This window comes from Takifugu rubripes, chromosome 18, assembly GCF_901000725.2.
Source record: "Takifugu rubripes chromosome 18, fTakRub1.2, whole genome shotgun sequence".
Classification (NCBI taxonomy): Eukaryota; Metazoa; Chordata; class Actinopteri; order Tetraodontiformes; family Tetraodontidae; genus Takifugu; species Takifugu rubripes.
Genome location: NC_042302.1, coordinates 5,145,707 through 5,198,151, shown reverse-complemented (window position 1 = coordinate 5,198,151; position 52,445 = coordinate 5,145,707). Strand labels below are relative to the sequence as shown.

Here is a 52,445-nt window from a genome sequence, read left to right as displayed (position 1 = left end):
TTCCATTCTGTTGAAGAAACGACCAAAAACGGAGACAAACGGAGGCTCTCGTTTCTGTCCCACGTGCTCGTGTGCGTCATCCTGTCAGATCCACGCATGTCGGTGATAACGATCTCTTATTTTACGTGTTGAAACACACCCGGACGCCATGTCTCTATTTCCAACCGTGTACATATGTGGCTTTTTTATACTGGGTTTTTGGGAGCAATAGCGGGCGAATAAAGCTGTGAGATTGGGAAAAAAAAGAGGCCGTTTTTCCCTCCATCAGCTGGTAGACCGAGACCCAGATTCACCTTCGACCTTTATGGGTTTACACCGAAGCGTATCTCGCCAACTGAAGCGGTCGCGGTACATCTTCAATGTGCTCACTCTGGATGTTGCATGTTTCTTTGGTGGTTCATAATATTTTTGTGTCCGGATATTATTAAAGAAAGAAAATGTACAAAAAAAAACCTAATAATAATTACAACAATTAAAGGTAGAGGGAAAGAACAAAACCGAACAAAATGTTATCGATGGCGACATTATTAAGAGAACCTATTAATTACTGCTGATGTATGCTGACTGTACAAAGAAACTGCTTGTAAAACTTGTCTGTTTTTTCACTTGTAAGTAAAGTTTAAAAAAGAAGAAGAATTAATCTAACGTGGTTTTGTGGTTGTATACAGGAGGTATTGATAAATTATGCAAAATTGTGCTGTAAAAATGGCTGTTGCCCCATGTCTGAATATTAAATATGAGTACAACGACCTGTTGCGTCGCTCCGTGATTTCTGCTGCGTGTTACGTCACCAGGTTACCAGAAGGTGTAGTGTCGGAATCTGGCCACTAGACGGAGCGCGCGTCAACACTCACAACGCCACAAGGTTTCTGTGTTTTTGCTAATTGGTTTCTACAGCTTGGTGGGCTTTCCTCCTCTGCTCTGGGAGAAGAGCTCTCTTCTTTTGCCATCAACTTCGTCTGCACACTTGAGGTACCCAGTTTTGATGTTGTCCTAACAGTCCACTTTGTAAGAGTTGGAGCAGGAGGCCTCCAGGTCAACCGTGTGGAGTCGATCGCTTGCTCAGGGCCAAAAAAGCAGGAATATATTTTTGATTTCATGATTTTCTATAAAGGTGTAAATGCGGTCGGTGGTTCTATGATTCTGTAGGAATCCAATTTGCCTCTGATCTGCTGCTGACCCATATCCTCCCATAGGGTCTAATTGATCCCAATTTTGAAGATGGGTTCTCTCTCTCTCTCTCTCTCTCTCACACACACTCACTCACACACACTGACACACACACACTGAGACACACACACACACACACAAACACATGTTGCTCCTAATTTGGCAGTTTTAGTTCCATCGTATTTGGGTTTGAGTGACATCTTTGCCTCCATCCAGCTTTAAGGTAAGTGAAGGTCTCATTAGTACCTGTGTGTGTGTGTGTGTGTGCGTGTGTGTGTGTGTGTCTCAGTGTGTGTGTGTCTCAGTGTGTGTGTGTCTCAGTGTGTGTACATGGCCTGATGTCTGTGGGGGATGACCTTTCTTGTTTTCTTTTACTGATTTCATGCTAAGTGACTTGAGTCCAACTTGGCATGATCGCGATGCTTACTGCTAAATCATGTTAGCATTGGTGATTTCCAAATCTGCTTTAGATATGTTAAACCTCTCATAAAGGTCAGAAAAAGAAAATGGACATGCTGCAAAGATGCTACACTTGCCTAACTGAGAGGCTAATCAAACTGGTCTTAATGGGACAAACTGGCTGAAAGGGTTGTTTATATTAAGACAGAAGCTAATGAACTTGTTCTGCATCCAAAAAACCCCAAAATGGGCTGCTTGATACTGATAAAGGCTAAAACAAGAGGCTGCTAAATAGAGCCTGAATAGACAAGTTGCAGTGCTAAAAAGAAGTTAAATGAAAAGGTTACAATGCTAAAAGGCCAAATACACAGGTTATAATGATTATACAGGTTATAATATGAGCAAGTTAAAGTGTTAAAGAGAGGCTAAATTAACAAAGAAAAGCTGAATGAACTGGTGGAAAAGAGGCTAAATAAACCGATTATAAGAAGATCCTCATCAGTCTGGCTCAGAGAGTCCAGTTTCCCTGCAGTCCGACTTCTTTTCATGTGGCTTTTTCAACAAATTATAATGTGTGAAATGAATCGAGTTCTTTGCCATGAACGCTCCTCTGATCTGGTTCTCATTGAACGTATACGCGCTCACGCACCGCGCAGACATAAATACGCGGCTGACGCCAGGTCTCTCACAATCCGGGTCGTAAATAACCCGATTCCCTTCCTTCAGAGCTGATCCGATGGCATATTTCACCGGACAAAAATGGTGCATGAAAACAATATCGTGCACAGGGAACGTTTTCAATTTCAACCAGATGATTGTGAAAGATTGAGTGTTTTGTTAAGGGCAGATCATATGTGTGGCCGTAAATCCCAAATTGAGAGTTTTCGTAAATGTGAACTAACGCACAATTGAACCTCGACGCACATCTGGTCTTTAACATGCGTGAAAATAGGAGCGCGTGCTGCTCCAGACGTCCGCCGGCAGGGGGCGACGGCTCACTGTTCTGCGTGTTTAATAAAAATGTTGAATAAAATGTGTAAAATAGGACAAAAAAATGTGAAGATCGGATCCGAGGGGTTAACCTGTGACCTTAAATAGCAACTATACAGTTGAATGAGTCAAAATAAAGAATAAAAAACATACATTCAGCTAGTTTGTATGACACTTACTTTTACAGGCAGCTTTTAATACCGTCTGTCCACCTGTTGCACAAACCACAGCTAGCTGTGAATAGCCGCAAAGGGCTAAAGATGCACTTTTTTCTAAATGGAGAAAAAGTTTCAGATGATGTTTCAGACTAAATGTGGAAGCCTCATCACTCCGAGCGCCCACTGCACAAGGCTGAAGAGTGATGGAGGAGTTTGGCTTTAGCTTAGCATTAAAATTGGCCACACACCAATGTCCATCCAGAGACCTCTATTTACAGCTCTGGATCGGGACGGGCCGTTGGAGACGCTAATAATATCACATTAGGCCCATCTAGAATTGTTACCACAGCTGGCATCTCTCACATCAGTCAGTCATCAAATATCAGCAGTCGTTCATCAAGATTCACTCCAGAAACCTGCGTCCATGCTGGGACCTTTGCCTTTGACCGCTAGGCTAGCCCGTGGCTAACTGGAGCTTCACATTTATCTGCTTGAAATGGCACCTCTTCCCTCTCCAGCTCTCTCCAAATGATCCTTCAGATCCTCCTGTCCACATGTTTCTTTCCCTCTTTTGCCTTCAAAGCGGTCAATTCCCCCCCCCCCCCCCGGCATCTTTTATCAAGGGGGTTTGAAGTACCATCAAACAGTTCCTGATGTCTGAAGAGGGGTAGATTAACATTTCCATCAATACTGTCATATTCAGTAATATTCGTCTCCTAAAACCAGCTAATTTGGGGGCGGGGCTAAAGGTTTTTAAGGGTTTCAGAGCCCGACCTCAGTGATATTGAAGATGAAGGAGCGGTTACCTCATCGGAGCTCACGGAACAACGTCCATAAATCAGGGAACGATGAGAACTTTCCCTCGTTTGGTACGGCTGAACACGACCAGAAACCAAATCCGGTGGAACAATGAAGAGAGCGCTCAGTAATTTCAGACATGACGACATCTGAAGAGGGAAAACGTTCCCTTTCGGACGGAGAACGGCAGATGTTGTAGATCATTTTGGGGTTGGGGGATTCACATGGATCAAACGTGTCAGAGGATCTCAGGAGGGAACCTTATGGAATCCATCGGATGTTCCTTTGCTAGCTTAAGGTGCTGAGGGTTAGCGATCCTCGTTGGGGACCGAGGATGTTCTGTCTCTTCTCGTTTCCAGAACTGACTCAGCAGAAAACAGGAACATTCAGAAGGTAAAAAGGTTTTATTACTCAAAGAAAAGGAGCTGGATAGAAAAGCAAAGACCCTTCACGTCCAATCACCTCGGATTCATCCCCCGAGCCGACTCCCTGTCACCGGACGCCCGTTCCGACCCGAGGTCCCTTTTTGCCGGGCCATAACTCCCCTCGCTGACAGAAGAGCTTCGGCTAATATTAATGTGATCAGTCAGCTCGCAGAGAGGACGGAGGCCGCCCCGTCCCGAGCCCGACGACATATCGCACACGTTCCGCCATCGTGTCCCTGTCACGGAGCCAACGAGGGGCCTGCGGTTCTGGAGTTTGGTTCCTCTTTTTGTCTGAGATGACCTAAAAAAAAAAAAAAGTATGCTCGCTAAATCAGGAAGTTGTGCTTCAAAAACAGGGAGGCTATAAATTGAAAGCAATTTTATATGATGCTACAACCATGGTGCTCCTCTGGCAAAGGGTTAGCCTACCTTAGCTTAGCTTTGTGTTGGCATAGCTTAGTGTTGCAGGAAAACATGTTAGCTGGATTATCTTGGAACCACTTTCAACCAAAAATGTCAGCTAGCTTGAAAGTACTTTTTTTGATTAATTGACTAAAGGGTTGGGGTTCACCCTCCCAAAGAAGGAGGGGCCTAATGGCTTCCGCAACTGTCTCAACCAGTTAGCTTAACTTGTCTTCTTAACCAATTTATCCCTTTCGGGGCCACGGGTCAAGGCAGGTCCACCCCTGGATGGGTCAGCAGCATTTGTGGTTTTGGTAGCTTGCTCAAGGGTACCTGGGTAGTGCTCTGGCGCCTCTCCGTACCGGAACACCTTCCATGTTTTGTCAGTTCTGGGGCTGGAACAGGGAACCCTCCAGTCCTCAGCCCCAACAGGCTGAGCTCCCGCCGCCCTATTTAGGAGGCTAGTTCCCTAAAATAGTTCCCTGAGTCTCTCTAAAATCACGTGCTCAGCCCGGAGCGTCAGTCGCTCCTGGCGGAACGATCCAAAACGTGCTGCTTGATGTTTCTGTTGGCTCAGCAGAGCCGCGACATGGACAAATATGACAGCGGGACGTTTGACAGACGGCTTTTCGCTCCGATTTCCCTTTTTTTTTCCCGCTGACGTCGGCGGATTCAAAGGTAATCGCAAGTAACAGAAACTCCAAAGTGCAGGTTGAATGGGGACAAAGCAAAGGGAGCACTTCAGATCCGATCAGGAGAGAAGGCCGGAGCCGAGTCGGCGGCTGCTGAGGAGGTTTGATGGAAGTTGAGCGGCTCTTGATGCTAAAAGGGGCAGTTTGGGAAGTTTCTCTGCTCGTTTCCTTCTCCCGGATCTTCTCCTCCCCCTTTACCTCCACCCTGCTGCTCCCCTCACGGGCAGAACTGCCTCAGAGGCAGAAGGAAAAAAGCTCTTGGGGTTGGGAAAACAACAGCCCGGCTGTTAGGAGTCATCACGGGGGGTTGCTAGGCGACCGCAGCTGGGCAATTCCCCGGGCAGGTGGGTGGGGTCGAAGGCTGGTACAGGCCACACCTGCTGCCTTTCTCTCTCTCTCTCTCTCTCTCTCTCACACACACACACACACACACACACACTTGCCCAAAGCTAAACCCTGGCTAATCTCAACCCTAAGACCGAGTCTTAGCCCCCCAACAACCCTTTGGAAGGTTGGAGCACAGGCCAAGATGTCCCCACTTTGCTAGTATTCCATTTCTGGCAATTGAATCTTAGCAACTGAACTGTTGGAGTTTCTTGGAGACGTTTCACCTCTCATCCACGAGGCTTCTTCAGTTTTCACTGACTGTTCCGGAGTACTAGTTTCTAGATAATAATATGCTCATATTCAACTACCAGAATTACCATGACCTGGATGACTGAGAACCTTCACAGACTTATAGGATTCATGTTTTGCTCCTCAGTACATGTAGCTTGTACAAGAACCCACAGAGGTCTTTGTTCTTCTATCTTTGCGAGGACTTTCATCATTACGATGCATCCTGTATCCTCCCCTACAATCTAGCATAGTTCCTTACCCTGAAACTTTTGTGTTTCATGTCCTTACTTTGCTGGTGACGTGCATACTGCGGTCCCCACGTAACATGTACAAACACACACACACACACACGCTCCATAAAAAGCCACCTCTGCCTCCATCCCTGCTGTTGCACGCAGGGTCGCGCTCGTGGCTTCACCTCTCTTCGGTCCTGCTCTTTTCCGCAGACGCGGCCTAGAGCCAAACACACCTCGCCGTTCAACAGGTTCGAGCAACAGAGCGGCGAACCACGCCAAACGCGCGACCTTTACAGGACACTGAACGCACCACGAGCCCCCACGTAAGCACGTGATGACAGGTGGATCCATTCTCAGGGACTCACGTCAAGTTGACGTAAAGCTAAACAGAAACCAAAATGCCCATTTATGTGTGTGTGTGTGTGTGTGTGTGTGTGAGGGAGTGGGGGGCAGACCTGACCTCCATTCTGACCCCTTTCAGCCATTTTATCTCTTATTTTATTACGTGTCAGAGGGTCCTGAAAGCTTTCCGAATATTCCTAAATCCTGGCAGCGCCTCTAATGGGATCATTTATCACGGCCTCATTTGCTCCTTCTGAGCATCTTTTGTTCAACACATTAATCCAGTGATAATCCCACATAATCCTGTTGGAGAGTGTTGCTTTAGCTCCAAACAGTAGCAGCCGAGGGATCAGGGTTGGATTAGCACATGTGGCTCCACTTAAATCTGTCGTCGGACTTGAAGATAGCCGAAAATAGCATTTGTTTATTTATTTGTTTATTTATCCATGCACTACATCAGCGTTTATTGAGCCCTTCTGTGCTGTGACGTGAATGATGGAGCCGCCGTTGAAGGAGGAAATGCAAGAAATCTGTGATTTTCACCCCCTGCTGGTGCAGACGCCACAAACGGCGCCTCAATTTAGCCCAAATGCTAATTAATGCTAACAAGAGTAACGTGCTGAATGGTTTTAAAGTTCATATCCGTGATTTTTATGGTGCAACTGGGAAAATTCCAGATTCATTTCATTTTCACATCGTTCGTTTAGATTTGTAAAATATGATCCGAATTGTAATAAAAAAAAAAAAAAAGGAAACAGTCCATTTTTTTGCTAAATGTGTTTGATTTGAAATAAATTAGAGTTCTATTTTTTAAAGAGAAGTTCGGAATTTTGCCAAATATTTTGTTCCTCTTAGATCTGAATTAATAAAAGTAAATAAACGATTATTATGGGATTCCTTTGACGTCTCTAAATTCACTTAAACCTTTACATTTACGTTCTTCGGGTTCTGAAGCCAGCCGGACCCGTTTACAAGCCCCGTCAGAACCATTTGGACCAGCGCCACTAAAGCCACACTGTAAAAAATGACATGAAGGTTCCCTCTCGGCTCCAGAGTTCCTCTTAATTTCCCTTCATCTCAGTAAATAGACGATAAACAATCTGATTCGAATCGAATTTAAATCGGTTAACGGATCAGAACCCGCACTTCGGCGCACTTTCTCGGCCAGGCCGTTGCGGGAGTGGCGCGTTTTCTTGCAGCGATCCTCGGAACGCGAACACACACTCACACACGCACACGCGCCGCGGCTCCACAGCTTCACACGCGCGCGTCCACAAATACAACCGGACCAAAAAAAGCACACACTCCTCGCGCACGGAGGGGTGGGTGGAGGGAGGGGGGGGGCGCACGGTTGAGATTTGTTTCCAAACGCGCACCGATGGCGGCGTGAGGCGTTTCTGCCCCTCGACAACTGTGGATTTCCGAACCTTTTCCTCCTTCTCGTCCCCCCTCCCGCATCCTCCCGCAGCCTGAGGGGACCCGCACGGAGCTATGGATTATCCCGCGTTCCTACTTTTGCTGCTGTCGAGCGTCTCCTCGGTGTCGGTCGGACAATTCCCGACCACGCAGACGTGAGTAGGAACCAAACACAAAGTCCCGGTTCCGGCTGTTCCCCCCAGCCAGAACCGACTTTCTGCTTCTTTAATCTCGCTCATTTCCCGTTTTGGACCGATTCGAACCCGATCTCTGACTCCGGGTCCAACTTTACCTCCTGACAGCAGCTATTTAAAGCCTGGTTCCGTGTGTTGCCAGCTTGTGTCACACGTGGTTCTGGCTGTCAAACCAGGCAGGGAGGCGAACCGCGGGTCTCAGACCCAACTTTGTGGATTATTAGTCGTCTTTAGGATTTAAGGGAGCCGGACCCGATGGACGGGGACCGTTTGGGTCATGTGGATGATGATTGTAGTTCCTGTTCTGGCTCTCTTTGATTGGCAGCCAATCAAAACACTGGAGATCAAAGCATCAAAGGAGAGCCAGCCTCCCTTTAGTCAGCCATCAACAGGTTTGCATGTTCTCCGCATGGTTCTGCTGCTGTCTGGCTCAGAAAGTGGCCCAGACGGTCCCGGAGAGCCGTTGAGCCACGATGGCACTCAGCCTAATGGTCGAGTACGATGATGTCAGACTAGCGGAGCAGGCGGCCCACTCCCTGGCTTTCATGGGCACTAAGTGGATTGATCCGTGGGTTGTGTACCAGATAGTCGCACAGGCTCGGGTCCACTTTCACTCTCAGAACCGGCTGCAAAAACAACCAGATCTAGAGGCCAAACGTTTCGATTTTAACCTAAAAAAAAAAAACAACCCCAAAACTTTAAAACCAAACAAATGAAACCATATTTAATAGACATTGACCTTTTAGAAATGTAGCGTGCTCGCTATTTTTTGAAGTAAATATTTTTTAAATTAAAAAAAAGTCAATGGTGCTGCCCCCTTGTGGTCGTTGCTTTTGAGTAGAATAGCTGATGTTTTAGTGTAATTCCTGAACCGTCCTGTTGGAGGCAGCAATGCAAACAGAAGAAGAAGAGTTTAGTAGCAAGTGTTAGCAACACTGAACTCAGTCAATCATTAGCCGCCTTTAGGAAGCTAATCTAAATGATGTTAGCATCAGCCATAAATTCAGGTAATGCTGAAAGGCTAGCCGCTGCAGGGAGCCGTAGCGACGATGCTAGCAACTGCAGCGTGCCTGGTTTTATGTATGATTAGCATCATAGCACGTTTTCCATGAATGTGGGCGAAATGAATGGCTCAGATTGTGGCTCCACCTCTGGGGTCCACATGCCAGCATCTGTCCGCTTCACCGACCCCCCCCCCACTCACACACACACACACACACACACACACACACACACACACACACACACACACACACACTCACACACTCTGTCACTCTCCCTTTCAGTCACACTCTCTTCCTGTCCGTCTCTGTTTCTGTCCACATCCCGGCCTCCTCTCGTCCTCGCTCTGCCCGGGGGCAGATGATTAGCATCATCGAATCGGAAACGCAAAGTCCGCTGTCACAGACGGCGCCCCGGCGGTCGCGGCGCCCATTCGCACGGCGAAGAAACTGAGACACGTAAACACGAGGACGCAGAGACAGTGAGAAACTCCAGACCGCTTCTGGTTGTTTACAGCTTGAATTCCGATTGGCGGATTTCCTATCTCTTTAGCATTAGCAGGCTTGGTGCCCCCTTCCCCCCCCGAAAAAACCCAAATGAGACTGCTCGGACTGCTGTGTTTCCCCCCTGACAGAACTCAGAGGACATTTGTCCCACTCCAGCTTCCGTTTGTTTGTCCTCTCATCTTTTCTCACACTTTTAAACGACTCGCTAGGCTAGAGAGCATCGGTTCCTGGCTTTGTGACCTTGTGTCCGGGTGTCAGTAACTTGATCCAGGTGGGAATATCATCAGGAAAAAGACTTCAAACACATTTAGCAGCATTTTAAGGTTCAAAAAACCACCAAGTTAGCTGAAATCAATCTCTGAAGGCTAATTTCTGCTCATCTAGATGCTAACGGAATCGAGTTTAGCGGTGATGATATGTTCATATTCTCTATTTTAGTGCTTTCCTCGATCCTACACGGAATCCAGTTTTAATGCTAAGCTAACTGCTGGCTCCCTATAAGTTTATGTGCATCTTGCTAACACGGTTTTAGCATTTTGGTCCGTTCTGTAGTTGCTAAAGGAGCCAGACTGGTTTAGTGCACTGGTGCATCCGTCTGACTCTAGACCACACCTCCCAAAGGTCAAGCGGTACCAGAACAAACACTTTTGTCTGATAGCGAGCGGCTAAACGGTGACATATTAAAGCAGTAAAACCCGTATCGATGTAAACACAGTAGCAGAACTGCGGCTTTAAAGAGTTTAAAATGGTTTAACATGAACCCCCCTGAACTAAATTTAGTAGAGCCCCCGTCCTTGAGGAGGGGGCACAGCCCGCACGCGATGTATTTAAAGATACAGGAAGTGTGCGTATGGGCTGGGGTGGGGTGGGGGGGGTGGGGGCTTCTCTTTAACCCGCTGAAATCGTGTCCCTGGTTTAAGTCTGAACCTCGGCGCTCTGGCACACGCAGGTTTCCCAAGAATTTTCCATTGCAGCGTTTCCCGGGCAACCTTGGGAATAGCTAACAGCTGCCCGGGACAGGAAGCACATCTGTGCACAGAGAATAAAAGCACCGGGAGCATGTTTTTATTTTGTTGCCTTCAGGAAAGTGGAAGATCTGGGGACGTTTCTGTTTAGCTTTAGCAACAGCTAGCATTACCAGTATAACTATATGCTAGCTACATGTATAACTTATACAGGGCTGTCCTACCTTAGACTAAGCTAACTCGTGTCTTTTGCAGTAGGCTAACATCAACTCACTCAGCACTTCAAAGGTAGAAAATGTAATAAAAATGTGTCTCCTTTTATCCATAATCTGAAAGATTAATAAAGGAACTCACACGCTGAATTTTACCACCCATCAAACCGCACTAATGTTAGCGATGTGTGCAGCTAATTCTAACCAACATAAATAGATTTGCCATTTAAAAGACTCAATAAGCTAACTGATTGTAACCAAACACTCGAGGCCGTATAAGCATTTAAAAATATCCGGAGTCACCACGCGAGCGCCTGGCGCGACATATATGGAGGAGAGTGTAGCGATGCTAGTGCGCGATGGCCTCTCGTAGGTGTAATAATGCTGCCTTACAGCTGTAGAGGAGCTTAATGGCTCACTATGCTATGCTGCGCTACCCAACTCTGGACAGGAAGTGCAGCCATCAGGGAGAACCGGTACTTAGTACAGCGTTAACAGCAGTCGGCTAGTGTCGGCGTCTGGACTGACAGTAATTGGACATTTTGGCTAGGAGCAATTCTTAGCCTCTTTCTCTCTCGTGGTAAACGGAAGCGTGGAACGCCGCGCGTCAGCTCGGAAGAGTGCGATGTTGGGGTTTAGTCATTTGACCGCAACCCGAAATCACACGGGGCCGAGAGGACGACAGCTGGAGGCAGGAAGAGAAGCAGGAGGGGGAAGAAGAGTCTAAAAAAGGCGAAAAGACGCGACGTTAAGTGCTAAAACGCAGGTTGCGCTTGCAGGTGTCGCGGCAGGTTAGCATCCTCTGATGTAATGGGTTGTGGCGCCTGCTGTCGAAGGCGGCGACTTGCGCGGCTGGTAAGCTCTGTCAGGACGCGTATCGCACCTTCCGGACGCGGGGGGGCGCGGAGGAGGCGGAGTGGCGCGTGGTAAAGGCGAGTCAGCCGTGGCGGGTGGGGGGGAGGTCAGCAGCGGGAAGAGAGTCCGACCCGGCGGCGCTCTGCGGCACCAGCAGACAGACGGAGGTTAAACTGACAAACCGAAACGTCGGAATGACTCACAGGAAATGATGCTTCTCTCACAGTACTATCGAGGAGATAAGGATTTTTTGTTAGCTCCGCCCCCTCTTTGCCTCACTATTAGCGTTGCCTTCGTAACTTTGATCGTATTGTTTTTTCCGCTAAACCAGTCGTAATTGAGCTAGCTTGCTAGGTGATAGCGATATCTGCCGTTCTGAACCCGCACCTGCTCCGTCTGTCTATCACCCTGTCGTCAAGGCTTCACCCAAGCTCCGCCCCCAAGTTCAGAGGGGGGGCGCTACATCGGAGCGCTGAGAGGTGTAAGAGGGGCAGGAAGAGCCGAGACGCTTCCAGAGCCAGCGATTACGTTGTTATTAACCCCGATAAAGGGGGCGTCGTTAGAACGATTTCTGCCTTCACTTGGCGAGGAAACGGCTCGCTAATGCGGCCTCGCTTGGTTGCGCTCCTGCTCTGAGTCACGGCCGCTGTCCAGGCTCACGTTCAGACTGGACGTTCCGTCCCTGAAGGAGAACGTGGACGTTCGTCCTGTTCCGTGGGAGTCGGATTAAAGCGGCAGCCTGGGACAGATTAGCCCTCCCGCGGTGGGACACAGCCGACTGTTAATCACGTTAAGAGCGTCGGTACAATAGAGACGCCTCTGGTGCTGACCTTTGACCCCAGGCACCGGCCTTCTCCCTCCTCTCCGATTACCTGGATCCACACGTCTGACAGCTGGCCTGATGTGGGCGGCTCCTTTTCCCGTCATTAGGAGGATGGAGGCTAAAGTACAGTGGGGATGTCGGCCGGAGAGTCGCTAACATGAGACACCTTTTTTTCCCCTCAGGGAGGTGTGTTACACCTGACCCTCCTCTAATTTCACACCTTTTAACCCGCTTCTACGCTGCGAAACACAAACAGCTACATTTTAATTTGCATCCCAAAGCACCAGTCTAGTCATATTTTACCAATATTTACGGGGCTTGTTGAGGACTTAGCTTCCGCTACCGTTAGCGTGACATCTTGAAACCATAAACAATAGTGTGCTAGGCTGAGTGGCCATACGCCACTAACTTGTTTGGAATAATTTAAATGTAGCGGCTAGCTTCTGCTTAGCGTTGTGTTCAGCGACAGTTAGCTAAAATGTTAAACTGATTTACCTTTTGTTTCCTCCTTTTGAGTAGACAGCCAGAATATCTCGCTGTCGCCTCTGAAAGCACGTTTGACACGAGCAGACCAGATTAGCATGATAATTTCATTGGCTAACATGCTAATTCCAGTTTATATCATAGCCTATTGGTCTGTGGTTGCAGATTGTTGCTAATGTGTACATATTATTTTAAAGAAAGGCATCCTGCAACATTGTCACAACTTCTTCAGAAGCACATAGCAATGCTAATGCTACCATAAACCTGTAGTGATTTGACCTTTTAGATTCACGCTACTCTAAAATAACTTTATCATTATTATCGGAGTGCTAGAACAAGGTATTTGCTGACTGCTCTATTTCAGCTCTCAGCTGTCTCTTCCTTGGCTAAACATACCCCCCCGATGCTACGTTATGAACCCCCAGCGAGCGCTAGCCACGCTCGCGTTACACTGTAGTTTTTTTAAAATAAGATATCAAAGACGGGCCTCGTGTGTCATCGGCGCCTCAGCCGCGCCGGAGGTGAAGAGTTCACCTCCCGCTGGGGGGGAGTGAGGCTAATTTTCTTTATGGATGATGTCATGTATTTTTTATTGGGTTCTGTAAAAGAGCTGCCTAAGAGTTCGTTAGCATATTGTTTCCAGCGGAGGAGGCCCCCAAGTGTGTGTGGGGGGGGGGTGTGTTCAGGTGGGGATGATTTCATGCTACACAACCCTGCTTGGACGTGCCGAGGATTCCACAAAATCAGGCGTTGACCTTAAAGTTGGAATAAGAGTCGGACTCTAAGAATTCCCAGTATTTCTTAGCCACTGTGATGCTAACTAATGCGCTCACGAACCGGAAAAGCTTGAGTTCTAACAAAGATGATTCAATTTTAAATAAGTCAAAATCTTTGCGTTTCTTCCTTCGTTAGCCAGCGTCTTGCCCGCGAGCGTCCGATGCTAGCTATGAATAGCTCCTGCCTTAGCGCACAGCTCAGTGGTGGCAGTGATGCCCCTGCACTTGACTAAACATCATCATTTCATGCACGCTCCTTCTTTCCCTTGAATCCACAGATACGCTCTATTCCGCTGTGCTGTAGCGCTAGCGCTAAATTGCAGCTTGTGAAGGGGCTCAACTGCGATGATGGTGTCAGAAGCTACTCATTAGCACACGAGAGAGCTGATTGTCTGTCGTGTGTGTTTTCAGGATAAAGGACTGGGCGGAGCAGATGCAGAAAGAGCTGATCACGCTAATCGACGAGGCCAGCGGCATGCAGCACCTGGTACAGGTAAGGCTAATCACGCTAAGAGAGAGCTCAGGATGATGATGATGAGCTCTGACGAAAGGTCCGGAGGGCGAGGAGAGTTTCGGAATATTGGCCCTTAAAGTGGTGACATCACAGTGAATTAGCGACCAGGAAGTGGAGATTAGATCAGGCTCCGCCTTCCCATTTTGCGCGGTCATCAAACCGTACGACGCTAACGCTTAAATCCGACGTGATGAGGTGGGATCGTCACTTCTTGGCTCTCGTAACTGTTTAACTTTTGCCTAACTTTATTGGATCGGCGAGCTGGTCTTGGGTCGGCGCTCCTGGCACGCCGCCGTCTACACGCTGCGTCCTCTCACGGGACGTTCTGCCAGGCTAATGTACTCGCTCTGTCCGCGGCGCTCTCGCGTTGGGGAGCCGAGGCTCTTTAGACGCACGTTGATGGATGCGATGCGTCTGCTAATGGCGCTCTAATGCGCGCAAGTCCGCCCACGTGCTTTGCAGTAACAAAACGCCACATTTAAAACAAAACAAACCGACGGGAGGAAGTCCGATCTCCGCCGGCGCCACGGCGGGACGGTCAGATCCCTGGAAGCTGCTGCGTAATTGGCGTTTGTCTTTGTTATTTCTTCCACTGGAGCGTATTCGGCGGCGGCGTTGCGTAACCTGACACAGCGGTTTAGCCCCGTCCTCTTTCAAGCAATAACACGTGTGTTTTGGCGAGAGGTGCATTCTGGGAAACGGCCTCGCTTCAGCCACGCTGACCTCTGACCCCTCTCTCTGCCTCAGATGTATCATAAACACAGTCCTCACTTCACCGTGGAGACCAACGACGCGCAGCAGCTGGTGGCGGCGGCAGCGGGGAACATCGAGAAGCTGCTGGCGAAACGCTCCGAAGCCTTGAAGGTGAGTGGTTCCTCCCGAAAATCATCTTTTCCTTATTTTTGTAAAAAGTTTGAAATTCAGATGGAGATCAGAAGCAGCGAGCGCATGGGGGCGGAGCTAGCCTCGGGCCGCTGGCTGATGGGATCCGAGCCGACATCCTCCAGCCAGCTGACTTAATGTGACGCAACCAGTCTGGGTTTGGAGCGGGAAGAGACGCTCCGCTCTCGTGCTGTGTGGGCTTGACGATCCGGTTCGGAATTTCAGGACTCATCTCTGCCAGCTGGGCCCTCCTGCCTCGTCTTTCCCTCCTCCGAACACGGAGTCCTTCCGTGTTTGCCAGGAGACCTTTTCTTCACTTTTTTGCCAGTATGAAACGGTAGCTGACGCTAGCATTAGCCATCAGTGACCAACGGACCCTGGTGTGGAGGGCAAATACAGGCGGCCAGAGGTCATCAGACTTTAGCCAGGAGCTTCGCACCATGTTCCACCGCCGAGGTAGTGTTAGCCTCAAGCTAGCAGCGTTTAGCAGCGGAGCAAAAGAAGCCTGGAACGGGATCATTGGCAAACTTCGCTTTCCATGGGATGAAACTGTAGATTCGATTTATTAAACATTACTGTCAGGATGAAGGACGGCCCTTTCGCCGTTATGCTAAGCTAACAGCAACTTCCCAAACACCAGCGGACTGCTCTGAACAGACGGCTCCGTTGATCTATGAGACCTTTCACTCCTCCGTGGTTTGGACACAGCAGCGTCGGGACAACTGAATTAGGATCTCCAGGCAGTCCTGGTCCCGATCAATCCGGCTCCCGGAGCCAGAAATATCCAATTAAGTACAGACGGTCCGTTTCCATAGCTACGCTCCCATCGATTACCCCATCAATGCGGCCGGGGGAGGCGAGACGACTTGTTTCTGGTGTTGAGAAGGAAGCAGCAGCACCACCTGCTGTCGGTCTCACCTGCGGACACAGACGAGGTCCGCCCCATCCGGACGGAGTACCCTCTGGAGTCCGGCCAGCTTTGTGGCGGTCCATTAATGCAGGATGTGGGGGGGAGGGGGGGCTGTAAATCCAGCGGCCCGTCCACTTAGCTGAATCATGGATGGAGATGAGTGCAGGGGGAGGATAACGGCAGCCATGTTCTTGAAGTGACCTCATATTTCTCCCTCCCCTGACACCCCCCCACCCCCCCACCAGCCCAGTATGGACCCCGTCAGAACCTCCGCTTTTTTCCCAGCTTCACACACTTTCCTTTTGGTCCGTCTCTGTCGTACACGCTTGATGACATCGCCGCCGTTGCCCCCCCCCCATCCGCCGCCGCCCTGGGAGAGGGTGCGACAGCAGGAAATTGGCCAACAATGAAACGATTCCCCCTTTCAGGATGAAAGCAGAGTCGGAATCTGATTTTGCTTTGATCCCCCTGCTCCTGTTAGCCTGAAACGATGCAGATTTATTTATTCATCAGAACCAGAACCAGAGCGACGGCTGCTGTCATTAACTCAATCAGGGCTCCGCCCGGATTCGTCCCTCAGATATCTGCCAATCCCGGCCCCTCGGCTCGGAGCGTCCCCGACGTGCCGTCTGTCAAACGCCGGCAGCCGCGGCCACTTAGACGGACGCGTCCATTTATCGCGGCCTCGCCGGCTCGGCTGCGTGAGACGGAGTAGCGGAGGTCGTGCTAGCGACAGCATGACTCACGCGTGTCCATCAAAGATGTCCCCCAAACATAGATTTGTATCTGAGTTGGCTAATCTTTATCATCTCTGCTTCCTTCCCTCTTTATTTTAATAAAAGTGACATTCAAGCGCCCCCCCACCCCCTGTTTCATAACATCCCTCCTCTCCCTCTGTCATCCTCCCCAAAGTCTCTGTGGCCGGCTGGGGAACCAATTTAGCTTCCGCTCCTAGCCGATCAAAGCATTCTCTTTGAAGTTGTGGTGTTTAGCATTCAGCGCTTGTCGCCTTTAAAAGCACCGCAAGTAAAATGACGCAGCGGCGCCGAGAGAGCCGTGAGACTCTCTACCTCCGCCCAACGCCGGGGAAGCGTCGGCTACAAAGCGCCGGGGCCGATTCTTTTTGGTTTTCCGATGCGGATATCGACGCGCGTCGGCCTGACCAGACATGCTAACGCTCTCCCCGGTCGGTCACCGTTGCCCTCCGCTCTTCTCCCCTCCTCCATCCTTTCACATATGTTATTCCTCCTTTCCTTTCCTTTCCTTTCCTTTCCTTTCCTTTCCTTTCCTTTCCTTTCCTTTCCTTTCCTTTCCTTTCCCCTCCCTCCGACCCCGTCCTTCTAACCTCATCGCTCATAACTTCCTCACAACTCATAACTTCACCGTCTTCTGTCACTCTTCATTCCCGTTTTCCCATTTTCCACTCTGCCCCGAGTTCCTCTGTCCTCTCCGATTTCTTCTGTCTTTAGTGTGCGTGTGTGCAGGTTTGCGTGTGTGTGTGTGTGTTTGGGACACGAGTTGAATATGGATCATGGGATCTGTTGAAAACATGGAACATTACTCTGAAATGTTCCCCTCGATTTTGACTGTCAGCTTCAACTTTTAGATTTTCTTAACGGCTCTTCTGCTTTAAACTACGGAGGCTCTTAAAAATAGTTCTACATCTATCTCTGGGCTAGGGATAGGGGTTAGGTTTAGGGGATAGGGTAAAGTTAGGGGTTAGGAGTTAGGGTAAGGGTTAGGGGATAGGGGTTAGGTTTAGGGGATAGGGTTAGGTTAGGGGTTAGGGATTAGGGTTAGGAGATAGGGGTTAGGTTTATGGGATAGGGTTAAATTAGGGGTTAGGAGTTAGGGTAAGGGTTAGGGGATAGGGGTTAGGTTTAGGGGATAGGGTTAGGGGTTTTAAGGGTTAGGCGTTAGAGTTAGGGGATAGGGTTTGGGTTAGGGGTTAGGGTTAGGTCAGAAAAACACACCTGTAGCCTTTTTCAAGTTTATACCCTTTTTTGGGATTATTTTCAGCATAATTCAGAACTCAGAGATAAGAATGACATCGAAAAGATCTCCTGGTTAGTTGTAAATGAACCAAGGGACCCCTCGTGGACCTTTAATAAACGTTTTGGCTGCCCTGATCTGAGCTGCTTCGGGGCGCCACCTCTCTCACAGATATCCAGGCTTCGCTTCTCATCAATAATTGAATTCTTCCTCTTAACCAATTGTCCTTGCGGTTAACTCGCCCCAGAGGAGTCGGTCGCTCTCTTTCCCAGAGGGGATTGTAAAGAGATGGACGACCTTGCCTCTGCCTCGGAAAGAGAAGAAAAAGCATTGGCAAAGGTCGTCCAAGTAGAACATCTGCAGAGACAGAACACTCATCAGGGTCGGTTGTCTGGAAGAAACCCATAGAAGGTCCCCTAGCTTGACCTGAACTGAGGATCTTCTTAAGCGACTAAGCTAACCCCAAACGGCAGCAGATCTGGAATAATTGTACTCTTGGAAACTCTTGGAAACCTTCTGTTCTGTTCATACACAACCGCACAAACATACACAGGGGGGTGTGTTTTGTCGTCAAGGAGACACAGGGTAGCCGCTGGTTGGTCTCCGATGAGCTCCCGACTGCGTCCATGCGATTCTACCGGGACAGGAAGGAGGTTATTCTGTGTCACTGCCTCCAAAGAGCCACCGTCAGGGAGGCTTGTTGACAAAAGCGGCTCCGGGGACGTGGCGACCTTCCAAGACAGACGGCCCAGGCAGCAGCACGACCCCGCAGACAAGACGCTGGGATTAAAACTCCAAATGAGGAGGAGGAACAACAGGGAACTCCTCTGTCATCGGAGAGAGTTACCATGACACTCTGGGCACTAAGCAACATGGGCATCATAGGCAGAGCCCTTCCTTACCGTAATCTCTTCTCCTCGTTCACGTGCACTAGGCCAGGATGACCTCTCTGGAGGCATCCAACACAGACGTGAGCGGCTCTGAACGCAGCTCCAAACATGGTGTTTTGTTATGCCGTTTGGGCGTAATTACAGAGCAGTCACTGATCTCCGGCGTCTAGAAGTGTGTTATTAAACTGACACTGGGTGACACACTGTGAGTCATTACACACTGCTGTTAGGTCCTAATCAGAGCAGACACACATACACACACACACACTCGCTTGTGTGTTATTTCCTTTCAAGGGTTCAAGGGACTTTTATTGTCACACCAGCACACATTTCCATGGGGAGAAATGTGCACTCAGGTCCTGGGTTAAACCCATTTTAAGGGCTTATAAGAACGCCAAAATAATGTAGCTATTTAGGCTGAAGGTAAGAATGAGGTAGCGACATGCTAATCTAATTAGCATAAATACTTAAATACACAAACACAGCTGTAAAGACGAGTTCAAATTTTCTTTTTACTTGACCAAAAGAGCACGACGTTGTTCATTTTACAATATTATTTCCCCTGAATTTAAACCACTTTGGATGAATAGCAACAGGCGTACGGCGCCACCTACAGCACAGGAGTAGAAACGGGCTCATCGGTCAGATGAGGGGGCCTCGATGTGGCGACAGGTGTCTCGCGCTTTAGCACTTCCTGGTGTGTTTGCGCGCTCGCTACTGTCGCCTGCTGCTGCCGCCGCGCGTGCCTTTGCCATCTCTCCGTTCCGACGGCGTGAAACTTTTCAGACGTGCGCTGCGTGGCGTGCTGCTCACACACACACAGTGTGAGACTCAGTGGTGACCCGCGGTGACGTGGGACCATGAAAACATCAAGTGAAGTGCGTCACACACACACACACACACACACACACACACACACGTGTGGCCTGGCATCAGGTGCGGCTGTAATTGGACGTCGCCGTCTGGTGTGTGAATGTGCGGCGGTTGAGGCGTCGGCGCTCCAGGCTCAGCGAGGACCATTTCCTGTCAGAGCGGCGTCGTCGTAGGAACCGTTCCCTCTGCTCACATGGGCGTCCCGAGATGCTCAGGTGTGTGTGTGTGTGGGGGGTGGGGGTGGGGGTGGGGGGGCGATCGGACGACGTGGGAGATTTATTCCTCAGTGTTTGTGTCCTTCCTTTCCCTTCCCTCCGTACAGGAAAGCAGGGTTCTGCGCTCCGTTCCACCCCAGTGAGAGCTGTGATTAATGAGCAGGAAGCTACTCCCCCCCATCCCTCCCAACAAGACACAAATCAAAGCCGACGTGTCATCAGTCCAAAAGATGTCCCGGAGATAAAGATGCGCTCTGCTCTTAACATCTCCACAGAGACAGAGAGGCCTCTAAAACGCACTCGCTCACTTCTGGAGTCACTTTTAGCTTTGGCTTCCCTTTGATCTATAAATCGCCTCTTTGATGCCATCCCTCGCCCATAGAACGGGACGCCAGATTGAGTTTAGTCTTAACCTAATTTCAGGTTTTCGTTTTTTTGGGGTTTTTTTAGGTTTCGATCTCGACAGAGTCAAGTGACCCACAGACCCGATCTTTGTGGCGTGCACGTAGCCAGATTAGCCGTAGCTTGTTTTAATCTGAGATGTGATGTGAGAAGAAACGGCAGCAGCTGCTGACCTTTGACCCCTTTGATCATCTGGAAAGACTCTCTTTAAATGAAAGCGGGCCGGCGAGCACGTGTGTGCGTGCATGTGCGTGTGTGTGTGTGGGGGTGTGTGTGTGCAGCTGCTAGAAATCAGTCCTGGCAGCTATAACTGTTGGCTGGGAGGAGGTCAGAAGGTCAAACTTGCAAATAAACGACCTTACGTTAAATAACAACTCCTGCTAGGTAATGTCTCTATTAAAGTGTCAGTGTGTGTTAACGCCGATGCACCAACGCACGTGCGCGAGCTCGGAACCTGCCCAGAACGTTCTACCTATGTTCTTCTAGATCCTCACGGACCTCTGAGAGCGCGTTTGGCTGCACCAGACCAGTGAAGCCTTTCTGGGGAAAATGCATGCTGGGAAGTCCACTAATGTACTTCTCGTGTTACCGGGGAAACGTAATCTGACCCTTGGCGGCATATCCGTGCCATTGATTATTTCACGTGCGCGTGCCGTGATAAAAAGGATTCAGACGACACTTTTTACAGTTGGCACGGCTAGCAGGTTAGCGTCCCTGTTTTTATGATCCTCATCTTTATTCTTCGTGTCACCACGTGCGCGTTAGAAGCCTGCAGATTTCCGTGAGTGCTGTTTTGGTTTTTTAAGGACAGTTAATGCTAATGCTCTGAAGTAACGGCATATTTGCAGCCTGATTAAAGTCAAATAACGTTAGCTTGTTTTGGCTGTTGCTTAATCTCACAGCGGAATTAATTCAGTCATTTGTCCCATTGTTTCTGCCCCCCCCCCCTCAGACCACCACCCCCCAGCCCCCACGCCCTTCGTTCCATAAATTAATTTACCACTGCACCCCAATCAAAGGGGTGCTTCTTGCTTTCTTGTCGCCGCCACGTCGGGGAGCGGCGCTGGATTTGATATTTCCCGGGGGAAATTAATAGTACCGTGCAGTTTCTGGACCAGGTACAGATTAAAAGCGGGGCTCATTAGAAACCCATTAACCTAGTCATGAGGACCAGATCTCAGGAAATGATGGAGGGGGTCTAATTTTAGCGCGGTGACGAGAGGAAGAACAGAGGTGTTTTACCTTAAAGGCGCTGCTGCGGCGCCGCTAATGGTTTTATCCTGATTCTGGCCAGGTTAACCCCCCCCCCCCCATCTCTCTCTCTTCTCTCAGAGGCTGGCAGCAGAGGCGGAAAAGTTTCAAATGGAGCACGATTGGAGGGAGGACAGCGAGGTGAGCGCCCCCATGTGGTTGGTTCAATCAATGTCGTTTTGAACTTGCAGCACTTAGTAAATGTGCACCATGGTTTGTGGGGTCGCAGCTGTTGGTATTTTCATGTGTTGTCTGAAAGGTGTGACGTGTTGTGACGTTGTGACACTCCTAACACAGCAGTTCGTGGGATGTTTAGCAGAGAATCGGTGTTACGGTGATATTAGATGGAGAAGAAGCGTCTTTGTCCTGTAATTTGACACTTTTTCGGCAGAATTACGATAGAAATCTGTCAGTTTTAGCTTCTGATGCCACATCGCCATGAAAACAAGCAAAAAAGAAGCAGAATGTGTCATTTGTCTTTAACTGGACGGAAAATGGAGTCGATAATCCGTTTTTTCATATCAAACTTTGGTTACGTCTGCCAGCAATTACTTAAACAACTTATCCAGGTTGATCTGACGGTTCGACCACGTCCCAGGAAGTAGAAAATAGCAGTTAGCGTATTGAGCGGAATCGCCTTTATAGCAGCTAAGCTAACCTGTTAGCCTTGATTGTTGTAATTGTAGCATTTGTCCTTTTCAGCGCTCGTCTTCTCTGTCTTTCTCTCTGCAGGCTGAGAAGATAGTTTACTACAATGCCAAAGAGGACGTGAGTACGACTCCCGAGGTTGCTGAACTCAGCCCGTCCGTATGTTTGTCGAAGTTCGTGGGCACCTTTAACGTTAGAACAAACCGCTAGTTGTCCTCACTGACATGAGTATAGAGACATTGTGGACCCCGGGCTCGGAATTCCTCCATGGGCCTCAAACGTCATCCGTCCGCTCGTATAAGGAGAGATCACCGTCTAACCCCCCCCATGGGAACAAGCCACACACCCACAGTTCACTAGCGTCACTCTGTATTTGACTACCCCCCCCCCCCCCCCCCCGCTGCATCAACTCCACTTTTCTGTCTCACCGTCTCTCTCACCCATTTTAAACCGTCTCTCTCCTCGTGCAGTTTAATCAGACAGACAGGAAGAAGAACCGCTACGTGCCCGATGACTTCGAGATCGACGACGACTTCAAGCGACTCGTCTCCTACAACACCACCGCCGTCCACATCCCGACGGACATATACGAAGGCTGTGAGTCCTCAGCACCTGTCCTATAAATACGTGTGCCGTAGCAACCCCCCCAGCCACCAGTATCCAGGCTGTATTTCAGGGTGTGGCAGGTCTTTCAGCACCAACTGAAGCCAAGCCAGTCTTTATTTAGCACACATGCCAGAAAACAAAGCTGCCTGCATAGCCTAGCCTCATGTTTGCCCCGGTCACCAGCTGCTCCTTTCTCTCCTGTTTGCCGCTGACCTTGATGAACTCCTGGGACCCTAGCTCAGACTGTCACAGCCTCTGTTTTCGGTTTTCACCGTTATTTTTGGTATATTTGCCTTCTGCAGTGACACGAACCACTGCCAGGGGGAGCCAGACCAGGAAATTTCCAATAGGACCTTTTTATGTTGGGGCGACATCTTTTTAGCCTAACATAAAAATGCTAGCTTATCTGTGTTAGCAGCTGTTCGCAAATAAGGATTTAATTTTGAAAGGGCCAAGTTTCCTTCTCTTCCGGGTTACTTTCCTGACTTTTTACAGGTCGCTAACGCGATGCCCATCCTTGCTTATTTCGCCGCCACTCTCTCCCTTATCATCACCTCACGTCAATCCTTTCCTCCCCGAGGCTCTCCGCGCATCTATTGGCAGGACAACACGCCCAACTGGCTGCCAGTCAACCTCGATTTGGCTCCCAGTAATGAAATCTGGTGTGATAAAGCACGCGGGGCTTTCAGCTTGAGTGCTGGACTGGACGGCAACTGGACTAAAGGCGTCCGAAAGGCTATGCTGCGATAGAAGAAGGAACATTTAAATGTTCGCACGTGAAACGATGACCTGGGGAAAAAACAACAACAACTTGTGTGCTGGAGCGGAGGATAATTACGTGCGTGTACGTGCGCGCACCAGCGTATCCTCTGGCTTAGTGGCCTTTTTGTTCCAGGATGCTACAACAAGGACAAAGTGACACAAAGACTAATATGAATTGAAATAAGGACGCAGGCGTTTTTGTACACAACCATACAGCACAAGTCATGTCCTTCCTTCCAGACACCCTCGTAGACCCCCCCCACATGTCCATCTGACTCTGTCATGTGGGCATTTCTTCAAGATAACCCTTAAGTAATCGTAAAAACCACATTGTTATGATGATGTTAGCCCTTTTTGTACGTACTGGACTGAAACCTGCTATGTTGAGGCTTCGTGAATGCATTTAGCCTCAAACCAGTTAGCCTCTTCACCAGACCATAAGCTAACGGTTTGTTTCAGTATCGATCGCGCGATAAGTATCAGTTTCCGTAATTATGGACATGCTGAATGAGGTGGCTGCTGCGAGTCACTCCGCATCATTTCGGGCTATAAATTCGCGGAGCGACGGCCCTCCGAGGCCTCCGAGCGCTTTCGTCGGTGCCAAATGGCCGCACTTAGTTATTTTTATAGGCAACAGCTAGAAAGATGAAGGAGTGGGAGGAGTGAGGGGGAGGAGAGACATTCTGCCCGTTCGTTTCTAAAACCTGTCGTTGGCTGTGTCTCTGCAGAAACGTGTGAATTTACCGTCTTTGTTTGTTCTAGCTTTCGTCGTTAAGACACATGTGAGCCAATTAGCCGCATTGGGCTCAAAGTAGCTCGATTGGGGTTGTTGATACTAGCTATAATCTTGCTAACACTTAGATTCACACCCAACTGCCTGCTATTTGGCTCCCAGCCAACGGTATTGCATGAATCCGCGGCCACGGTGCTCAACACTGCCCCCACTATCACGGGTGGTACTGCAACGTTTAACCACTGTAAATACAGAGAGACCTCTAATAGCAAATAACAGAAGTAGCATGTGCGCTCGTGTTTCTTGCCATGTTGATGCCAGTCCGGCTGGCCAAGTCTGTCGGCGTTACCATGGCGATGTGTAGGAGACGCTCGCGCCGAGACAGTTCCCGGTGTTCCATCTTGGCTCATGCAGGAAGTACCCTTGTTACTAAGTACCTTAGAATTCCTTCCTAGAATTCCGTTGCTCTTTTTCAGCTGAGGTTTTCTCTCTTCCAGGCCTCCTCCTGCCTCCCTTCCCTCCCCCGCTCCGCCCACCCCCAGCATTAATTGCGGGGACATGAACGCGACGCCGTCTCCCCCTCCCGTTCCCCCTGCTGATAGGACTCTATTGTCCTCGCTGATCCGGTGTGGGTGGTCGGACTGGGAATCATCATGTAAACCAGAGATGAATCAGTTGTGTGTGTGAATGTAAAGCGTGTGTGTGTGTGTGTGTGCGTGTGCGTGCGCGCGTCACCTGTCTGTCCCACTCCTACATACGCACGTCCTCGCGCTCATTAGGCAGACTGGCGTGGGGGCTGTGAGAGGAGAGCGCGGCGGCCTTGGCGGGAGATGCGAGGCTCATCTGAGGCCCGTTAGCATGGACGCGGTGTGGCACCTGTCAGCCCGCGACACACACACACGCCGTGACGCGCTGAGATACTCTGACACTGGACGTGAGTGTTGGTGCTGGAGTCACGGAGCCGGAGGCCGAGCTCACAGCGCGTATATCGATTCCACCCCCCCTTTTTTTTTTCCACTCCGGTGCAACTTCCTATTTCATTTACGGGCCGGCTGCCAAATTCTCTATATTCCTTATCTCCTCTTCAGCTCCACCTCTTCCTCCCCGCCTTGCCGCGTCTGTGACCTCTCCTTTCTGTCGGACGACTTCCCGTGATGTGCTAATCAGCTGATTGAGATTCGCATTTGAACCCCCCCCCCCCCCTCCACATTCCGTGAAAACCCATTTAACTTCCAAGAATGCGTCGACAAAAGCCTCCGGTCTGTCCAGGAGGTTAGATGGGATCGGCATCAGGTTTTACCGCTAACAGACGTTTTATTTTTAGGTCTAGCCATGTCTCACGCTAACGCGAGAGCCTGCCGCTAATGATTAGAAGTACCCCGAGTCGGAGGCTAACCCTGATAACAGGGCGCTGCCTTCCTGCCACCATCCCGGCGATGACAGGTGATGCCACAGGGTGTCGCCTCCACTGTCATCAGCCACTTCTAGCGCCCAGTTAGCTTTGTTGCCGAGAGAATCCAGATGCCTCAAGGGTAAGTTTAACATATCCAGAGTCTTCCCTCGTTTTAGTTTTTAATTGTGATGAGTGATTTTGCCACATTGGGAGAGGTATGCTATCAAGAAATTAGCCTGTTGTGTAGCCTGCTAATAATAGTAAGAAGACTGGAACAGGCTATTGGGGCTAGCAATACAGGCTAGCATTGCTTTGATAATTTTGTCGGTGGTGTGAAACAGGATCATTGTTCTTGAATTTAGTCACTGTTCATCGCCGTCTCCTATTACCAGAGCACAAGCTAGCACAAATAGCCGCGGAGACGGATGTGTTTACGCTGTGATTTTGATTAGTTTGGGTCATTTTTGGGCGAGAGGACAGCGCTCTGCCACGCCTAAACGCTGAATCGACCAGTTCCCCCGATCGAACGGCCAAGCAGCATCAACTGGAGTTCCACGTGGAGAATGTCGACATTTTGCCTTTGATGTCTCGCTCCCCTCAGACCTCTTGGTACTGACGTTCCAGGTCTGGCAGGAATCCATTAAGGGCCAACGCTCGGTGGGAGGGGGCATCGGCGTCTGAACAATTGTGACCACTTATCACAGGGACGAGCTGATGGGTCCATAGAGAGCCATTTACTGCCCGACCACAAGTCCATCTGTGTCCAAATACGTGTAGACGGGAGAGGGCGGAGTAACCTCCTAAATCATCTTATGTTGGGGCATCTTACGGGGCGATGCTAGGAGCCCTAGCACTCTTCTGTAGACAATAAAGCAATTTTTACTCAAATACTAGAAACTACTGACCAAGAATCACATGACATTAATGTAGGCGGGTTCAAGCAGATCAGATGCCCCCTGGTGGTGAGACACAGTATAGGCAATCCTCTGTGAACTCTCTGGTTTCTTTTATTTTCTTTGAGGTGGCAAAATTGTGGGAGGAGCTTTTCACAAGCTGTAGAGTCCATCATCACACAGCACGTTTACCAAACGCACTGATTTTAGCCACGCTAGCAGGGTTACATTGCAATATGTCGGATGACTCACGTGAACGTTGTTCCTCCTTCTGCCATCGCGCTAACCGTCGCAGCAGCTGCTGATGTCCTCTCGTCTCAAACCTGATGACCGCTTCGACCGTCTGTTCAGTGGAATTTTGTCCGTCTTTAGCAACTATTTCCTGCTGAGTCATCGATGCGAATCCCGGAGAGACTCCAGGTGCAGCTCAGCAGAACTCGCTTTCATCCCCTTTGTTCTTCTCGTTCCTCTGTGTCTTCCTCTTTTAAGTTGCTCTTTAAAGCACAATTTTAATGGGGCATCACACACACACACACACACACACACACACACACTGGTACAGTATAACCAACAAGTGGATGATTGTCGATGTTGTTCTGGTCTGTTCCAGCCACCATCATCTTGAACGAGTTAAACTGGACGGAGGCCTTGGAGGAGGTTTTCCGTAAAAACAAAGAGGACGATCCGTCGCTCCTCTGGCAGGTGTTTGGATCCGCCACCGGATTGGCCCGGTACTACCCAGGTTAGCATCCCAGCTAGTGGTGTTACTCCGACCTGACACTGGTCTCTGTTGAGTCAACGTGGCCCGGAAGGGGCAAATGTACTTTCACACTGTAGTTGGCGGCGTAGTACAGAGTTTTGTCACGGCGGCTAACCGTGCTGTGAATCACGAGCACCCTTGGAAATGTACGAATGGGAATACCAGCGAATTTATGCCCGTTTCTGCCTCAGCTTCTCCCTGGATGGACATCAGCAACTCTGCCAATAAGATCGACCTCTACGACGTGCGCAGACGACCGTGGTGAGTGTAGCCGCGGTTTTGCTTGGCGATCGACGCTGATGTGTTTGGTCACATCGGCTGGAGTTTCACCTTGATTTTCCAACGGACGTTCTAACTGCTTTTTGTGTGTTTGTCGTGACTCACCAGGTACATTCAGGGGGCAGCGTCACCCAAGGACATGCTAATCCTGGTGGACGCGTGAGTGACGACCTTCTGAGTCATCTTTAGCTTCACGCGATGACCATTAGGATTCCAAGGAGTTTAGAAAACTTGGGTTCTCACAGGTCACAGATCCTGTTTTCCTGTCTCAGCCGTTCTTCCGGCTCTTTTCGTGTTTCTCTCTCTGTAATGATGCGCAGCTGTCTGCTAAAGAACTTCAGGTTCCAGAGGATTGCGGCTAATTTGCCACCCCATTTTTTGGAGGGAAAGTCAAAGTTAGAGCCACAGACATACCGACTCCCCCGTCATTTTACCTCCATCATCATTAAAGTGTCGCAGAAAAGCAACCATCCGGTGCTGAAGAAGAGCCATTACACGCTGAAACGCTGCCAAAGAGCACAGCGGGTATTCTCGCTAAGAGCTAGCTTGCGCCAACAGTGCATCTATTAAACCTTGCTTGGATAAAGTAAGAACTTTTAGTCGGGCTAATGTCTTAGGTCTTCTTATTGTTCCGACTCGCCCGTTTCGTGAAGCTAACGGTGTTTCAAACCGCAGGAGTGGCAGCGTCTCAGGCCTCACCCTCAAACTCATCCGGACCTCCGTCAGCGAGATGCTGGAGACCCTCTCTGACGACGACTACGTCAACGTGGTCTATGTGAGTACTCCGCTAGCCTGGTTGGTGCTAATGAAGGTGCCATATTGATTATTTGCAGTTTATGAGTAGCGGCTATCTGACTAGCATTAGCTTAGCAACCAGTCATCAGTAGAACATAGCTTTGAGCTTTATGGGCCTGACTGTAATGCACATAGATGAATCTTTATTGTAGCCACGCGTTACGCTTGGATACATACATACTTGCACACTGGCGGTTAGCGGTAGAGACAGTATGTGAGTTTACACGAGATCGTGGCTAACAGAGCGAACGGATGACACAGCCTAACCCTGAAATGTCACAGGAACAAAAGAACGGGAGCTTCGTCGTTGACCCGTGCTGTGAATCGACATATTGTCGGAAAAAAAGGCCCACGCTCGGCTAATGGCCGCAGAGACCAATAGATACGATCAGCGAGTGCATCTTAGGGGAGGAGAAACTTGTTTTGAAAGATGGCTGAGTGTCATTGTTCCACCCAATCAGTTAAGAATTTGCCCTTCAGCATCAGAAATTTGATTTCACTAGATCCAACCGACAATGTAACTATGTTACATTCTCCCAAGGCTGTTTTAGGGAGGTTTCGACCAGCTAATGAGGTTTTTTCTATCTCTTTAGAATCACAAACAGGCCTGTGCCCTCTATGTTGGTTGCTGTCCCTTTTTGGCTAACCTGGCAAGCTAACCTTCAGTTAAAAAAAAAACAGCTTAACTAAACTACAACTAAACCAAAGAAATGTTGTAAAGATATGGAAGACCTAGATATCCATCTGGATCTTGATGGCTGCCCCTGTCTTGACAAGTAGATGAAGCAAATTAATTTCAGAAGTTCCATTTGGAGGGTTTTGACCAAAGAGTCTAATTATGATATCTGTACAGCAACAGTTTAACCATGTTAGCTTTAACTCTGATTTAAGCTAACTGCGAAACCAAATTGCTGTTGTTGTTTTGTAATTTTGCTGCCAAAGTCCTGCAAAAGGCCTGGCTCATCTAAGAAAAAAGGGATCTTGTATCTGCCTCCAGGAATCGGCATCAATACCACAGAAATCTTGTTTTAAAATACCTGGAACCCATCTGGAACTGACTTTGTCGTCTCCCGATGGAGGGACGGCAGCGTCGGCCTCTCCCAGATGAAGGATTAATCACATTTTCCTTCACTTTCCTTAATAAAGCCCTGCTTTATGTTTTCAGTTTGAGCTTTCAAATCAGCTAAGTGACCCGTCTTAATTGAATTAGACGCCAGCATAATAATCATATTGCATCCAGCACCGTTCGCGTACGTTCCAGAATTTACAGTCTAATCTGTAACAACCTGTCATAATGAATGAGTGTAATTAAGGAAAGTGCGTGCACTTATTATTCCCCTTCAGTGGGTTTATATTAAATGCACCATGTGTCTATATACTGCATCGTGGTTCATACTATAGGAAGGATATATGGAAGTCGTCACATTTAACTATATTACCATAGTTATGAAGCCCAAATGTGTGTTTTCATCCTTATCAAGGGTGCAGAAAAACCTGGAAAATGTACAGAAATGAAAATGATGAAAGCAAATTGGGAACAGTGTGTGTGTGTGTGTGTGTGTGTGTGTGTGTGTGTGCGTGTGTGTGTGTGTGTTTGTGAATTCAGTGAAGGCCGAAACAGATGTTGGGTATTAATGAGCCACGTCCCAGTCCGGCATCGATGCAGTGTGTTTGCTGTTCTTCAGTGTGTGTGTGTGTGTGGGTGTGTGTGTGGGGTGTGTGTGATGAGGCTCCATCTGTTCCCCTTCACCAATATTAATCAGAATGTACCTTTAAGTGCAGAGCTCAGTCAAACTGAACCAGTGACTCTCGTCCGCCGTTACCTGCTGGGTTTTCCTGACTAATTCTATTTCCCCCCCCAACCTTCTTATTCCACCTGTTCTCCTGCCAATCCTTCTCTCCGCCCCTGCAGCTCCCACCGGTCTGTGCAGATTTGATTAAATACATTTTCATACATGAGCAAAGCCAAGAAGTGTCATTTAAGTTTGTTTTTAATCTTAAAATGAGAGTCTTTCTTGGAGAGCTTGAAGTCCATGTATGTCTCAGGAACCTCGCCCCCCAAAAAAGGCCACATATTTGAGCTAAAATATGTGCAGGTGCCTTCCCTCCGCCTCCCGTCATCCCTCCTTCCCTCTCCCCCCTCCAGTTCAACGACAAGGCCATGTACGCCTCCTGTTTCGAGAATCTGGTGCAGGCCAACGTGCGCAACAAGAGGATGCTGAAGAAAGCGGTGCAGAACATCACCGCCAAGGGCACCACCAACTACAAAGGCGGCTTCGAGCTGGCCTTCGAGCAGCTCGCGCAGGTGATCCAGTCGCAGGCTGATCCGATTTGCACTTATTTGCTGATTGCTTCCACTCAATTAAGAACCTAATGGAGAACATGCAGGATGCCCTCCATCCCAGCAGTGTGTCTGTGTCGACCTCTTGTGGCCATTCCTGGTCACTGCGCCGCCTGTGCTCACCTCCGCCACATGTTTATCTCCCTCCCCCCCGCACACACACAGATGAATGTATCAAGGGCCAACTGTAATAAGATCATCATGCTCTTCACCGACGGCGGAGAGGAGAAAGCAGAGGAGATCTTCAAGAGATACAACCCCAATCAGGCGGTGAGGCCGTAAATCTACCGCTGGAGACAGCGAGGGGGTTTCAGCCTGGTCTGATCTTTTCCTCTGCTCTCTCCCGTCCCGGCAGGTGCGGATCTTCACCTTCTCCGTGGGCAAGCACAACTACGACAAAGGGCCGATCCAGTGGATGGCCTGCAACAACAAAGGTACCAGCACACCTGAGGTTGTGCAGCTGACTCCAAACATCTGTGGTCATGGACTTGCGTGTTCCCCTCAGGGTATTACTACGAGATCCCTTCCATTGGCGCCATCAGGATCAACACCCAGGTACGCTCACAGCAGCTTGCCTATGCTGCCCTCTTGTGGTGGGCTGGTGGACATGCAAGTGTTGGTCTTTTCCTCCCCCCCCGCAGGAGTACCTGGATGTTTTGGGCCGCCCCATGGTGAAGGACCACAGGAAGGCCAAGAAGGTTCAGTGGACCAACGTCTACCTGGACGCGCTGGTACGTCGGGGTGCCTGGTGTGAGAAATGGGTGACATTTTGTGCTGGGAGGGAGGAATCTGCTTTGCGTCAGCTGTAGGATCCCAGATAAGCCTTCGCTGTTTGTCCTCCGCTTCAACTCCTGTTTGCGGAACAACAGATCTCGCAGCATCCATCAGGCTGTTTTCTTCATCTGTGCGCGTGATTCTGTCAAGATCCACTTTCAGGCCGCGCTCTAGATAAGACGGCAGCCAAAGGGTTTGGATGCTGTCATCCGCCCGCCGATAAGACGCCGCCGGCTCCCGCGGCTGCGGAGGAATATACGTCCTCTAGAGTTATCCCACCAACCTCTGCTTTTCCTGCGCCTTTTCCAGCAACTGGGCCTGGTGATCACTGGAACGCTGCCCGTCTTCAACAAGACAAACACAGGCACCAAGGTAAGCAACCCCCGCTCCCCCTCCCCCCCACCGGCCTTATCGTTGCGCATTCTATACATGAATATTCCCAGATTCTTTCCTGATTCCCTCATTGTTTTCCCCTCTCTTGCATCCGTCTCCTTGGCGGTTAAATTTACTGTCAGCTTGAGACTTTGACCCCTTCGGAGAATTCAAATCCGCGGTTTTCGTGAGACGCCGTAATGTTTACCAGACCGGGGAAATAAACATGCAACGTAAATTTCTCAATTATCGGCCCTTCCTCTGCTTTTATCCTTCCCCGCTCCCACCCACCACCCCATACCCCCCCGCCCCCGCCCCCTTTCATCCCTCGCTGCTGCCGAGGCTCCTCGGAGCTCTCCCACGTGCCTCGGCGGGAAGACGATCCGAGACGTCGTAAAAGCGAATATCAAAAAGGGATCAAACCTGCGGTGCCGAGACGCAAATGATCCGGTAGCTTAAGTGCTTCAAGATGAGTTTGCATGTCTCCCTCCGAGGACTCTGGGCCACCTCCGCTGTGGCCCAAAACGATGGCTGGAAATGCCTCGTCAGTGACTCATGGCGGCACGTAAAGATTTCCAGAGTCCTATCAGGCCCCAATTCCCGAGTTCAGTCAGCTCTCGCAGAGGAACTGGACCCGTCCAGGAGCAGGACTCACAAGCACTTCCCTTTCAGAAAGCTCCCAAGTACCAGAACCAGCTCATCCTGGGGGTTATGGCCGTAGACGTGTCCCTGGAAGACATCAAGAGGCTGACGCCGCACTTCACCGTAAGAGTCCAGACGCAGACAGTTCACACGTCACGTGTTAAATTCACACTCCCTCGCTGCTCTGCTGCAGTTTGGACCAAACGGCTACTACTTCGCCATGGACCCCAACGGATACGTGCTGCTGCACCCCAACCTCCAGCCGATGGTAAGGCCAGGAGAGCAGATATATGATGCAGATATCCCAGAATGACACCTGGGCCCCACCTTTAGCTCGAGATACTTTAAGCTAACTATTCTGCGTGATCTGTTCCAGTTTAGCATCAGATTGAGCCTGTTGCTGGCGATGAGCCTTAAATCTTTGAGGTGTAGTTAATGAATTGTTGGGCTTCTCTGCAGACCGCTAAATTTAACGAACCCGTAACGCTCGACTTCCTGGACGCAGAGCTGGAGAACGCCGTCAAAGTTGAGGTTCGAAACCTGGCCTTCAGGCGTCGCCGGATTGGAATTTCAACATTTCACAAATATAATGCTTTCACACCTCCGCAGATAAGGAGAAAGATGATCGACGGGTTGACGGGGAATAACTCCATATCCACCCTCGTGAAATCGCAGGATGAGGTAATTACATACTGGACGGGTATTTTAGGGCTCCGTGACGTCGTTGAGAAAGTATAACACTGACCCAACTGTTGCCCCTAAAGCGCTACATCGATTTAGGCCAGAGGACGTACACGTATGCACCGGTGAAGGGGACCGATTACAGGTAACGCCGTACCAAGGGCTCGCCTTATCGACCCACAAGCAACCACACGCATCCTGTGCCACGAATCTCTTTGCAGAGTTCGAGCAACTCCAGACGCCGAGGTCTTGTGTTTGCAGAATGTTTGTGGTAATTGCATGAAACACTGTTTTGTTCTCACCACGGCTGAAGTTGGACTGTGGTGTGAAGTTTAGGACAAAGACCAGACACAAATATACAGTCTTCTGGGTGAAGCTAGCGTTCGCAGCTCATGCGTGTCCTATTGGGAAACGTTAGCTTCTGCTAAGAAACGCTAAGCAGGACCTGCTGACAGGTTTTGTCTTTGATGCAATGAGGCAAACCTCGTTGAGGAGGAAGATGTCGAGTTTTGCATGTGGAGGGTGCATGCGGTGACTCGTCCCGCTCTTCGTCAAAACGAGGGTTTAGAAAAATGCATGCTGGGGAAAAACCGAGACAAATAAACTGTTCCGTGTAGACACGCTGTTAGTTTTGGATTTCACCGTGTGTGTGTGTCTCCTCAGCCTGGCCCTCGTCCTTCCCCAGTACAGTAAGAATTACATCAAGGCCAAAATCGGCGACACCATCACCCAGGCGAAATGTAAGTGCCGTCTAAATCACCAGCCTTTGCACATTCAGCAGAAGAGAAATGTTGCTAAGCTAGTCTTGGCTACATCTGACACCATGCAATGTGTATCCCTGCATGTTAGAGCTATGAAGGTTCAGTGTCCAGTCCTTAAAAGATGTGCTTGAGGTCTTTAAATCAAGCCCAAACAGTGCATCTAACTGCTCTACATTAGCATAATTAGCCACTTTGGTAGTATGCTTCAGACCATCGGAGTAGAACCCCCTGCTAGCATGTTGATCTACCACCCTGTTAGACACAAGCGTCCACCTGTAAGACATAAAATCAGCGTGTTTTACAGTGTTTGAGGAAGGTGTTTGATGGGGCTGCTGAGCTTTGCTTTGGGCCTCAGAAGGGTTCCTGAGGGACTGAAGTTAGCACAGGAGGAACAGGGCTGATGGCGCCTTTATAAGGAGAAATGTTTTCAATGTTACCCTGAACTGTCTTTGTTTTATCTGAGAGCGTCCAGCACAGAGGAGGTTGTTCTGACAGCACTGAGACGGGGAAGCCTTCTAAAAGCACAACAGGGAAAGTTCAGTTGACGACTACATTGTTTAATCTGACATGGCGCATGAAACCAATCTTTACCTGTTAGGATGATTTTTTTGTCGTTTTCAAGGATGTTTTATTGCCTTGCATTAAATTCCCAGTGCCTTCTTCCCACTGTTGCCATAACAACAACTCAAACCTTGTTCCCACATGCTAAACATGTCAGAACACATTCAGCAAGCGTTATTTTACCTCAGCTGTAATTTTCTCTGCAATATTCTTATTCAATTTCCTCTTGAATAAAATATTGTGTAACCCTGTTGGTTTCTTTTTTTTGTCTTCACTTTTCCCCCCTCTTCCCTCTTTCCTCCTCTTTTCCTCCTTTCGTCCCGGTGTGTTGGACCCTTCCACCTTTACACCCTCAGCGTTTCTGGGCAAGTATCCTCTTTTCCCTTTACTCCACCAGCCTCTCGCTGAAGCAGCAGGCTCGCAATTTGAACCGCAGCTTTACGTAGTTATAATAAGTAGCTTGAACACTAGATTCTTAATTAAAGAAAATCTGCAGGGAAGCTACTGACAGACATGGATTTGTTAGCCTTACACTGGGATGTTTAAGTTAAATACAAGAATAAACCAGTGGATCGTCTGCAAAGTATTTCGTCAGGATTCGGGTTTTTGATGAACCTTGTGCACTTTTTAACATTCTCAGGTCTCATCCAGGGGTTTTTGATGCTAACGGTGTAATATTCTGCACATTTGAGGCACATTCAGACTCTGCCCAGATGGAACCTTCCCTGAATGTGTGATCGCGCCCTCTTTCTCGGCAAATCGAATATAAGCGTTCCTCTCCTTAGTCCTTTTTTGTTTTCAACCAGTTCTGGATGATCCCTGACCAGCAGTCATCTATGGTAGATGCCAGCATGTGCTTTCAATTTCCACGGCGATTGGCAATCATCAGACTGAGCACGCAGGTGTGCGCAATTCTGCGGTTTACCAGCATGATTAGAAATCTGACCTGCGTTTTAAGCTTAAGAACACGTCCAGGAGGTGGCAAATGAGGCCCCTTTTCACATCAAAGCAAATAAAATGAGCAAATCTGACGGGGACGATTTCAGTGTGACGTTCCCAACAGCCCAGGACGCTGCTCAGAGAGTTCTGCTTAGATTCGGTCGCATTCTTTATCCCCGTCTCATTTATTCACCTCTGATTAATGAAGACTATCGCGCCGCGCTGGCTCGAGCCCGTGGCAGCTCCCGGGAGCGCCACTTTGCGTGCGTCGTACGCCCACGCGGCGCATCACAGATGCTGCGTGAGCGTGCGTGCGTTTAACCCCCCACCTGTTCTGACGGCTGTCAGATGTGGTTTTGGAACAGACCTACTGCAGCGGGAAGGACAGGATGTTTGCATTACTTAAAGGTGAAGCCATAAACGAGAGCGCACCCAAAACACAAGTGGGAGCTTTTTCTCTTGTTCTGACTCACGAGCTTGTTAAATAAACCCTAATGAAAGGCAGGAACCCTCTAAGCCCCACGTTTCTCCCCTTTCTCTGCGCTTTGTCATCACTTTGCTCTTGTTTGCGTCTGAATCCCAAAACTGGAACCTCGAGGCCGAGTATTAATGTCGATTCCCACACCTATTTTTCACTTTTTGGCGTAAGACTGACGGAGGCCTTCTGATATTTTACCGTTTCGGTCGGTGGAAGCTGTGAGAAATAGCATCAAAATGGCACGCCAAAGTGTTGAAAACATAAGCAGCGGTCGCTCCCCCAAATTTCCCCGCTATCCATCATTACGAGATGCTTTGTTGGATTAGTGATCGGATATCCGAAAAAGAAAAAAAAAAACGCACATGGGTGCAATTATTTCCCAATCAGAAGCAGCGAGGAGGGCAGAGAGTAGCCATTGTGGTCATGAGAAGTCTCCCTGATGGTGGAGGTGCTTTGGAACGCTTCACAGGGAAAGTTCGGCAGGCTTGTCTGGACTCTGTAGTGCAAATGCAGCGCTGCCGATTGACGGTATCGCATCAGAAATGCTAATAGGACCCCCCCCCCCCCCCCCGCCCGTCCCACCTAAATCACCACATTAAAAGCATCTGAGCATACCTTCCGTCCACAAAAGCCGAAAAACGTTCTTTTTTTTCGGGAAATCCAATATTTTTATTCAGGACTGGCTCTGTGAATAAAATATTGTGTCCCCTTTGACCCCTGTGGTTTTACCCTCTTTTCTCCCCCCTCTCTCTTCCCTCTCGTCTTTTCCTCCCTGGGGGATGACTCTCCTTCACTCACTCACTCTGCTGGGAATTTTTCCACTCCAGGGAAAAATGGCAAGTATTTTTATTTCTTCACTTCCATCTAAATTTGTAAAGTATTTAGTGTATTCTCAGCCTAACTTTGGCTTTTGGGAGCTTTAATTTTCCCACCAAGCCCTCATCCTGGCTACGCTGCTCCAGGTGAACTCTGCAGCATCCTGTTAAATATTCAACATTTCAACGATGAAGCAACATGTCATCTGCATACAATGATGACTTCAGATTGACTTTGACCCCGCGCTGACCTGCGGAACAAGGAAAACTCCTAACACTCTGTTCCCTCTGCCAGTTTCTGAGAGCCTGTTGGCAGATAAGTTTGATGAATACGGCTATACGTTCATCGCGCCGAGGTAAGACAGCTTTGTTGTTTGGCATGGCTCTCTCCTTCTCTCTTTTTTCATCTTTTCAAAAGACATCTTTTCTTTCCGTTTAACTTGATGAATATGATGAAGTATGGAAAGAATTATCTCTGTCTGTCAGGATGTACTGTAAGGACCTGAAGCCGCCCGAAAAGAACCAGAACAACACGGAGTTCCTTATAGAATTCAACAAATACATCGATAATGAGACGCCAAACCACCCGTCATGTAAGTATATTCAGGCTAGCATCACGCCATATGCCAACTGGAAACCTACGTATTTAGGTCACATAAGTTTTGTCTTTCTGGGGAACAATGATGCGTTCACTGGCCTGGTGTCAGCTGCAGAGCTGTTTTGGTCCGAATCATTCTGATAATTTCCTAGTTTGTTTGTTTTTTTTACCTGTTTTCCCTGATTTTTCTACCTTTACAATGAGATTGGGCTATGTCATTTTCAAAATATGCTGTTTTTATGCTTTTTATTATAAAAATATGCTTTTAAAGTGGGTTCAGTGGCTGTGGAGTCGCTCCAATTGCCACAGCGGTTCTGCAACTGGTGTATCCTGAGGAACTTACAGACAATTGCTTCAATTTCACGCTTTTTTCACCACCAGAAGCTGAGAATAATGAGTCAAATCTGCTAGCGTTGGATTTAATTTGATTAAAAGTACAAAAACTGTGCTAAATCCCATCCTCTTGATTGAATTTTCCCCTCTGACATCCTGCTTCTCTCTGTGGCCCACTTGGATTTAATTTCGTCTGTGGACTCCTGCGTTTGCACCAGACTTGCTAATCTTTACAATACGTACATGTGAGCGAATCTGGACCATCTGGACTGGCACTGAGGTTCCCCTTTAATGAGAGGGTGTCAATCAAATCCCCGGAACGCAGGTCGGGGCAGTTTGGTTCGGGCAGCGTGTGATGTGGAGCGCCCTGTTCTCCCATGTGATGCCTGCTCCAAAGGTCCGACCATCACACGCCTGATTGCACATGTGTGAAGCTTAAAAGTGCTCGCGCCGGCACCACGCTCACCGGCAATATTCCTTCCACACCCCGACCACCACCACTTGACCCCGTCCAATTACTGTGTGTTTGTGAGAAAGAGCAGGACATGTCAAGCCAGGAGCACGAGTGGAGCAATAAAACAGGGATCGAGGTCCGACGGACATTCTCCCCAACCATCTGAGGAATGCATTAACATCTTTCATGCGCCGACTCATCGATAGGCATCACTAACCTTTTATGCCCGTCCGGTAAAAATAAGGGTCCTTGACTGTTCATAAAAGGCATAAAAGATTGAAATTATTCAGCATGAACAATCCTATAAAAAAATTTCATCCAATTGAAACCTGGCTTTCACCATTATTAGCTGCTAGTTTAATGGAGTCCACAGGGAGTTCAAGGAGGGGGTGGTGGTGGGGGGGCGTGTGGCCTATTGGCGGCTTGAGTATTGTTACACGGTTTGCTTGGTTGAGCCACTGCAGTGGCGGAGAAGTTGAAGTACATTAGGAATTCCTGGGCTGCCTTCAATAAAGGATCGCTAATGAAAACCACCGTGTGCTGAGGTTTTAGGTGGAGTGTGTGTGTGTGTGTGTGTGTGGGGGGGGGGGGGGGCTCAAGTGTTATACCAGCTGTTTTCTCTGATGTGTGTGGTGTGTCATAAAGGTGGGAGAAGGTGCTGGAGGGTGGGGAGGGAGTATCAGCCAGCCTCCATGTTGATGGACTCGAGTACTGCCAGAACCCCTGAAGGTGCCAGAAGGGTCTCATAAGAAGACCTCTTAACAGGTTAATGTGTAGGAAGACCACTATAAGACAACTTTTAGTCCTTTTTTTGGTGTTTCAACGCCTCTGTGACGCCACAGAACAATTTACGCCATCAAACAAAGTCAGGTTTTCTGGGAACTGTTTAATCCCTCAACATATTCACAACATTCACAACTCTTCTATTTTTTCCCTCCGTCTGTTATCTGCTGGTGATCTATTTCCATCCGACACACCTCAGTTGACCCTGCGTTCTTCTCAAACTACAAAAGAACATCAGCTCACAACATCGAGAGCCTGTGGAGCTGATCAAAGGGGCCCACACGTGCGCAATTTGTACTCAGCGAAAATGTGTCATGCCTCAAGTGATGTGTTGCTGTCTAGGTAATGTGGAACTGGTGAACCGGATGCTCCTGGACGCTGGCATCACCTCAGAACTGATCAAGATCTGGAAAAAGAATGAGCCCCAGTGAGTGAGGCGCCTGGACCCGACACATGGTCAATGTCTTGTAACGAGGGTCCACGTGGAAAACTGAGCAGAAATATTCCAGATTTGCCACCAGGCACGAGCAACATTCCACATTTAGTATGTTTTATAGCTTTGTCTCCTCTCCTTGACAGAAATGTTGTCATGGCCAGATTCGTTGCCACCGACGGAGGGATCACTCGGGTCTACCCCAAAAGGTACTTGTCAAGCTCCTGTGTGTGTGTGTGTGTATGAGGGGGTGATTTACAAGCAGCGTGTTGAGGATTATCTGATAAAGACTAATGATGTGGTCTGCTGAGAAAGCAGCAGCACAGCCACAAAGTGCTTCGTACTCTGTCAACAATTCCAGAGGTCATCCATTACGATGTTTCCTCTGAGTCCCTGTTTCTCTACGAACACATCGTACTGAGGCACCACAAAGGTTTCCCAGTATTTCTGAGGCGGGGGCAGTCGAAATGGATCCAAATCAGTTGGCTGATCCACCTCGATCAGTTCCTTTTAGGGCAGAAGAGCAGTGGTCCAAACACTACTCTTTGGGTTTCAAAGACAGGGTTTTAAAGCTTTGGGAAGCAAAAACTTCCATATTTGAGGGTGAATCTTTTAGATATTATTAGGATAATTCAAGATGGATTGTGTCCACTCATTGTATTGCTACTTGGCTTACAAAAAGTTCGGCACGGATCAAAGATCAGATTAAGGAGCTTCAGCTGATTAAACTCCTCGAAAAGGTCGATCACAAATGTTTCTGGACAGGCTGTGGGTCCCAAATGGCTCCAACAATCCGATTCATGCCAAGGACAGACATATGTTTGGATTAGGAACGGAATACCTGGACCTTTGATGGTCCGCCACAGATTAGACCTCTAACAAGTATCACCTTTCACAAATGTGTTTGGAAGCGCCGGACTGTCCTGGGAGGAAAATGCCGAGACCTACGAGTCAAGTTTCTACAAGCGAAGCTTGGACAACAACCTGTACATCTTCACTCCAACTCCGTACTCCAGGGAGAACTGTGAGTGAGCGCTCGCCTTTTTTCCACATGCATGCTCGTTCTCCCGCCAACGGTACATCTCTACGCTCTTCTCTTCTTCCTCTTCGTAGCGAGCGAGGAGTCGGTTCTGGTGAGCCGAGTGGTTAACGTCAACATTGGTGACAGCATACTTAAACCGGCCGGTAAGGACACGCAAAGAGATATTTTTTTGTCCCTATTGTATCAACACGACCGCCTACTTACACGCACGCCTGCATCATACGTGTAGCCCCAGATACTCTTCACACACGCGCACAAATTTGCGCACGCTCCTGTGATCCTCCGCCAAGTTTTGCGAGTTCAGGGGGTAAAGTTGACACGGAGGTCTGAAATGATCTAGCGTGTCTGGCTCTTTTGCTTGATCCCAGTGGTCGGGCTGAAGCTGGACATCAGCGCCTGGATGGTGAGCTTCATCAACACCACTCAGAGGATGAACGTGAGTAGATCCACCCCCCCTCCAGGACCCACGCGCTCAGCACGGGTTGTTTTATTTTCCGTCTGCTCTGTTGCTTTTTCCAGTGCATTGATGAGATCTGTGGATGTCAGAGGAACCACCCGGTAAGAGGATTTATCTGCGTATCATCATCTTATTTCTGAATGACGGCTACAAGCACGCAAACATCTGCAATCCCTCTCTGATACTAGTACGTAGACTGTGTCCTGCTGGATGATGGGGGCTTCCTGGTGATGTCTAACAAAGATGAAGACCTCAGTAAGGTGGGCACCAATCAATCAGTGTTAAAAATAAATAAAGTCTTATTGCTTTTCAGCTCTCATCAAGGTGGTAGCAACAAACTACAGACTACATAGCTTCCTGTCGCTACTGTTTGCTACCTAAGTCTCTATATCCAGCGAATTGGTGCAAACAGCTAGTTTACATAGCTGTTATAGCTTCACACGCTCCCAAAATGCTTACATTGGTAAATAAATCAAATCGAACCACAAATGACGGTTTCTGGTCCTTGACCATTTGGCTGGCGCTTGTGTACCACATTTGGGAAGCGAGCCATAGTTTGGCAACATCACATGGTCATTTGAATGGTGCTTATCTTGACAAAATCATACTTCAGCTAAACCAGAACGCGACCTGACCCATCTTTGCGCACTTTAACAGACACCTTCACAGCTTTTCCCCTGACTTCGCTCTGCTAAATGCTAAGCAAGGGCCCCTGCTGTCATCTGAGTAAATGTTTTTTCATGCGTCCTTGGCTCCTTCCTAATCAGGCCTGGGTGTGCGCTGGATAAATCAGTCGCCCTCTGAAGTTTGGCAGCAGTACTAAAACCCAGGGGCCCGGGGCCTTGTTTGGAGAAGTCTGTGCGCCTTCAATCATATTCCGACAGGAGCGGAGTTTCTCCCTGCCTTCTCTCCCACTTTTTCTGTCTTTTCTCTCGCTGCCTGGTTCTTTTTTCTTTCTTTCTTTCTTTCTCCGGGAACCCTCTGGGAGTCTGCAGCCAGCGGGGCTGTGACTGTTAATTCGTTATTGGTGTTATTGCGCAGGGAAAGGAGCGCTCACGTTTTCAGTTCAGGAGATTTATACCCGCGTTAGCTGTTGGAGCAACAGATGCGCGGAGGGAGACTTGTTAGCGGCGACCTTACGGAAATTGTCCGACACACAGACTAGCGTTAGCGACGGCAGAGGATACTCACGCGACCACATGCGCTCGGCAGCGTCACACCTCCGAGATCCCCAGACAAACTGCTTCCTCTCCTCCGGAATTTACGGCTGCCTTGTGGACTGTGTTAATCAGATTATACTCAAATCCATCATCCTGACCGGGCGGTGATTTACAGAGCGTGTGTGTAAATCCACCGAACATTTTAAAGAGACAGTTTATAATATAAAATGTTTAATTGCTCCATAAATGAAAAGTTAGGAAAACATTTTTTTTATTATTACTATTATTATTTAGGAGTTTCTTTAGCGGTTCCTCCTATGAAGTTGTTGGCTAAGCTTCAGCTGTTTGGGCCTTGAATTCTGACAAACTTGTTACCCAAATCAAATTCTGTGGTTCCGGAGACATAAATAACAACATAAGAACGACGTTTAGAAAAGGTGGACTTCCTTGTGGTATCAATGTGATCACAGTGTCCTTTTCCAGGGGGTAAAAGGTGTCTGTCAGTGAATATTTTGGACTCTTGCTTCTCTCAGATTGGCCGCTTCTTTGGCACCATCGACCCCATCCTGATGAGAAACCTGGTCAATGAGTCGCTCTTCACCTCCAAGAAGACGTTCGACTATCAGTCCCTCTGCGACCCCCAGAAGAGGAGCAAGGCAGCAGCAGGACTGCGATCCGTCTACGTGGTGGGTTACATAAGCCGAACCCACCACACACACAAACACACACTTTATTTACCCGAGCACCTGGGAGGCAGCGTGTACAGTAACGGGATTAGCACAAACGGCGTGTTGCAGGAGCGGGGCCGCTGCGTTCCGTCACCGCTCTGACGTGATGCAAACATCTCTTGTTCTGACTCCTGAAGCTCCACTCACCCGTAGACGCCGGTGGGCATTTACGCGACGCCCGTTGACGGACGATTGAACCCACGCTGCTTCCCGTAAGTGTGTACGAAACGCTTGAGCGACGAGCGGAGATTAAAGGTGCAGATGCGTCCTGATCAAAGCTGCTGCCGATGGCCGGCGATGCCTCCACCACGGTTGGGTTAGAGTCCTCCATGACTCAACACATCATCAACCGGGAAGAGAGAGAGAGAGGGAGAGAGAGAGAGGACACGGCTGGGATCTGCCGAAACAAGGCCCTCGCATGCTAGCCGTAATCAAAGCAGCATGTCGGGCCTTTGATACAAACCGTGTGCTGCTTTGTTTTCTCACTGGCTCCTTGTTTACATATTTATGCCTGCATCTGTTGAGAAGGATTGCCTTCTAATTTCCTCTGAAGAAAAGGGAAAATAAGAGCTGGCCGGACCTTTCGGTCAGGAGGAGAACGGGACCATGTGCAGCCACTGTAAACACACGCAGGATGTTCAGCTCTTCTCCCTTCTGATATGAATTCTCTTTTCCTTCCCCCCTTCAGCCCACCGTCGCAGACATTTTAAACGTAGGCTGGTGGGCCACCGCGGCGACATGGTGAGTTCCCTCTTCTTGCCTCCAGGCATTTTCCAACCCCCCCTTGATTTACTGATGCATTAACAGCTGCTCACTTTATTTATTATCCCGACCGACACATTTTCCCTCCGCGGGGTTTGTTTCTTTGCGCAGGTCAATATTGCAACAGTTGCTGGTCAGCATCACGTTCCCTAATTTCCTGGACGCAGGTGAGTCGGGACAGAACGATGCTTTTCTAATAAGGCTGAGCAATATTAATGGGGGAGCTGTGGGCAGCCTGAGTGGCCTCCTTGAGAAAACAGACCGGGAGTGGATGCTCGTTTGTCATTTACTTGACAAAGCCTTAAAAGATACTCAGCACACTGTTTTCTTAATCCAGGCTTTTTTTTTTTCCACCAGCCTCGCCACATGCCACCAGCATGTTGTTAGCAACAGTTGTAGGAGCTGTTGAACGCTCATTCGTCTTCAGAGGATTTAATGTGTGCGCGCAGGGCGTCACGCTACACCAAGCAGGAGCCGGAGTTGTTTTATGTCAAGGTTCTATCACGGGAAGCATCCGTGGGTTTTTGGTTGGGGAGTGAGCTAATGAAGCTAGCAAAGCTAGCAAAGCTTAGATAAAAAGGTGTTGACAGTGCGTCTTGATGTATGAAGCGCTGCACTTTTGGCTTCAGTGTGAGTTTCATAGGAATTCAAGCTGCATTTCAACTTGGATTTGACGACTATCACGCAACAGGTCGTGCATTTGAGTCCGACTTGAACAGTGATGACTTGAACTTGGACTCAGACTTGAGCGTATCTCTCAGCTTGAACACTTATCTACAGATCCAATGTGTTCTATTCACCAAAAGATGAATGACTGTGAATGCATCACATTTTAATCCAGACCCTCAGTTAGCCCGGCCGCCAACATTAGCGCTAGCCGCAAATGCAACCCGTTATATGAAGAAGGTTTTTCGAAATCAGGCACTTTTGCACTGGACTCAAACCGGCGGCTAATTTTTGGAACAAAGAGTGGGACCCCAACACCAGGAAGGCGCGCCGACTTGAGCAGCGACTCCGTTGGAACAGAAATGATCAGTTGATTTCTGGAAAGCGACTTGGCCCCTGAGGTCTCTCATGATATTTTGATCAACTCAAGGTGCAGTCAGGTCGCATTATGTTTGCAAAAAGGCAGGACGACAGCGAACGTTGCACAAAAGCAGCGCGGCTAGATGTGGGCAAATGGTTTTGCTAACGCGGGAGACGCGACGCACGCGCCTCATGCCCTTGTCTCGCATTTTCTGCAGCTGAGATGGAAGACAACGTGCCAGACGCCATGCGAAAAGGAGTCTGCATCACGGAACAAACCCAGTACTACTTTGAGAACAATCATCCGTCCTTCAGGGGCAACATCGACTGTGAGAACTGCACCAGGTAAAAACGGCGGCAAACCGCAGATTCAGCGCTAGCCTGGAGACGAGAATAAAACACATGCCGCAAAAAAGTCAAGTCGTAGTGCGGACCACCGTATTGGCGTGTTTTGGCGAGTGCGTGTGCGTAATTTTAAGGCCCCCCTGTGCAGGCTAATGGAGTGCCTGCCTCATGCTGCGCTGCGTTCCTGCACATTAGCCGCGCACACGTTTCTCATTAATGAGCGCCATAAAACAGCAGAGAAAATCATTTGCTCGCCGGCGGCATGTGGATCCAGCAGAGGTCTCGGGGGTGTGGTGGCACCGCGGGTTAAGAGAGGAGAGCGGCCCGGCGGAGCGATCCGCGCTTGCGCCACCTGCTCAGGTATGAGGATTTATTTCCGTCTCCTTGCAGCAGAAAGATCAACGTCTTCCTGCGTAAACAGTCGGCTTCTTGTACCTGCTGTGAGCATGTGTCCCTGTAACGTTACCTCCGTCCTTCCTGGACTCAACAACTGCTCCCCTGCCTGCCGTGTGTGTCCTCCAGGATGTACCACGCCGAAAAGCTGCCCAAGACGAACCTGGTCTTCATCATCTCTGATGCGAAACTCACCTGTTCGTCCTGCGACTCCAAGCCGCTGATACAGGACGAGCAGCAGTGTATCCTTTCACCAAACCCCGAGACGTCTGATTGCGCTAACAGATGCTAAGAGTAACAAGCATAGCAGCTAAAAGCTATTAAATCTGCATTAAATGCAACACGCGCTAACGTTAGAAGTCTTGCGAAGTTTTGGACCTCGCTCCCCGCGTCTGTGCGGCAGATGGGACACGAGACGAGCCTGTCCGCAAGCTTACAAACAAACTCTTGATGGTCCCACAAACAAACAGAGCTGTGGCCAATTAAACATTCAACCACACGGCGAACACGACCGCCACGTCACCGACGTGTTGAACAACGCGCCAGAAATCCCAAATGAGGCGAGGCAGCCGCAGTCGTTGCAGACTCGCCTCAGTGGCGCGCTAATCTCATGATTTGCTAAGTCATATATCATTGCTAATTCCCTCCATTACTCACATTGTTGTTTTTAGACTTGTCCTGCGGGGAAAGTGGCGAGTGAAAATTAGCGCGCGAAAGCAGAAGCGTTTCGGAATTGCGTCATTTTCCTGACTTGCCTCCTCCAGCTGATGGTCCGGATCCCTGCGAGGTGGCTCGCAGCCCTCGCTACAGGAAGGGTCCTGACATCTGCTTTGACAGCACGGAGAACGTAAGTCGTTGTGCTGTTGCCCGCGTGCTTATCGTTTCCACGACGACAGGCTAACACATGCTAAAACGCTAAATTGGACGATTTTCCTCAAGTTTTGCCGATTCACATCCCAGGCCTGACCTCACATACTCACTCGTACCGACAGCATCAAAGCTGCTGAGCTCCCGATCACACACACACACACACACACACACACACATTGTTCTTGACTGCATCTGTCTTGTACTACTTGAACTAATTTTCTTGCCTTCTCTGCTTCCTAACTCCTTGCTCCCTACCTGGACCTTATTTTCTGCATGATTCCTTATCTCTCTCTCTCTCTCTCTCTCTCTTTCCTGTTTCCTGCTCTGTGATTGGCTGTTGATGGTTAGGATGAGGCCATGTGCCGGCAGAGCGCAGGCTCCTCATTGGCTGCCTCTCTGCTCATGTTACTGCTGCCACTGTTCATGTGCTGTCTCGGGTCAGTCCCGTAACACTCTCTCTGAACTCCATCATTAACGTGACCTCCGTCTCCGTCACTCGTCCGTCTGTCTGTTCCTTCCACCCCTTCATGCCTCGTCCCCTTATCTGTCTGCCCGCTGGCCCTCCGCCACCATCCGTCTTCGCCCCTCAGACTCTTTCTGTTTCTTTTCGCCATCTCACCTGCTTGTTTGCGTCCTGTCCCTCCACCGCCGCCTCAGGCGGTCGCCACCAGTCCGACACCTCATCACCGCTGCTGTTGTTTTTTTGGTTCTGAAGGAAAGAGATAAAGTCTATATCTTTGTTTAGCATGCGGACGGTGAGAGAATTCATCAATCTTAATATAGATTTGAAGGAGTTTCCCATCAAATTGCTTCATTTGGGCAACTTTCCCAACACATGGCACAATTATTAAACTGAAAATTCTTTTATTTTATGGCAATTTCAGCATAAAATAGAAAAACTCTCATGTTCAAAGTACATGACATGAAAGTAATGAAATCATAAAATGACTTAATTAATTATATTACTTAGTTAGCAGCCACCCTGAACAAACGAGGGTGCCAGAGGCTCATTAGCTTTAGTGACTAGCATATATTCATACTAAGGAGCTCATAAGTTAAAAGGAACTCTTTTTAAACATAAATCTAAAGTTTTGCAGACAAACAATTGCTATTGTTAATCTCTCTCCAGTTAAATGTGTGAGAAATTACAGTTTCCTTCTGCCATTCTACCGTTTAGCTGCTTAGCTTCTTTGTGTTTTGTCATGTTGACACTTATTTATTTAGTATTTGTTGATTCTTATGGCCACCACACTCGCTAACTTTATATTTCTCCGCCCGCCCCCAGGAGGACGACCCTGACTGTGGCGGAGCGTCCGGCCTGAGCCCCTCTTGTTGGCTGATGGTGGCCCTTCAGTTGGCGCTATTCTGGGTTCTGACGGGCTCCAGACATCACGCCATGTTGTCGTGACCTTTGAACGCCCCGTCACACCCCCCCCATCCTTTTCTTTCTCTCACCCTCCCCAACAACGGCGACCAGAATTGGTGAAAGCTGTGTCGTGAAGCAAACCCTCTGAGAACTCGACCTGCGGCCATTTTTCTTCCCCAAATCCTCATTTTTGAAGGACTGCCCAATTGGTGTTGAACGGAGCTGGAGTGGCCCGTTAGCGTTAGCGGTTTGTTGTTTTGAGAATTGACCTAAAATTGCCGAAACAGTTGCCAAAAAACCCTCCGACAGGAGCCCAAACCTTCAGATCAGCATTTTTTGTTTTTACCCGTCTTTATTTCCGCCTCTTTCACGATGATGGACACAAGCCGACCTCTCCAGGTTCTTCACCGCGACGTCTTCTCCAACTCTGCAGCTGATTGGCTGCTCTGAACACTCACCTGGATTTCTCCGATGCCATAGAGGGTAATAACCAATCAGGGTCGTTGGACGGGCTGTTTAGTGCCACGTGTTGCTCAGATAATCCCTTTAGCTCTTTTTTTTTTAAACGTGCTAATGCTACTGTTTGTTTTGTTGCCACCACTAAAGCGCGTTTATCATTCTGTAAATGTTCTCACCTGTGCTGGAACAGCTGTGTTGTTCATCATACCCTGGTACGATGCCTCCCAAGAGAATTCACTGTAATCACCATGGCGACTGCTGTGTTTCACTCCCCCCGTCTGTCTATCCTCTTTTATTTGGCGTGCCTTCTCCGTGAATTATCGTACGTATATGACGTAGCATCGAACGTGGGCGGGTTTGTTTATAGTTTGATAGATTAGATGCAGAGAAACAGTATTTCCACTAAGCAGGATGGTTCAGCCCGGGAGGATACGGTTGGAAACGGCGCGTCGCGTCGATAGTAGCGCAACATGATACCGAAGAACACGATACTGTGAAAGGTCTGGAGTTTCTGTCATCTGTCCAGCACAACTAGGTTTGTACACTACAGCCCCGTTTAGCATTACCCGATCTGGCAAGATCCTATCTGAGACAACTAAACGGTGTTCAGCCACATTGCCTGGTGAGATCTGCTTTGGTGAAGCTAAACTGCCGTACTAGATGGCGAGATTCTGCCCCCAACGATTACACCGCGCGGCGTTTAGCCATATCGGCTGGTCCTGTCCGGTACAACTGAAGCCGTACCAGATGATAAGATCCTGTCGTGATCAGAAACTGCATAAAAGTCTGTACTTTCTGGATCAGTACAGCTAAACTGCATTGAACCACACTGTGATTAGCAGTACCGGACGGGTAGGTCCTATTTGGTATGGAAGTCAAGCCTCTGCCTGGTAGTGGTAAGCTGCTCTAGTTTAGCTGTCTTGGACGGTAAGGTCCCTGCTCTGTGACGTTCAGCAGAACAAGGTGGGATTTTAGCATCCGATACCGCAGTTTAGCAGTATTGGCCAGGATCTTACCCCTTTCTTGGTACTTCCAAGGAAAAGTGCCAAATAGTGGTAGACAGTATAGGTTTGCAATTTTGGTACCCTTTCCAAAATATAGAGTTTGAAAAGGCATATGAAAGCATGCCCTACCGTACTGAGCCCAACTGTGGTGTTTAGAGGAAATGTGGCGCTAAATAGAGACACAGAGAATCTGAGATGGGCCACTGACTCCACGACATCTCCAAACTGGGTTAATTACGCCAGCGTTTGTTAGGCAAACAGTTGGAAAGCTAAGCGTGACTCTAGCCAGCACAAATAATCCCACAAATCAACCGTAATTCGCTCTGTCCAGAACAGACACTCGCGGGTTGTGCAATAGCGTCACGGATCAGCGATACTCCGAGTTTTCCCTCAGACTCGTTTGTGAACCTGCAAAAATCGCCACATTATCACCGCCTCTCCCTTTCTACGGGATCTTTTTGATGATCAGAAGACATCGTACTTAATCGTGTCTGACTGGAAGCTACAAACGTTCCCGAATTCTGCGTCATTTTGTCCTTCACCACTGTAACTCAAAATCTGAGGTGCCCTTTTTTAATCCTAAAGCTGGGGAAATTGCGGTGAAAATAAGGGTATTGATGCTCCTCATTTACTAATAATCAAGAATATCAAGTGCCATATAGGACCCTCTCCCTCTATGCCGGAGAAGCCTATTATTAATATCATAATACAACATTTATGCAATTTACCATGGCAACATGTAGGTCTTGTAGAGTGTTTCCTTGTGCTGCATGGTCGTGGCTGGTAATTGGATAGAAAACCATCTCCAGTGTGCTCCTGCTTTTGTGTGAAATGCTGGGAAGCAGAATATTCCGGGTGTCTGGTGTTTGTTCCATGATAAGATAAGGTATGATCAGCTATTACTGCCTTTCTCCTGGGGCGACAGCATCTGGCTCCACACTGGTCTGAGTTCGCCAGGAAATGGGAACTGATTTGATTTTAATGCTCCAATTGTCCTGATTGATCCTTGTTTGCGAAGGACCGTAACAGTTTATATTGCTAAAGCTACTGTCTTTGGGTTTGACGCCAAAAGAAAACAATGCTAAACACGCCTTAATCTTAGTCAAAGTTGCCAGTTGGCATGTAGCTCAATGCAAGGCCCACTGACAGACGGATGTGTCCTCATCACTGGCATAGCCAGCTTGTGTTTGACATTTGAAGCTAACGTTCACTTTAGATCAATCGGAATGATTGTACGTCATTTTCCTGACTTCAGATAACTTATAAAACTGCCCACATGCATTTGTTAAAGTCAAAAGTTATTTATCTCGAGAGGTGTTTTTCAAATTTAGACCATTTTGTTAGGCGGACCAAAATACTTTGGCTACTTAAACATTTCCAAGACAGGTGCTACGGCTATCACGGCTAATGCCAAGGAAGCTACAAGTGCCTGGGTGAGTACCTGCTCCGCCCATTTTATCGAGTTTACATCTGACAGGATTTGGGTGGACTAGACATCCCAGAATGCATTTCTTGTCTTCAAAGTACAGACCAATTACATACCAGGAGTCCATGTTTGAGTGCTCCATATTGAAAAAAGGCTATTGTCATTGTGCTAAAAGCTAATCGGATAAAAACAAGTACACAGACCTCCATCTTTGTCCACCATCAGTGGTGCCGTTTCTTCACGCTACAACACAAAGTAACACAAACTTTGTGCAGGTTATAGATTTTTGAAGGATGCTAACCGAGCTGAACCCTTGGATTGTTTCCAGTGATGTCAGTTACCATGGCGATGCCTCTAAGCTGCTAGCTCTTATGAAAGACGCAAAAGCGCTTGTCCTTCAACTGGCTTTCAATCACAGTCCCTCAGACGTTCTCTGAAGTGCCGCTATCAGATGCTGTCCCCTCAGGAGTCTCTCTCTCTCTCTCTCTCGATGTGATATGAAGTGTTTTCGGTCCTGCTGATGCTCTCCGTGTGGATGGTTTTATTCTGGAGGATATTCTGTGCGTTTTCTTCTGGCAGGCCTGTCAGTCAGACTTTCTCCGCCCTCTAAAGCGGGCTGATGTCCGCTCCGACGGCGACTTCGGCGAACGTTGTTGTCCATCAGTCGTGCTTTAAATGGAATTTGACTCACCAGAATCTGTCGTGTAAAAAAATAAAATAAAATAAAAAAGAAGAAAAAAAAAGATGTACAAAACCGATCGATGTTTATAATGCTGGAGGGGAAAAACTGTGTTTCTTCATGTGCAAATAAGTTATATTCAGAATAAAAGTTTATGATTAATATGCGGGACGTTGCCAGACTCTTTGCAAAAATGCCTGTTGTTTTTTTTTTCTACAACAAATCCGATTTCTCTTCCAAACTCTTGTCATGCTGCCAGCACACATTTCCCATCCAAATGTGTGTGAGAAATGGGAAGAAGCACCCCAAGACTGCTCTCCCAGTGTCTCGCCAGTAAGAGAACCTGACACCGGGCCAAAGCCAACACTGTCCAGGAATGGTGGAGACGAGGGTCCGGCCTCATCTCTCCACAACGTTGGATTTGGCTCGGGGACAGCATCCATTAACAGCGACGCAGCAATGTTCTCTGCTCGTAAATTTGTGGTAATTCCTGCTTTCCCTCTCCATCCACTGGCAAATGACGTCCACGTTAGCGCGCTGCGATTCACACCCGAACCTAAAACCAGCTGCGATCCAGGCCAGACTCTCGCAGCCACGAGTCCCCGAACGCTACCGAAGACAAACTGCAGGCTCGTTTTGCTATTACAAATGTTAAAAAAAAAACACGTACCATCCGCTAAACTGCGAGCTCCATCGCCTACAGGCAGAGTTTAGGAAGTTGTAGCTTACTTCTGCATGTATTCACAACATTTCTGGAACTAGCCGTGATGCTAGAGGGCTACCTACCACCCCAGAAGGAAAAGATCAATATTCAAAAAACCAATGAAGTTGCAAAATGTTTAAATACATCTGATTTAGAGGAAAAACCTCATTATCTTAGCATATTTCCCTGTTTTCTCTGTTTTTATGGCATTTCCATTCCTACGGTAAAAAAGATTTATTGTCATCTTAAAAAGGAAAAAAAAAGCTGACAGTGCCCTCTCTTTTTCGGACTTCCTTTCCACAAGTGTTATTCCTTTTCTGTCATGGATGAGTTGCCATGTCAACATTACACTGCGGACTTCCTGCTGTCTGCTCTGGATTTCACGTCTGGCAGCGGGCTAGCGCACACTCTATTTACACTGTGGGGTCACTCCTGTTGTGTTTTTGATTGTTATCTTAAGTCTTTGGACTTGTGTCACTGATTGATATCTTACCCGAAGTTCTTCAAGTAAACGTCCCGGAGTAAAAAACTGAAAAGTTTATTATGTAAGGCATTGCTTTTGTGAGTATTATCAGTCTCATTACACCGGCAGATTTGTTTTTCCAGAAGTGGGAGTTTAAAGAATGCGGAGATGGTGTCACATGTCATTCCTGCACTGGGGTGAGTGTTTCAGGTGAACTTTTTAAATTAAAAGAGGCTCCACAGCAGGAATGCTCACGTAACTCTTCTCCTTACCCCCTCTGCTAACGCTAACACCCGCTCCAGCGTGGGTTCCGCTAACGGCTTATGGTCTCAGAAAA

The 52,445-nt window shown here is 48.6% G+C and overlaps 1 protein-coding gene across 5 annotated transcripts; it reads left to right on the top strand.

Moving 5' to 3' along the window:
• The first annotated feature begins 7,551 nt into the window (after positions 1-7,551).
• On the top strand, positions 7,552-51,130 carry LOC101079089 (voltage-dependent calcium channel subunit alpha-2/delta-1-like). 5 transcript variants are annotated; one of them, XM_029825324.1, is made up of 41 exons: positions 7,552-7,801; positions 13,874-13,955; positions 14,724-14,840; positions 21,473-21,532; positions 22,124-22,159; positions 22,510-22,636; positions 27,037-27,168; positions 27,378-27,447; positions 27,574-27,624; positions 28,141-28,240; positions 30,407-30,565; positions 30,767-30,871; positions 30,957-31,035; positions 31,107-31,156; positions 31,243-31,332; positions 31,685-31,747; positions 32,420-32,512; positions 32,583-32,657; positions 32,849-32,920; positions 32,999-33,070; positions 33,154-33,215; positions 33,734-33,810; positions 34,749-34,757; positions 36,637-36,645; positions 36,920-36,980; positions 37,111-37,217; positions 39,135-39,219; positions 39,372-39,434; positions 40,137-40,249; positions 40,339-40,410; positions 40,636-40,703; positions 40,787-40,825; positions 40,913-40,984; positions 42,418-42,570; positions 43,301-43,353; positions 43,486-43,541; positions 44,619-44,745; positions 45,268-45,380; positions 45,903-45,985; positions 46,357-46,445; positions 47,294-51,130. In XM_029825324.1, the coding sequence occupies exons 1-41, from the start codon at positions 7,722-7,724 to the stop codon at positions 47,328-47,330; spliced, it is 3,261 nt and encodes a 1,086-aa protein (XP_029681184.1). In that variant the 5' UTR covers positions 7,552-7,721; the 3' UTR covers positions 47,331-51,130. The 5 variants fall into 5 exon arrangements, with proteins under 5 accessions (XP_029681184.1, XP_029681186.1, XP_029681187.1 ...); XM_011613345.2 differs by lacking the exon at positions 46,357-46,445 and having other exon boundaries at positions 7,553-7,801; XM_029825326.1 differs by lacking the exons at positions 45,903-45,985; positions 46,357-46,445; positions 47,294-51,130 and having other exon boundaries at positions 45,136-45,275.
• Positions 51,131-52,445: the final 1,315 nt, after the last annotated feature.

Bases quoted from the DNA above. Each gene is read 5' to 3' on its own strand.
- LOC101079089 (XM_029825324.1), top strand. From the start codon at position 7,722: ATGGATTATCCCGCGTTCCTACTTTTGCTGCTGTCGAGCGTCTCCTCG. The intron at 43,354-43,485 runs GTGAGTTCCCTC...TTCTTTGCGCAG, and splicing joins TGGGCCACCGCGGCGACATG to GTCAATATTGCAACAGTTGC. The intron at 43,542-44,618 runs GTGAGTCGGGAC...CATTTTCTGCAG, and splicing joins CCCTAATTTCCTGGACGCAG to CTGAGATGGAAGACAACGTG.